This window comes from Rutilus rutilus (genome assembly GCF_951802725.1).
Source record: "Rutilus rutilus genome assembly, chromosome: 2".
Classification (NCBI taxonomy): Eukaryota; Metazoa; Chordata; class Actinopteri; order Cypriniformes; family Leuciscidae; genus Rutilus; species Rutilus rutilus.
This window is the reverse complement of record NC_140210.1, coordinates 10,514,906-10,586,994: the sequence shown is the minus strand read 5'-3', so window position 1 is coordinate 10,586,994 and position 72,089 is coordinate 10,514,906. Positions and strand designations below refer to the sequence as shown.

Genomic DNA, 72,089 nt, shown 5'->3' with positions numbered 1-72,089 from the left:
TTAACAGAGTTCATCTCATGTACATATCTATCATAGCAGGACAGCATATCTGATAATATGTCAGACACTGAGTTAGATGAAAATCCTGCCTGATCTTCCATGGCTGATATGTAACGAGTGTGCTGTTGCTCAGGAAGGGACTGAAGAAATGACCTCAACCGCAAGATATGCATTGCCTCAAATAGGAGGACACAAATGTGTGCACGAATGCTACGGTTGTAGTGATGTCCACTAATGACTCCATTTATTGAACCAACAGCTACCACATTTGATTCAATCAGCATATCCTGTAGTCCTGCTTCTTTGAAACGTTTGCCTATCACTGCCATAAAGGACATGGCTGTGTGGAACTCACCTAGTCTTGGGATGATACGCTGCATCAGATTTAGGTCTTTCCACCTTATTTGCTGCGCTTTAGCGTATATAGCCTGGTCATACACAGTGACAATACTCTCCAACTCTAGTCGATCAGCAATTTCCACACTTCTAGTGAGTATGGTGTTTACAGTGGTCATTTCTGTAGGGGAAGCCTCTATAACTGGTAGATAGTAGAGAGCAGATTTTGGCAGTGAGCTAGTCTGAGTAGAACAATTAAACCCAGTCCATCCTGGAAGAGAAGTGTCTGATACTGCATGACAGCTATAGTTTAGCAGCACATAGATTGTATCAGTTTTTTGTGCCAGCTCCATAGATGGGACAGTATCATACTCCAACAGAGGAACATTTAGCACTTGAGGGCCCTGTCTCTTGGTATGAATGTATAGGTCCAGAACACTCTTTTGTGGTTGCAGTGTCCTTACACCTTTTCTGATGAACACAGTCCTCCTATGGTCTTCGCTTTTCATTTTACTCTGAACCATTATACCATTGGTGTGGTGGGTAGTACCTCGTCCAGACAGGGTCTCCTCCCCAAAGTCAATGTTATCCCACACCAAAACAGTTGGATGCTGCTTTGACATACACTTTGGTATATCTGTTCCGGTAGCCAGCTGATATTCGGCTAAGGCTGTCTCAAAACCAATGGTACTTGATGTTGATATGCAGTGTCCAAGTCTGCTCAGAATATCTAACAATTGGGAAGAGCCGGTTAAGTGCCTAATGGTCAGTCCTAATGCAAGGGATTTAGGTGTAGGCTTTTTACCACTTGATGCCAGGTATAATATGTCTTGGCAGATGGACAGTAATCTCCTGTTGGTATCCTCAGGCAACTGTACTTTCTTATCAAACACAGGTTCATCTGATGCTCCAGTACACCAGGCAATCAGATTGTACAGCTCCACAGGTACCATGGTATCAGCTGCATCAATATTCAGATCTGTTGACAGTGGTAGCCATGGCATTGTCATACCAGAAGTACCTCGCATAGCTTGTTGCACTATGATGCCAGCAGAGAACAAAGTATGCTTTCTGTCTGAACTGTAGACCTCATGTGTTGTGTAAGGTGCAGTGTCACGAGAGAGTTCACCGATATCTTCTGCACTGTCACTATCTCTTTCAGTCTCAGTGCTTGGGGTCGACATTGGCTCCATAAAGTCTGTAGCTGACAGTCCTTCACAAAACACCATCTCGCTGAGATTCAGTCGCACAGGTTTATGGAAGAGTAGTTGTGGATAATCTCGCTGTAGGAAACGCTTCAGCAGATCGGACCTATAAAATAGAGATACCATTTTAGTGACTTAATTGTGTGTGAAGAAAATATTTTCAATTTCACATTTAATCAGGAGCACGAGATACGAGGTATAAGAGATATTTGTCACAGAAGAAACCAATACAACAATTCATAATTTCACAGAAAACAAATCACTGTTCTAACTTGGGTTTTTATAGCCAACATTTATGTGGGAACACAAACTTCACAATTGTATAATTATTACCTGTATGATCTAACGTCATATCCTTCTTCTTTTATAGCCTTACAAAACAACTGCACAAGCCTCATCATCCAGAGAATTTCTTGCTTCTTGATTAGGCGATCCTCAATCACTGTTTTGCAGAATGCTTTGTAGCCTCTCTGATACTGCAGGACAGTTGAGTAACGTGCTCTGAAATAGGAAAACAGAAAGTCTTAATGAGTCACTTGCAAAGCAACTATTCTCTGATAGGCAAATGAAAACATGTACAATATGTCAGGATGAATGAGTTTGTGTGTTTTAGAGTGTGAGTGCGGGTAAACAGATGCAAATTACTCCATGAATACAATCTGTGTGGCTTGTTTACATGCATGAGTCTGATGTATGTTAACCTCTTAACCCCTACCTGAACCAAACACATTTTCTCCAGTTTGGCAACCCAAAACCTAAAAGCTTTTTAAAAAAGCATCAAAATAACGACGAAAAACAGGATGAAAACGCAGCAAAAAAGTGACAAAAACAAGGTGAAAACATGACAAAAAAGCAATGAAAATAAGCAATGAAAAAGCAACAAAAAAACAACAAAAACATGACAAAAAGCCACAAAAAAGTGACACAAAAACGTGACGAAAACGCAACAAAAATGTGACAAACGCGGCAACAATGTGACAACAAAGTTACAATCACTTTAGTAGGTCTTAGCTTTCAAATGAGGCATTACACTGAGAGTGCCTTGGTTTTTCTGTTTTTTGAGGCATTACACTGTTGCTCTCCAGTTGAGAAGATTTTAGATTTGGGTAAAGCCAAAATGGAAAAAATGCACTCGGTTCAGGCGGGGGGTAAGAGGTTAATTAACATGCATTGTCATGACCAAATAAACAAGTAATTAATTCAATTTGAATATCAGAACTAAAATTTTATTTGAAATAGTCTTGGTCCTTTTGTATAGAAAAATGTGAAGGGCACCAAGAGCATTAGATAGGACATGTATATTTAAAGCCCTACCTTCTATAGAGAAATAATTTGATTATGGAATTCACACGCAATATGTAAATGTGATTGGCGTGACCCCACAGATTTGTGAACAAACATTTTTTTGTACCTACCTATCTCTTTGAGTTTTGCTGAGAAATCTTGTGTAATCTCGATAGCAGGATTTGTGGTATCGTACCTCGATTGCAATGCAGTCTTTCCCACGTATGTGTGTCAGAATGCTCTCATCTGATTTCATTCGAGCTGCCTCACGAAGAAGTCCTATATTAAAGATATGAAGAATAAATTATAAACCCAGTTGGCAATATATTAGCTTGCATAACATTCAATTCAAGTGAGTAAACATACCTGCATTTTCTGTCTCAGACTGCACCAACTTGTCAAGCTGGCGCTTTCTGTTGATTGTAATAAACCGATCAAACATTTAGCAAATTATGCACAATTTAGGCAGAACGTGCTGGCTTGTTGATGGCTTTGAAGAAGTGGTTGTTGTGGTAGGGGTAACTTTCATCAAGCTGTATATGCGTTGTCTATAAAACGCCGATAGCAGGCCGGGTGAAACCCGTAGTTTGTTGGGACATCAGAGACCGGTTTGTCCAGGAGGGCAACATGTTTATTAACAATAGCTAGCTCCGTAGTGTCCGACGTTTTGAGCCATTCCTTCCCTTACGAAAAAAAAAGTATACTTCAAGTTCATTTTATGGAGTATACTTGAGTAATGTTCAAGTATATTTTTAAGTATACTTTATGTAGTAAGTATACTAATGTCAATATGTACTAGTAGTAAACTTTTAAGTGTACTATTTTAATACTGCTTGGGACTAAATTGGCCCACTTGAAGTATATAAAAGTATATGTTTAAGTGTACTATAAGTGTAACAGTTGTAAACTTTAAGTGCACAACTAGTTCATAATTATGTTTCTCATTTGTACTGCAAGTGAACTTATGAGTATACTAGTAGTTTACTATTTTAATACTTGTAGCAACTTTGAAGTATACTCTTAGTAAACTACTAGTTTAGTAGTTTTATACTACAAGTTTTCTTTTAATGTACTCTCAGTAAACTACTAGTTTAGTAGTTTTATACTACAAGTTTTCTTTTAATGTACTCTCAGTAAACTACTAGTTTAGTAGTTTTATACTACAAGTTTTCTTTTAATGTACTCTCAGTAAACTACTAGTTTAGTAGTTTTATACTACAAGTTTTCTTTTAATGTACTCTCAGTAAACTACTAGTTTAGTAGTTTTATACTACAAGTTTTCTTTAAGTGAACTTAACATCATGCTTATAGTTTACCATTTATATATTATTTTTACTCTTTTAGTGTACTCTCAGTAAACTACTAGTTTAGTAGTTTTATACTACAAGTTTACTGAGAGTACACTAAAAGAGTAAAAATAATATATAAATGGTAAACTATAAGCATGATGTTAAGTTCACTTAAAGAAAACTTGTAGTATAAAACTACTAAACTAGTAGTTTACTGAGAGTACTCTAAAAGAGTAAAAATAATATATAAATGGTAAATTATAAGCATGATGTTAAGTTCACTTAAAGAAAACTTGTAAGTAGTTTTCTTTAAGTGAACTTAACATTATACTAATAGTTTACCATTTATATATTATTTTTACTCTTTTAGTGTACTCTCAGTAAACTACTAGTTTAGTAGTTTTATTCTACAAGTTTTCTTTAAGTGAACTTAACATTATACTTATAGTTTACTATTTATATACAATTTTTGCAGTTGCAGTAGGCCTACAGTATACTACTATGTTCAAATGTTATTTTTTATACTTGAAAAATACCTTTAACTCTACTTTAATTTTTAAAAACATTTTATTAGCTTCATGCATCCTTTTTATCAACACTCGAATGTCAGTAAGTTTCATAAAGAAAGGCAACATTTTGTTAAAATGTTGAGAAAATAGTTGAGAAAATCACATTTTTGACAAAGACTACGCCTTGATCAGATCCAGAACGATGATCAAAACACAGGTGGAGTAGATCGAGTCCAACACCCCCAAAGCTTCACAGTCGTTTTCTCTTCATGGGTTAGGCCTACGCTTCATTTCATTTGGAAACATTAAAGGGATAGTTCACTTTGAAATTAATTTTTGATATGTTTTAGCTTACCTCAAGGGCATCCAAGATGTAGGTGTCTTTGTTTCCGCAGTAGTTTCAATTTTGATATTTTTAGGTCAAACCGTTCTTGTCTGTCAGTCATATAATGCAGGTCTATGGTCACTGGCTCAAAACACAAGCACAGAGTCCAAATTAAAACAATTCCCCATCGTCCAAATGAAACAATTCCCCATCATAAGTACACATTGATGGCCTAAGACACGAAACGAGCGGTTTGTGTGAAAAAACGAACAGTATTTATATCGTTGTTATCTCTTGAAAACAGCACACGTCCAAATGATCTGACGGCGCGGGCGGGTATAGATTTATACATAGATGTCGCCTTGGCTAAGGTTTCGTTCCAATGAACTGCAGTAGCGAAGGTGACATCTAGTGTATACATCTATACCCGCCAGCGGGCGGGTATAGATATATACATTAGATGTCGCTTGGCTACGGTTTCGTTCCAATGAACTGCAGTAGCCAAGGCGACATCTATGTATATATCTATACCCGCCCGCGCCGTCAGATCATTTGGACGTGTGCTGTTTTCAAGAGATAACAACGATATAAATACTGTTCGTTTTCTCACACAAACCGCTCGTTTCGTGTCTTAGGCCATCAATGTGTACTTATGATGGGGAATTGTTTCATTTGGACGATGGGGAATTGTTTAAATTTGGACTCTGTGCTTGTGTTTTGAGCCAGTGACCATAGACCTGCATTATATGACTGACAGACAAGAACGGTTTGACCTAAAAATATCAAAATTGAAACTACTGCGGAAACAAAGACACCTACATCTTGGATGCCCTTGAGGTAAGCTAAAACATATCAAAAATTAATTTCAAAGTGAACTATCCCTTTAAGCAGTTTTGATTTACAAGCTGTTTAATGTTTGATGATCACATTATTTTACATTTGAGTGAGCAATCTTCTATCACATGGTTCAGCTTCTTCTTCTCCTGTGTTTTGATCCGGAGATTCTGTACTAGAAGATGTGTCATAGCGCCCCCCTACCGTATACCAGTGAAAACATGGATAGCTGGAAAATTCAGTCAATGGTGGGGAAAAGTTTAATTAAAGTAAATATGTACACTTCCAGTGAACTAGCCTACACAAAAATTCAGATACGCAGAATTAGAAACATATCTGTTTTATATCAACATTTTAATCAATATTTTCAAACAAAGTTTCATAAGACTGTATATGAAAAACGATGTAAAAAAAGTATATTTATAGGCTACTCGATCAAAAGAGTTAACACAACTACAAGCCAAGTATACTTTGAATAATTAAAATTTTAAGTATATCTCGATCAAAAGAATGAGTACAAGTATAGGCCAAATATACTTGGACTTTTCTCTCAGTACAAGTCAAGTACACTTAAGTGTAATTAAGTATATTTTTGAGAATTAAGTATATAAAATGTAGACTTGTTCTTTTTAGATGAAAAGAAGTATACTAATAGAACACTTGAATAAACTTATTTTCCATGCTTATTTTATTTACTCTATAAGCTATTCCACCCGAAAGTTTGTTACTATATAAAGCTGAACATGTTAGTTTATAAGACGGTATGTAATATTATGTTTTTAAAAAAAGTATTTAATAAGCTACTCAATCAAAATAGTAAACACAAGTACAAGCCAAGAATACTTAGAATACTTAATTATACTTTTAAGTATATCTCAATCAAAAAGTATAGGCCAAATATACTTAGACTTTTCTGTCAGTATAAGTCAAGTATACTTAAGTGCAATTTGAAGTATATTTCTGAGAAGTACATAAAGTATATTTCTGAGAAGTATATAAAAAGTTGACTGAAAGTATACTTTTTTATTTTTAGTTTAAAAGAAGTATACTAATAGAACACTTGAATAAACTTCTTTTTCGTAAGGGTTGGCACATTGCTTGATTTTTTTATTTCATTTTTTTATCGGACTTCAGTAAAGGGCTGCGGACCTTTCCCACCATCTTTTCCGACATGAAGAATACACTTTACGGGTGTTAATCGAGCTTGATCGCCGCTATCAGATGAAGATGCGCTGCTTACGTCCTCCTCCATGTTTACATGTGTGTAGTGATATTGGCTTGATTTTGGCTCTGACCTACTTACATTTTCGATGCTGATTGGTTGAAAATCTAGCTCAACAGTTTTATATGTCTCAATACGCAGTCAATATAGTGCGCCAATAAATTACACTTTTCTCATTAACTGCAGGATAATGCGTGGAGAACTTTTTGCTTGGATACCTTTTATTAAAGCAAAAGAAAAAGTAGTGCCCCGTTTGTCGGAACGAAACTGAACGATACAGCTCACGTACAGCGGCCTAAAACACATTGACCTATAATACAGCGCTTGTCTACTGATTTGTACTCTGCTGCAGGTGGTGGCGGCTGGTGCTGGCGATGGCTACTGAAATGAGAGGAGACTGGAGGCTGTGGACGGGACCACACACACTTGTTCTTGTTATCTCACTCATTGTTTAATAAAAAAAATACTATTGCATTCATTCATCCAAGCGTAATGAGTTGTTATTCTTAAATATATTTGATACTTTGTGTATGGCTTAGTATGAGTTTTTTTTTTCTTAAATATATTTGGTACTTTGTGTATGGGTTAGTCTTAAAATTATCTTGGTTTGTGGTCAACTCATGCCTCATCAGAAGAAAAGGACTGGACACTAAATGCTGAATGGACTGTTGCCAGCTACTCTGCTTTCTTAATCCCTCTCTGTTCTACCCATGCTAACACGAACGTGAAGCTTTCCCTCCAAAACGTATCTAAGTAATACTTACTGTAAAAAAAAAAAAAAAAGTGTAATTTTACAGGTAATGGTCTATTTTTTTTACAGAATTTTACCATTTTGTCATTATATAGTGAAATGCCTGTTATTTTACAGATATTTGCTGTAATTTAAAGGTCCACTATTAAATTTACAGGTAGCCTAATTGCTTGTATTTTGGTTTTACATCTTTTTTTAAAAGGAACTTGCCTGTGTTTTACAGAGTTATGTGTAATTTTACATTAAGTAATATTGTACAGATTTTTTCTGTGAAATTAGAAAACAAAGAAAAGAAGGTATAACTGCAGAAATCTGTATCTATTCAATATGTTTTCCTTAAAGATTATTAAGCATGTGGGGGTTAAAGTGAGTTTTTTGGGGGTTAAATAATAGTATTTGTACATACAGTACCCTACATACGTATGTGCCTGTGTTGAATTATTTTTTATTGCATAGGCTAGTCTTTTAATCTTGTCTTGCAAATAGATGCTCATTTTTAGCATTTCATTGTCTTATTCTCCCATAATTTCATGTTATTTTATGATTTTTTTCCCCCCCAAATCTCCGTTGCTGCGCATTCAGGGCTTTGTGTGTGTGTGTGTGTGTGTGTGTGTGTGTGCGTGCGCGGGCACGCGCGATGACGCAGATTCAAATTTGCCGCCATTACTTTTCCGCTGTTTATTCCCGCCCACAACGGTTAGCTGATCAGTCGAATTTGGATCTGTATCAAGGGCAAGCGGGAGATTTGAAGTCTACTACACTCGCGAAGTGGATTGTGAGATAAACAGTGGTTCAAAGCAATCGTATTCGTCAAGAGCAGCCGTGAGCAGGAGCTTTGTGGTCAGTCAGTCCGTTTTGGAAATAACGCCCTTTTCAGTGAGCCTGCTGCCTGCCTGGTTCGTCACAGCGGACATCATGCCAACCGATCACCGGCTGAGGTAAGAGTCTCATTATACTACATGTGAACGATATTTTATATTACATTTGTGTTAAGTTTACAGTTTCCAAACTAACGTTAGCATTCTTAAATGATGTTCAGTCATAACTGGCGAGAGCTGGAGGGCAAAACACTGAAAATGTAGCATGCGTTTTTACAAATGTAAATTACATCTGTTTTAAGAAAGATCAGTTGAACCCACATCTCAAAAGACCTAAAACAAGCTTTCATAGACTTGTTATAAATTACATATCAAAGTCCGTTTAATTGTGTAAAATCTTCAAATAGGCCTAAAACGCGATAGTATCTCAGTAAATCAATCTCTTAAATGGCGGGACATTTTGAAACACTGTCTGGAAGCTGAAAACTCTTCTCTTAAAAAATATCCTTGGTTTTATTATAGTAAAATTATAGTAACCACGTTTTTGGCGGATTTTTATTACCATTTTTAATAACCACAGTTATACTACAAATAGGCCTACCATGTTTTTTTTTGTTTTTTTGGGGGGTTAAACCATAGTTAATTTTCGTAAGGGTTAACGTGGTGTTGGATTACATTTTTATCAAAGGTTTAATTTAGTTTTTCCACTGCAATAGTATATAAACTGATAAAGTTTAGTAGACTGATTTCAGATGATTATTGAGTCTCCAGCAAAGAGTCTCCTTTCCTGCCAGAGCTGTTTTCTCTATTGTGTTTTAAATGAGTCAGATCACTTGATTCTCACCTTTCGGAGCCCAGATGTTGAATCGTTAGGTTGATTTACTTTCACCTTTTGTCTTTAATGGCTCTGGGATGGCTCTTGGAATTGGGGTTCCTGGCCAGTATCAGCATGTGAATAGTTATGCTGATTCAATTGGACTCAGAGTAGGGTGTGTTCCTACTTCATTTGCATGCTTTGTTCAGAGTCTCCACCTCTATGTAATCCCTCCCCCTTGGAATGTATATAACTACAATGCATACTGTATTAGAGTTAGATCATGTTGGAAGTTCTACAGCCGCGTACAGCGGAGTTCTCAATAAAGAATAACTTCCGTTGAACGCGATCCCATCTGTCTCCTGGTCTCTGCTTCGATGAAAGAAAACTTCACAACAGTGGCTATCAAGACCGTTAAGAAAACGAATTCAGTTATACTGTACTTGTTGAAGATACAGGAAAGCACATGAGACTAGAATATGAACACAACATGATAAATTGCATATTCTGGCTGCATCTGCTTGCCAACACATAGCTATAGAATGCATATATGTGCATATATTAGGCTTATAAAATAAAAGTTGATAGAATGTTTGTGTTCTGATGAAGAAATGAACTTATCTACACTTTGGATGGCCTGGGGTCATCATAGTAGCCTTTTTCATAGGATACTTTTGATCATTGGTTATGAAAATTGCATTGATCCAGATGAACAGACAGTTACACCCCTAGGTGTACCCACAGTAAATCATACACATTTACTTTCTATAAATGTAGCTAAAATCACATGGCAGCTCAAAACATCACTGTTAGCCTTTCCTGCTCAGCTTCCAGATCATAGTCAGTTGAGGGTTTTGCATTGTCCCAGTGGAACATATTCTGACATGTGTAAATGTAATACTTGTAATATTCAAGTTTGAATAAAGACATGTAATTCCATATATGTTAGGGAGTTCCTGAATATACGCTCTAGGGGGCAGTGGGTGAACGGGGTGGTATGTGAAGCTGTGGGTTTGGGGGTGGAAGAAGAATAAAAGTGGAGACCCGCATGTGTTAAACCAGTGGTTCCCAACCCTGCTCCTGGAGTACCCCCAACACTGCACGTTTTCTTTGTCTCCATAATCAAACATACCTGATTCAACTCATCAGCTCATTATCACATGGGTTAATGAGCTGATGAGTTGAATCAGGTGTGTTTGATTAAACTGATCTGAGACTGGATGGATTGGGAGTCACAGAATCTTCCCGATGCATGGAGAAAGTTTAAACAGCACGTTGAACTGATGTTTTCGGGGCCGTTTCGCCGCAAGGAGGAGACTGAGAAATGCAGCTACCTGCTCTTATGGATTGGAGAGAAAGGACGGGATATCTATAACACATGGACTCTCACTGAGGATGAAGCTAAGTTGCTCAAAACTTACTACGACAAATTTGAAGCTTACGTAGTACCAAAAGCGAACCCAATTTTTGCCAGATACAAGTTTAATGAGAAAACGCAGTGCGCCACGGAAACATTTGATCAGTTTGTCACTGAACTCAGACTGCTCATTAAAGACTGTGGCTACACTAATCCAGATGAGATGGTGAGAGACCGTGTCGTTTTCGGCATTTATTCCCCACATGTTCGGGAGAAATTACTCAATCAGGGTGCTGAACTAACATTAGAAAAAGCAATCGACATTGCCAGATCGCATGAGATTGCGCAGGCACAGATGAAAAGTATGGCCACCGGCAGCACAAATGCAGAGCATGCGCAACAAGTGCACACTATAGGAAAGCATGCAAAAACGCGTCAGAGCTTTCAGAAAAACTCAAAAACAAATAATGTGCACATAGAACGCCTCCAAATATGTGGATACTGCGGGAAAGAACACAAAAGGAGAGAGACATGTCCAGCAAAGGGAAAGCAGTGTGCAAAATGTGGAAAGTGGAACCATTTCGCAAAGGTTTGCAAGTCAAAATCGAAATCCGTGTACTGTGTAAGTGAAAACAAACATGAAGACGGATACCCAGACATGAGTAGTGAATTCTTTATTGACTGTGTCACAAATGCAAACACATTTACTTCATCAGAGCAAGCTTTTGCTGAGATTGAAATAAGAGAATACGGTTTGCCGTTGAAATTCAAACTGGACACGGGTGCTCAGGTTAATGTAATACCTCAAAGAGACTTCAAAAAATTTGCACCAAAAACAAAGATGCAGCAAACTCACAAAAAGCTCACAGGATACGGTGGACAGTCATTGTCAGTTAAAGGCACCTGCCAACTGCACTGCAAATATAAAGAGAATGCCATGCCATTAGACTTCTTCATTGTGGACACCCAGTCACCACCCGTGCTTGGATTAAAAGCATGTTTGGACTTAGACATGATTAAGATGGTGCTGTCTGTATCCTCCACAGAGAAAGATTCTGAGTCGATTGTAGATGAATTTACTGATGTGTTTACAGGCATTGGTCTATTTCCTGGAGAATGCAACATTCAGCTGGACCCAACAGCCACGCCAGTCATTCACCCACCGAGGAGAGTTCCTTTCGCCCTGCGAGATCGGCTGAAAGAGGAGCTGGACTCCATGGAGGAGCAAAATATCATTGTGAAAGAGACAGAGCCGACAGATTGGGTAAATGCCCTGTGCGTGGTCGAAAAGCCCAAAACTGGTAAGCTGAGAGTCTGTCTGGATCTTAATAAGGCTATAAAGCGTCCACACTATCCTATGCCTACGTTAGATGACATCACACCAAAGTTGTCAGGAGCCCGTTATTTCAGTGTAATGGATGCTAGATCCGGCTACTGGGCAATCAAGCTTTCTGAAAAAGCCTCGAAACTGACCACTTTCAATACGATATTCGGTAGATACCGATTTCGTCGCCTACCCTTTGGCATTGTCTCAGCCCAGGACATCTTTCAACAGAAAATAGATGAGATTTACGAAGGTCTGCCTGGAGTTGTGGCCATCGTGGATGATATCTTGGTCTACGGAAAAACAAAAGAGGAACATGACCATAATCTCAGGAGGATGCTGGAAAGGTCCAGAGAAAAAGGGGTACGCCTTAATCCTGAGAAAAGAACTGTTTGCGTCCCGGAAGTCAGCTACTTTGGCCACCGTCTTTCCAAAGATGGAATCAAACCGGACCCTCACAAGGTGGAGGCCGTAAAAGAGATGTCTTCATCGTGCTGAACTAGAAACAATTCTGGGAATGATCAATTATCTTTCAAAATTTGCACCAGCCCTTTCAGACATAAATGCACCTCTGAGACAGCTACTGCGGCAGGACAATGAGTTTGTATGGGACAAGCAACATGACGCAGCGTTCCAAAGGATGAAAGACATCATTACCAGGGAACCAGGACCTGTGTTGTCATTTTTCGACACAAGCAAAGACCTCACACTGCAAGTGGATGCCTCCAAATATGGATTAGGTGCAGTGTTGCTGCAGGAAGGTAAACCACTTGCATAGGCCTCAAAGTCACTCACGGACTCAGAAATAAGATACGCTCAGATCGAGAAAGAGCTCCTGGCTATCCTCTGGGGTTGCAAAAGATTCCATCAATATGTTTATGGACGGCACGTAACAGTGGAATCCGATCATAAACCCCTGGAATCGATCATCAGAAAGCCACTAGCTGCAGCACCACCAAGACTGCAAAGGATGATCTGGCAACTGCAAAAGTACAATTTCACCATTGTACACATTCCTGGGAAAAATATTCCAGTGGCCGACACACTGTCAAGGAAATCGTTGTCTTGCGCCGATCACAGCCTTAGTGAGGAGATGGATGTGCAAGTGCATACCGTACTCAGTGCTCTCCCTGTCAGTGATGCGAAGCTCAGCAATATTCAAGAACAAACTGAAAGAAATGTCCAAATGTCCACGCTAAAGAAAGTGATCAAAGAAGGATGGCCTGCTGAAAGAAAGCGATGCCCTACAGCCATTCTAGAATACTGGAATCATAGGGACGAGTTATCTGAGATGGGCGGCATGGTCTTCAAGGGAGAAAAGATTGTAATTCCCATGCAGCTGAGAGAAGAGATGCTTAAACGCATTCATGCAGGCCACATGGGAATCGAGAAATCCAAACAACGCGCTAGGGACATTCTTTTCTGGCCAGGCATGTCCAAACAAATCGCCTGCATGGTCGAACAGTGTGTCTTGAGCGTCGTATGTCAAATGCAAAAGAGCCTCTCATTTCTCATCCTATACCAAACCGGCCATGGCAGATTGTCGGTACTGATTTACTCACTTGGAATAGTGACGACTACATCGTGGTGGTAGATTACTACAGCCGATATTTTGATTTGGAAAAGCTCAAGAGCACCACAGCTGCTGCAGTGATCCTGAAATTGAAAAAAGTATTTGCAGCACATGGGATTCCTGAAAAGGTCATCTCAGACAATGGGCCTCAATTCAGCTCAAAAGAGTTTGAGAACTTTGCTCGGACATGGGACTTTGTGCATGTCACAAGTAGTCTGCATTACCCACAGAGCAATGGGCTCAGTGAGAAAGCAGTGCAGATTGCCAAATCACTAATGGACAAAGCAAAAGCGGACAATTAAGACCCATATATCAGTCTGTTGGAGTACATGAACACCCCAGTGGATGGTTTCATATCACCTGCACAACTACTGATGAGCAGAAGACTACGCTCCATTTTACCAACTACCAGCCAACAGTTGCAGCATGAAACTGTCAGTGGAAATGATGTTCATGCAAGGCGTGAGCAAAAGCAACAACATCAAGCAAAGTACTACAACAGGTCAGCAAAACCACTCACACCACTAAGGGCTGGGGACCACGTCCGAATTCAGGAGTCGGGTAAATGGAAGCCTGCTGTAGTCATTAAACCTGCTGACACCTTCAGGTCTTATCATGTGAGTACTGCAGGAGGCCAAGTCTTCCGCAGGAATCGTCGTCACCTTTTGCCAGATAGAGCACAGCCTACCACTGCCGAGCCTGGAATGTCTTCGAGCATTCAGCACACAGTGCCCATGGATCAACCTAAGCAGACAGACACAAAGAACACTGACTCTGTTGCTCCACTTTACGTTACCAGATCCGGACGTGAAGTGAAACCAAGAGTCGTCCTTGATCTATAACTGTAAAGGGTGTAGGCGGATCGCTGCCCTATATATATATAAAAAAAATATATATAATTTGTCATTATCGTTGATATAATTATGTTGTTTACTTTTCGTTCTTTATGCTGGTTGTGGCACTGATATGTTATATCTTAAAGAGTTTCACGGTTGCCACATTGTGTTCATTGACATAGTATGCCAAGCTCTCAAAGAAAGGGGATGTAATATTCAAGTTTGAATAAAGACATGTAATTCCATTTATGTTAGGGAGTTCCTGAATATACGCTCTAGGGGGCAGTGGGTGAACGGGGTGGTATGTGAAGCTGTGGGTTTGGGGGTGGAAGAAGAATAAAAGTGGAGACCCGCATGTGTTAAACTGATCTGATTCATTTTTTTTTTTTTTTTTTGATTTCAGGTCAAGTGTAAAGCAGATGATCATGGCAAACAAGGTATGGGAAGAAGTAACTTAAAATATTGTAATGGCCGAGTCTTCTGACTCCATATGATTGCACTAAAAGTGCAAAAAATGTAATTTGTTTTATACTATATTTTCCCATGTGAATATTCATTTGATACTTGTGAGGCCACAAGGTTTGGTTTTGCTACAGTAAGACCAAGATTGTGTTAGATTCCACCCATCTATTGTTTTGTTTTTTTATTGTTTTTATTGTAACTAGGCTCTGTCATTTAGAAACATCATGGCTTTTCCTATCACTTAATGACACATATCTCTACGTTTCATTCCAGCCAGAGGATCTGATGGTTGCTGCTCGCATCTCAGCCTACCTGATGGAAAATTATTGCTGGATGAATGACCTTCACCTTCAACTCAACCTTGCCAAGACAGAACTGCTTATGGTTTCAGCCAAACCATACTTGCTGCGATCCTGCTGATTTGCCTTATACAACATCAGAAAGATCCGGCCCTTCCTATCGGAGCCACACAACTCCTTGTCTAAGCTCTTGTTCTATCCAGACTGGACTATTGTAATGCTCTCCTGGCAGGCCTTCCTTCCACTGATCCAGAAGCTCCAGCAAGACCTAAACTCACTGCTTCAGATCTATGTGTCTCCAGAAGCTTGTGTTCTGCAATTGTAAATGTGTAAAATAATAAGTAAGTAAGTAAGTAAAATTTATTTATATAGCACTTTTCACAGATAGACATCACAAAGTGCTTCACAGTAAAATGTAATACAAGAACAATTTAAATACATTCCACAAAATACAAACAGCAAACACAACAAACAACCATAAAAACCCCACGGCCAACCAAAAGCCTGCTTGAAGAGCAAAGTCTTCAGTTGTTTTTTAAAAGAATCAACTGAGTTAATACAACGTAAAACAAGAGGCAAAGAATTCCACAGCCTGGGAGCGACTACCTGGAATGACTGGTCCCCTCTAGTTTTAAAATGAGTGCGGGGAACAACTAATAGCATCTGATCTAAAGACCTGAGGCTCCGGGTAGGAGTGTGAAGCTGTATCAGGTCAGTGATGTAGGTAGGGACTTGGCCATGCAAGGCTCTAAAGGTAAGCACCAGGATTTTAAAATGAATTCTATACTGGACTGGTAACCAGTGAAGTGATGCTAAAACAGGTGTGATGTGTTCTCTTTTCTTAACGTGGGTTAAAAGCCTTGCAGCAGAGTTCTGAACAGCCTGGAGACGATGAAGCTCCTTCTTACTCAAACACGTAAAAAGACTGTTACAGTAGTCCAAACGGGAGGAGATGAACGCATGAATAATCATGTCTAACTCACCTTTAGTCACACATGATCTTAATTTGGAAATGTTCCTCAGCTGAAAAAAGCAGTTCCTAACTAATTGTTTAGAATGAAGCTCCAAGGACATAGCTGACTCGAAGACAACACCTAAGCTCCTGAGGCTCGGTTGGACAGACGAGCCTAAGTCACCAATATATTGTATAATCTTTGGGATTTTACTTTCAGGGGCGATGATTAGTGTTTCTGTTTTATCAGAATTCAGAAGCAAAAAGTTGTCACATAACCACTGTTTAATACTAGTCAGACAGTTAATTAGAGAAGACAATTTAAACAACTCAGTTTCCTTAAAGGAGCAATACATATTGGATATCATCCGCATATAGGTGGTAAGATATGTCGCTAAACTGACTAATAACCTGACCGAGAGGAAATATATACAAGAGGAACAAGATAGGACCCAAGACAGAACCCTGAGGTACCCCACACGACAACTCTGCAGTTTCAGACATGATCTGATTCACATTAACACTAAAGCTTCTACCAGACAGGTAGGATGAAAACCATTTTAAAACTGATCCCGACATACCAACCAGATCACGAAGTCTATTAATCATAATATTATGATCAATTGTGTCAAAAGCTGATGAGAGGTCCAATAAGACCAGCACTGTATATTTTTTAGAGTCAGCTGACATCATAATATCGTTTGATACTTTAAGTAACGCCGTTTCTGTGGAATGTTTTTTGCGAAAACCAGACTGGAATTTGTCAAATAACTCGTGTTTCTCTAGAAAGAGGGTGAGTTTTTCTGCTACAACTTTTTCTAGAATTTTGGACATGAAAGGAAGCTTCGAAATTGGTCTATAGTTTTTCGGTTGTAGCGGATCCAAATTAGTTTTTTTAAGTACAGGCTTAACAACAGCATGTTTAAAAAAAATAGGAACGACACCATTTAAAAGTGAAGAATTAAGCATCTCAACAATACAGGGGCCAATGGAGTCAAAAACTTGTAAAAATAGCACAGTAGGGACAACATCCCGAGGACAAAATGATGATTTCATAGAATGTAACAGAGAGGTGATGTCATGTAACGTCACAGGTGTAAAAGTGGACCAACAATGGGCAGGAGACAAGTCACAGGCAAAGTTCTGAGCCAATGATGGTGCAATGTTAGCCCTAACATCTCTGATCTTATTAACAAAAAAGTAGAGGAATTCATTACAGTCACATCTAGATAACACAGTTGTTTGCGAGCTAGTTGGGGAAACTATTGTATTAATGGTGTCAAATAAGATTTTGGGATTGTGCTTATTCGAGGAAATAAGTTGAGAGAAAAAGCACATTCTCGCCTTTTTCAACATCTCATTCAAGGTGACCATTAGATCTTTAAGGTGGAGCCTGTGAACCTCGAGTTTAGAAGATTTCCAAAGACGCTCCACTTTTCTACAATTTCTCCTAAAACTTTAGATAGCTTCATCAATCCATGGACAGGCTTTTTTGTGGGAGACAGCGCTCAATTTAATTGGTGCTACTTTATCTAAAACCGATAAGCACTGACCATTAAAAGATCGGATAAATTCATCAACATCAGTGCATCCCATCAGAGAACATGGGTCAAACAAGGCAGAGAACCTCTCTGCAGTGTCTTGATTAATAATCCGCCTTTGTGTCATAATTCTCTGGGGCGGAGGATCTTGAGGAAAGTTAATATTAAAAAACACACAGCTATGGTCACTCACATGTACATCTTCCACATGTGTATTTACTATATCTAGACCAAGAGAAAAAACAAGGTCCAGGGTGTGACCCTTAATGTGCGTGGGTCCAGTAACGTGCTGAATGAAATTAAAAGAGTCTGTAATAGAAAGGAGATTAGCAGCTGTGTTGCATGCAAAATCATCAATATGCAAGTTAAAGTCCCCAATAATTAAAACCTTCTCAAGTTTGATGATAGATGATAAAAAGTCAGTAAAGTCAGTAAGAAAGACACCTGCCGGGCCAGGAGGGCGGTATATTAACACACTGTAAAAAACATTAGAAGAGCCTACTTTAAGCATTTGAGATTCAAAAGAGGAACATTTTTCTGAGTTAATCACTCTACATATGAAACTGTCACGCTGCACAACAGCAAGCCCACCACCACGACGTGCCAATCGGGGCATCCCAGTAACAGAACAGCCAGCAGGACAGAGCTCGTTTAAGTGAATAAACTCATGTTCCCTTTGCCACGTTTCCGTAAGAAACATAAAATCGATATTCTTGCTCATAAAAAGCTCGTTAAGAATAAACGTTTTATTAGAGATGGAACGGGCATTAAGCAAGGCAAAGTGGAGTAATGTAACGTTCGGCAGACCGGCATCAAAAACAGCTGATTGTGACGGAACTGACCGTAAACAGCTGACACAGTCACGAGGTCTCCAGTTGCGGCGAATTGTCAGTTGCTGGTCAGACAGCACAGTAAACATCGGTAACGGCAAGTCCACCACGATCCCATCAACTAATTGCTGGTACACGCGAGGTTCACATCCAACTGGTAGAAGCATAGCAGGGTGTTGGTGCTGAGGAGCATTTTCACCCGTATTTAGGGGGAAAACTGGTCGCAGCCACCGGAATCGTTCACCGCGATATGGCCAGGGCACCCCCGTCCAGGATTGGCGCCTTCTCTTGACTTGAACGCCAGCTCTGCAACCCCTTCTCTTCGGTCTCTTCTTAGGATTCCCAGGTCCCCTGGTTGTAAACAGGAGCCGGTACTCAGGTGATGAGGGAGGACGCACGAACGGGGGCGGAAAGGTTTGTCTGAAACTTTCCCAACTTTCAAAGAGTCTTTCCATAGACACTCGGATGTCCAACAACGAGCGTCGATCATAAGTCCGAGCAGCAGAGACACAATAGTCAGACGATAGGGCTGATATGGCAACATATAGGGTGAGTACAAACATAAAGAGCTTACACAAATGCAATGCAGCAGCGGCCAAGCCAAACACAGGCGCCATCTCTGCCACCGGAGACTGTTAGGAGGATAAGTTATATTAGAGTATAAAGGTATACAGCAATTGTCTTTTAATGTGGATATTTTTACATGTTCTAAATTATATACTAAGCTTGTATTTCCTATCATTCACGTATCTTGATGTTCAGTGTTTGTTTAATGAGTAATACTGTAAATGTGCAGGTATTCTGTACTTATACATTTAGTTAATTTAACAGAAATTGACTAAATTTGCTATTATTAAAGGGTTAGTTCACCCAAAAAGTGAAAATTCTGTCAGTAATTACTCACCCTCATGTTGTTCCAACCCCGTAAGACTTTTCGTTCATCTTCGGAACACAAATTAAGATATTTTTGATTAAATCTGAGAGCTCGATCACTCCTCCATAGGCTTCTAAGACACTATAACTTGCTGGCCCAGAAAATGTATTAAAGACATCGTTAATATAGTCCAAGTGACTCCAGTAGCTCAATCTTAAGTTTATAAAGCGACGAGAATACTTTTTGTGCGCAAAAACAAACAAAAATAACGACTTTATTCCACTTTTCATTTCCTTCTCTCTGGGCCTCGAGTCTTTTCACGTAGTGTTTAAGCGTAGCGCGTCTGTGTTGCACGTCAAAAAAGACTCGAGGCCCAGAGAGAAGGAAATGAAAAGTGGAATAAAGTCGTTATTTTTGTTTGTTTTTGCGCACAAAAAGTATATATATATATAAATTACTTTGTAAACATTGTTTTACATTTTCAATGTTTCATATTCTCATTCCGTTTACAGTTTGGTGATGGCCACAAGCCTACTGTCACAAAACAAATGGAGGATGCAAGATGCAAATAAAATGGTTTATTTTGAGCAATAAACAAGAAAGTCAGGTCAGAACAAACACACAAACACGATGGCTGAAGAGTGACGCAGGGACCTCGATGGGCAACCCGGTGGTGGTGGATGAGTGACAGGCAACTGGTCCGCAGAGTACAAGAGGTGAGAAATAATCCAGGTGGGAAACGCCGAACACGGAGATCGCCAGACAAGACAGGAACGGAACACAACACCGGTAGACTCCACAACGATCTGACAACACAAGACACGCGTCACTGAGCATATAAAGGTGAGTTGAGTGGAATCAGCTGGCGCTGATGATCAAGCGGTAATCAGAGAACACACCCACACGCACACGCACAATCACATGAGACAAGGAAGAGACAGTGAATTCAAGAACCGTGACAGTACCCCCGCCTCCTAAGACGCCCTTACCTGTCGATTGTAATCATCGATAAGGGAGTGATCCAGGATGTCTCTAGCAGGTACCCAACTTCTCTCCTCCAGGGGGGGAACCGGGGCAGGCGGATTAATGTGAGAATGAAACACGGGTTTTAATTTAGATACATGAAAGACGGGATGAATTCTCCTGTACGCAGGAGGAAGTTTGAGTCGGACTGCCACCGGACTAAGGATCTTGGTGACAGTGAACGGGCCGATGAATTTGGGAGCTAGCTTGTTAGAGACGGAGCGGAGTGGACTGTTCTTGGTTGAAAGCCACACTTTTTGACCAACGACGTATACGGGAGGCTTCGACCGGTGGCGCTCAGCCTTAGCCTTGGTGCGTGCCCCCACCTGGAGCAAAGTCTCACGGGCTCTGCTCCATGTGTGGTGACACCTCTGGATGAAGGCGTGAGCGGAGGGGACTGCGACTTCGGATTCCAGACTAGGAAAAACTGGTGGCTGGTAACCTAAGCTACACTCAAACGGAGATAGGCCCGTGGATGACACTGGTAACGAGTTGTGAGTGTACTCAACCATTGAGAGCTGCTGACTCCAGGAGAAAGGATTCTTGGATACCAAACATCTCAACACTCTTTCCAAATCTTGGTTGGTTCTCTCGGTTTGGCCATTGCTTTGGGGATGAAACCCTGAAGACAGAGTGACACTCGCTCCCAGTAATTTACAAAACTCTCGCCAAAATTTGGACACAAACTGGGGCCCCCTGTCGGAAACCACGTCCATTGGGAGGCCATGTATATGAAAAACGTGATCCACAACAGTCACCGCTGTCTCCTTGGCGAAGGGTAATTTAGGCAAGGGAATAAAATGAGCTGCCTTCGAGAACCGGTCCACTACGACCATCTAGCCCTGGGAGGGCGGGAGGGCGGTGATAAAATCTAGCACTATGTGGGACCAGGGTCTCGAAGGGACAGACAGCGGTTGGAGTAACCCATCTGTGGGTCGATTGGAAGTCTTACCAGTGGCACAAACCAAGCAAGCCAATACAAAACTGCGAATGTTGCGAGCCATTAATGGCCACCAGAATCGTTGCTTGACCAAAAAACTGGTGCAGTTGACTCCTGGATGACCAGCCACGTTAGAACAATGCCCCCACTGAATCACGTCAGACCGTAATCCCTCTGACACAAACAATCGATTCGGTGGGCAACCGGGCGGCGGCGTTACCCCTTCTAAGGCCGTCTTGACCTTCGATTCGACCTCCCATGTGAGTGTGGAGACGAATAGGGTCTCGGGTAAAATGCACTCGGGAGTGGACGGGCATTCGGAATGATCAAAAATGCAAGATAAAGAATCGTGTTTGATGTTTTTGGAACTCGGGAGGTACGAGAGAGAAAAATCAAAACGACCAAAAAAGTGCCCACTGAGCCTGCCTGGAGTTGAGTCTTTTGGCGGTTCTTATATATTCCAGGTTCTTGTGATAGGTCCAAACTATAAAAGGTAACCAATGACCCTGACCCTTCTAACCAATGACGCCATTCCTCCAACGCTAACTTGACTGCCAACAACTCTCTGTTACCAATGTCATAGTTACGTTCGGCAGGTGATAAACGATGGGACAAAAACGTGCAGGGATGCATCTTGTCGTCTGTGGAAGAACGTTGGGAAAGTACTGCGCATACCCCACCTCTGACGCGTCGACCTCCACCACAAACTGACGTGATGGATCAGGGGCTATCAAGATGGGAGCCGAAACAAAACAGCCTTTCAGTTTGGTGAATACAGCCTCGGCTGTATTAGACCACCTGAACGTCGTTCTGGGGGAGGTCAAGGCAGTCAGAGGAGCAGCTAGTTGACTGAAATTGCGAATGAAACGGCGATAGAAGTTGGCGAACCCCAGAAACCTCTGTAGGGCCTTATGGGAATTAGGACTTGGCCAATCTACCACAGCCTTAACCTTGTCAGGATCCATACGTACTCCCTCAGACGAGATGATGTAACCTAGGAAAGGAACAGACTGCGCATGAAAAGCGCATTTCTCCGCCTTGACAAAAAGCCCATTCTCTAGCAATCTCTGAAGCACTCGTTGGACGTGCTGCACGTGTTCCTGGAGAGAAGATGAAAAAAAAAATCAATATGTCGTCCAGGTAGACATATATGAACTGATCAACCATATCTCGCAGCACGTCATTGACGAGTGCCTGGAAGTTGGGGAGTTGGACAGCCCAAAAGGCATAACTAAATATTATATAAATACAAGTGCCCCCTGGGGGTGTTAAACACGGTCTTCCATTCATCCCCCTTCCTTATGCAAACCAAATGATAGGCATTACGTAAATCCAATTTTGTGAAGACCAAACCGCTTTTGTAAATCCAACCGCTCGAAGGCTGAAGACATCAACGGCAAAGGATAAGTATTCTTTACCGTGATGTTGTTCAACCCCCGGTAATCAATCAACCAGTAATCGCAGAGAACCATCCTTCTTCCCCACAAAAAAGAACCCCGCCCCCGCTGGAGAAGAGGAAGGATGGATGAACCCCGTTGCTAGAGAATCAGAAATATATGATAATATATTATACATGATTAGGAATGACAATGTTTCAGTATGATTGCCTGATGTAGTGAGTGTGATGGGTCCGGTGGTGAACGAAATGTTGGGAAGTTCTTGACCATTAAGAGCGTTGACAGATATCTTGTGAGTGAGTGATGTGATCGGAATCTAAAGTCTGTGAGCAAACTTAAGGTCCATGAAATTACCTTCCGCTCCCGAATCCAATAAGGCTTGACAGTCGTGCGTTCGGGTTGCCCATCTCAGTCTTACCGGGTGGAGTGTGGATGAGGTCTTCTCGGCAGAGATCCCACCCGATAGTAGCCTCATTGTTACTACCGGGCTTGACCTTTTACTGGACAGGCGTGTAGGAAGTGGCCCGCTCCCCCACAGTAGAGGCAGAGTCCCTGGGATCTCTGCCTCTCCTTCTCCCGGGAAAGCCGAGCTCTACCCACCTGCATGGGCTCGTGATCGAAGATGGGGCTGACCGTGTCCTCGCCGCTGGTTCGTGGATTCTTAGCGCCCCCAGGTGGTCCGTTCGGAAATGCGCGTTGTTCCATCCGGTTCAACTGAGCGTTCACCCTCAGAGCCAGCTCGATCAGGCCATTCAAACTCGTAGGAAGGTCCAGGACGTAGATCTCCTTTTGGACACGGTCAGCCAACCCACGCAGGAACACGTCCCACTGCGCCTCCTCGTTCCATTGGCACTCTGCCGCCAGGGTGCGGAACTTGATGGAGTAGTATGACACAGAGCGGTCTCCTTGTCGAAGGTCGGCGAGTATCCTGGCTGCCTCTCTACCCGCCACCGCACGATCAAACACTCGCCTCATTTCCTCGGAGAGTGCCTGGAACGAGGTGCAGCATGGATCCTGGTTCTCCCACACCGTTGTTCCCCATAACGCCGCTTTTCCAGTCAGTAGAGTCAGAACGAATGCCACTCTAGACCGTTCACTGTTGAAGGTCCTGGGTTGCAGCAAGAAATGCATGGAGTATCTAGTTAGGAAGGCTCTGCAGTAGTTGGGTTCTCCAGAATAAGCCTCTGGAACAGGTCCGCGGAGTACAAGAGGTGAGAAATATAAAGCACTGAGCATATAAAGGTGAGTTGAGTGGAATCAGCTGGCACTGATGATCAAGCGGTAATCAGAGAACACACGCACACGCAATCACACGTGATGAGGAAGAGACAGTGAATTCAAGAATCGTGACACCTACCATACACTTAATAATGTATCAAATTTCAGGATATTTTACCTGAATTTCAAAAAATTCCCTCCATCAATTCTACTTTTATGTAAATGCTGCGTGACTTCTATGCATTTTAATGGCCGTGCGTACTGAACATTCGAGTTGCATTTGAACTAGAGCGGAGGGCGTTACCATGGAAACGGGGCGATAGCTCAACAAGCAGCAACTCCATCTCTCACTGTTGTTTTCACTACTTTCAGGTAAGTTAAGTCCCCAAAATTACACAAATAGTACAGTTTCTGACACATTCTTCTATGTAAATGACACGCTTCCATTGAATATTTACTTTATAGAAATGGTTTAGGGAAAAGTGAAAACATCTCAACCGTTAGGCTAACTAACGTTAACTTAGAGGTATAACGTTAGGCTGACTAGACTTTAGCTGTAAGTTTAGACTTTTAATCACATCTTATGTGTAGATGAGAGATTTTGATAGTTTTGTAAAGGTTTTGCTGGCAATTTTTGTGAATGGAAGTAAACTAATTTATTTAACTTAAAAGTATTCACTGGACGGTTAATTCATGGTTTTCACGTGATGGAACCCCCACCTGGAGGGCAAATTAAAGGGGTGTTATAATGCCATTTGTGCCTAGTATTAACATGAATGTCACGCAACCGCTTAATGCACAGGTAGTTCCAAGTCAGTTGAATCACCGTTTTATATTAATGTGCTCTTTTAATTTAACCGCACACACACGTTACACACAGAGGCCTAACGTTACTTCAAAAAATAATAATAACTAGATGTACCGCATCGCGGTACAAAATATGACCGCCGCTCAGGCCTGCACTGGCTTTCCACAAAAATAAATGACGTGGAGTAATTTGGCTGTATTGCGTGTTTATATACCTAAAAAAAGTAATAGTATGTGCATGTCTGTGTGTGTGTGTGTGTGTGTGTGTGTGTGTGTATGTGTGTGTGTTTGTGTATGTGTGTGTCTGTGTGTGTGTGTGTGTGTGTGTCGGTGCGTGTATGTATGTGTGCGTACATGTGTGCGCGTGTGTGTTTGTGTGTGTGTGTCTGTGCATGTGGATTTGTATGTGTGTGTATGGGTGTGTGTCTGTGCGTGTGGATGTCAGTGTGTGTGCATGCTTGCGTTTGTTTGTATTCCTGCATGTGTGTGTGTGACAGTATCATCCTAAACCAGCAACCCTTCGCTCAACAGCACCATCTACAGGCCGATGAGTGTACAGTCACTAAATGTGCACATAAATGAATTTATTTTATTATCTTTTTTTTAGAATTTATTTAGATTATTTTCGACTAGAAAAGACTGAAGCTGGGAGGCAACAGTACTTTCTAGTAAGCTATGAATTTAGCTATGAAAGAAAGTGGACATTTTAATGTTCTTTGAATGTTGTATTGTTAATAAAATAAAATTTTGGGTGAAAGAACGTTCCATGAACGTTATGCTAACCTTAAGATAAAGTTCTAGCAACGTTATGCTAATGTTCCAGCAACGTTATGATAACCTTAAGATAACGTTCCGGCAACGTTAGGCAAACTGGACATTTCCACGGTTTTTGGAACATTTTGAATCAACGTTCCCACAACCAAAACGTTCTGAGAACATAATTTTGTCCATTTTCATAAGGGAAAAAAATATATATAAATCAACCCCATTGTGGATTCTAAGTGATCAAGGGCTTAGCATGTTCCAATTCAGCCTATTGCAACGGCCAGTAGTGGGCACTCATGCAAGCAATGACATACATCTGAGTGAACGAGACGGAGGGAAGTTAGCGAGTGAAGGGCATTACAATTTTGGACTGGAACGCAGCCCTGTGTATCCTCCCTTATGACTCCTCAGGAAGTCTCCTCACTTTTCGATCCTCGACTCCTCGCGATGTGATTAGAGAATTGAGATGTCCTTCAAGATAGCTGAGCTCGATTGGTTTCCAGGTCATAGGATGGAGGACGGAGGAGCGAGGAAACGAGGATGGATATTGAGAAGCACCCCGAGTGGAGGGAAGGTTTGCTAATTAAATTGAATAAAATTGGAATGGTGGAACATTTTACTGGGTTTTAGACTTTTTATTTGAGCGCACTTTTCAGGTTAAAATCTGCTCCACATTCTAAATGGAACTCCTCGTGGTAGTGCAATTAGCCCAATTTTGTTTAATTTTATGATTAATGATGTATTTGATAAAGTAAAAAAAAACAGGAATAGGAATAGCTCTTTATGCAGACGACGGAGCAGTATGGAAAAGAGGTCGTAATATTAAAAATGTAGTTAAAGGCATACAGGAGTCGATTAGTGGAGTCACTGGATTGGGGTCTGAAATTTTCAGTCTCAAAAACACTATATGTTATTCACAAAGAACAAGAGGACTGAACATTTAAATCTGAAGTTGTATGATAAAACATTGGAAAGAATACCCATTTTTAAATACCTTGGTTTATTGTTTGATGAAAAATTATCACTGAAAATTCATATTAGTAAAATTGAATCAAAGTGTAAAAAGATCTTAAATTGCATGCGTGCATTTGCTATTTGGGGAGCTAGTCGTATAGTGCATTGCTGTGCATGTATCAAGCATTGATTCATTCTTGCTTTGATTTATGGGTGTATTGTATATGGGTCGGCAACCAAGTCTTTACTCAAAAAAATGTATATTAGTCAATCCAGAGCACTAAGAATATGTTGTGGAGCAGTTAAAATATCCCCTGTAGATGCAATTGGGGTAGAAATGCATGGAGAGATGCCCTTAGATCTTAGATGGGAAAAACTGGCACTGACATACTGGGTGAATCTTCAACACTCATTGAAAAATCATCTTATACTCTGAAAATATTGGAGGAGTGCTGGGAATATTCATATGATGGAGGAAATAGTTTTGGATGGAAGAGTAGAATGTGGGCAAAGGATTGTGGCATTGACAATAAGATCTTCTGTCCTAATGTACCAATTACTGATGGTCCACCCTGGAAAGTCCCTGAACCGCTTGTTGACTTGAGCTTACTAGACAAGTCCAAAGAAGAATATACGGGAAAAGAGGTGAATGCTATATTAAATAACACATTTTTATTCAATTTAACAAATATTTACAGATGGTTCTAAGGAACCTGCGAGTCAAAAGGTTGGAATAGGTGTATATATTCCTACATTTAAAACACAAATTAGTTTGAAGATGCCTGATGAGTTATCTGTGTACACTGCCGAGTTAACAGCTATAATAATAGGACTACAGTACAGTGGGTTGAACAAGTCAGACCAAACAGAGAAGTAATATGCTCAGATTCTTCTTCTGCTTTAATTGGTATATTACATGCCAAATCAGACAGAGAAGATTTATTAATGAAAGTATATTTATCATTATACAGATTGAAAGAGGCTGGAACAGTGGTGTATTTTTGTTGGGTACCATCACATGTTGGGGTCTCTGGTAATGAGGGTGCTGATAAACTAGCCAATAAAGCACTAGACAAGAGAGAGGTGGATGTTAAAGTAGGCTACCTATGGAGAAAAAAGAGGCAAATCAATTTTAAATAAAAATGTAGCCTAATGAATAAGTGGCAATTAGATGGGGCAGTAGTAACACAGGGAGATGGTGTTATAGTATTACACAGACAGCAGGGAGGATAAATTGTCAGGGAGAAAATAGAAAAGAAGTATTGCTGTCTAGATTAAGATTAGGACACACACGATTGAATTCAACACGGGCACTTATGGGTTTACATGAAAATGGATTATGCGATGTTTGTGGTGTATTTGAAAATCTATGTCATGTGCTTTTAAATGTAGTAAATATAATATAGTGATACACAATTTAGTAACTTTAAGAAAGGGGAGGACATAATGAAGAATGAAGATAATTTAGGAAAAGGCTTAATAGTACAGATTAATTAAAACAGCTATACAGAGCACTAATAACATTTGTATATGACACGGGTCTAGGGTCTACCTTAGTACAGTAGGTGGCGATAATGCTCCTAAGGAGTTAATCGCCAATAAAACAAGAAGAAGAAGAAGCAGCAGCAGCAGCAGTAGCCAGTCAATCAATCCACAGAAGAAGGTCCTTTGCGATGTCGATTCATAACTTGTTATGGCGGAAGGAAGTAGTTTGATGCGCAAAGAGAAGCAACTTGAAAACGTGCCTGCTTATGAATTCATTAACGTCAACTCAAACGAGTTTCATATTGGCACGTTTAGAGATTTATGGCTGGATGTGTTAAATCCGGAGGTGTATTCATACTGTAACACAGCCCCAGAGATTGAGGATGTGCAGTTCATTGAAGGAATGGGCATTGAGCCCAAAACATTGGAGGAACTCAAAATCATCTGCAGGTATAATAGAGAGATTAGTATTTTATTTCAGTTTTATTTATTTTATGACATAACGTTACTGTCTTCTCAGTGTTGATTCCCTGAGAAGTGGACACGAAGACGCAGATAATGTGCCATCAGATCCTCATCTATCCACACTGAAGTAAGTTAAAGTCTCCGGTCCCAGACCGCAGTAAAGATAGTTTGTGATTTGAAACTCTGATAACTTATGGCTATAAAAACGCAGTGCGCTGTCATAGACATGCAAATAATTTCACGTCATTCTTCATGATTTGTGGATTCTGTTGATGCGGTCCTCCGATAGTGACTCTTAATTTTATAGTTATTTTTATCCTACTTAGAGAAACAGTGAAGTTGACCGTTTAGTCACTAGTTTGATTTACTGACACAGAAACGGCAATAATCGATTTTGAGACTAAAGAACATCTGACTGTACATGAATCATTACATATCAGAAATCACTGGTCACTAGGGATGTGTTATGTGTATCGTTGTAATTGAGGTTTTAAAGGGATAGTTCACTTAGAAATTAATTTTTGATATGTTTTAGCTTACCTCAAGGGCATCCAAGATGTAGGTGTCTTTGTTTCCGCAGTAGTTTCAATTTTGATATTTTTAGGTCAAACCATTCTTGTCTGTCAGTCATATAATGCAGGTCGATGGTCACTGTCTCAAAACACAAGCACAGAGTCCAAATTAAAACAATTCCCCATCGTCCAAATGAAACAATTCCCCATCATAAGTACACATTGATGGCCTAAGACACGAAACGAGCGGTTTGTGTGAGAAAACGAACAGTATTTATATCGTTGTTATCTCTTGAAAACGGCGCGGGCGGGTATAGAAGTATACATAGATGTCGCCTTGGCTACTGCAGTTCATTGGAACGAAACCGTAGCCAAGCGACATCTAGTGTATATATCTATGCGGGTATAGATGTATACACTAGATGTCGCCTTCGCTACTGCAGTTCAATGGAACGAAACCGTAGCCAAGGCGACATCTATGTATATATCTATACCCGCCCGCGCCGTCAGATCATTTGGACGTGTGCTGTTTTCAAGAGATAACAACGATATAAATACTATTCGTTTTCTCACACAAACCGCTCGTTTTGTGTCTTAGGCCATCAATGTGTACTTATGATGGGGAATTGTTTCATTTGGACGATGGGGAATTGTTTTAATTTGGACTCTGTGCTTGTGTTTTGAGCCAGTGACCATCGACCTGCATTATATGACTTGACAGACAAGAACGGTTTGACCTAAAAATATCAAAATTGAAACTACTGTGGAAACAAAGACACCTACATCTTGGATGCCCTTGAGGTAAGCTAAAACATATCAAAAATTAATTTCAAAGTGAACTATCCCTTTAACTACTCTTACCGATACTGCTTATCAATCCGGTACTTTTACGCTATTCTTAATGGTTATTTTTGTTTTATATATAGGCTATAAACAAATATAGACATTTTATATATAAACAAAAGCAAATAAATAAACAAATAATATATATATATATATATATATAGTGCAATGCATAAGTGAATACACCCATGCTAAAGTTGACTAAAAAGAGGAATAAAAAATCATATTTTGGAAATTGAACGTAATGCCTTAATTAAAAAAAATAGGAAAAATCCAACCTTTAAGGACACCAATTTTCTTTGTGAATGAATAATGTATCGTAAATAAATAAATGTTCTTCCTTAAAATACATGGTGCATAAGTGAGTACACCCCTATGTTAAATTCCCATAGAGGCAGGCAGAATTTTTTTTTTAAAGTATTTAAAAAAAAAAAAATGTAGGATACTATGCATCCTGATAAAGTCCCCTTGGCCTTTGGAATTAAAATAGCCCCACATCATCACATAGCCTTCACCATACCTAGAGATTGGCATGGGGTACTTTCCATAAGATCATCTCTCAATGCAAATCAAACTAGCTTTTAGGCTAACTGAAATAAAACCATGCCAATCTCTAGGTATGGTGAAGGCTATGTGATGATGTGGGGCTATTTTAATTCCAATGGCCAAGGGAACTTTATTAGGATGCATAGTATCCTATTTTTTTTTTTTTTTTTAATACTTAAAAATAAAAATCTGCCTGCCTCTATGGGAATTTAACATAGGGGTGTTCTCACTTATGCACCATGTATTTTAAAGGGATACTCCACTTTTTTCGGAAATATGCTCATTTTACAACTCCCCCAGAGTTAAACAGATGAGTTTTACCGTTTTAGAATCCATTCAGCCGAACTCCGGGTCTGACGGTACCACTTTTAGCATAGCTTAGCATAGATCATTGATTCAGACGAGTCCAGTAGCATTTCTTTCAAAATGACCAAAGAGTTTCAATATTTTTCCTATTTAAAACTTGACTCTTCTGTAGTTAAACCGTGTACTAAGATCGACGGAAAATGAAAAGTTGCGATTTTCTAAGCCTATATGGCTAGGAACTACTCTCATTCCGGCGTAATAATCAAGGAACTGTGCGGCCGTACCATGGGTGCAGCAGACGTAGTGATATGACGCAGCGCCTAAAAATAGTCCCCAGCTCGGTAACTTCTTCCAACGTGACCGGGACTAAGTTTGTCTAACCTATTAGACCTATTTTCAGGCGCTGCGTCATATCACTACGCCTGCTGCACCCATGGTACGGCCGCACAGTTCCTAGATTATTATGCCGGAATGAGAGTAGTTCCTAGCCATATAGGCTTAGAAAATCGTAACTTTTCATTTTCCGTCGATCTTAGTACACGGTTTAACTACAGAAGAGTCAAGTTTTAAATAGGAAAAATATTGAAACTCTTTGGTCATTTTGAAAGAAATGCTACTGGACTCGTCTGAATCAATGATCTATGCTAAGCTATGCTAAAAGTGGTACCGTCAGACCCGGAGTTCGGCTGAATGGATTCTAAAACGGTAAAACTCATCTGTTTAACTCTGGGGGAGTTGTAAAATGAGCATATTTCCGAAAAAAGTGGAGTATCCCTTTAAGGAAGAACATTTATTTATTTACGATACATTATTCATTCACAAAGAAAATTGGTGTCCTTAAAGGTTGGATTTTTCCTAATTTTTTAAATTAAGGCATTAAGTTCAATTTCCAAAATATGATTTTTTATTCCTCTTTTTAGTCAACTTTAGCATGGGTGTATTCACTTATGCATAGCACTATATATATATATATATATATATATATATATATATATATATATATATATATATATATACATATACATACATTTGTTAGTATATTCTCTCAATGAACTTTCCGTTTTTATTTTTTACAGTGTGCAATTTACAACAATCACAGATTGTGCTGATTCTGACATTAAGTTTAGGTTTTAGGGAGGAACGAATGAGCCTCGGTGTGAAGTAAAGGAAGTTGCGCTAGTTTTTAATAGTTTTACCTCATATCTTTTATTTTTATTATTATTAATTGGAAGAAAATAAAATTAGATTTATATCACTGCCCTAAAGTGTAACCAGACTAAACTTTAAATGGTTTAATATTATCGCACATATAAACGGCTGCCAAGATAGAATTTGTCTAAATAGCAATAATAAATCGTACGTGTATTTTCTTAATTTCCCCAGTACCGGCAGCAGAACCGACAGCGTTGGAGATTATTGATACTCCGGTCTTTCATAATTTAATCCCGGGGCTCATTTAATACCGGGTTTCGGTACCCATCCCTACTGGTCACAGATCAGGCATTAGAATGAACGCTTGCATTGCTTACATGTAGTGGCATTACTGTCAAGCAGTGGTGGACGAAAGACACAAATCAAGTAAGGAAGATTAGTGGATGCAGATCCGTATGTAATGTGTCTTGACAAACAATAAAAACAGACGTCACATAGTTGCACTGTCAACTGTCTACTGCTGAATTTAATTTGATTTGATTAAACTTGTTTGAAATATCAAGTATGCTGTTTCTTCAGATTACGCAAGAGAAGACAAGATTATAAAGAAACACTGACCAGAGACACTGTTGACCGACATGAAGTCTATGCCAATGAAATGGTATGTTCAGTGTGAGTAATCCTTTACACACACCATATTAATATGACATTTACACTCGTAAGTTAGGGACACACCAAACCGACAAAAGTATTAGCGCTGATGAAAGCCGACAGTGGCGTTGCCTCGCATTGCCTGTGTCGGGGCTAAAAAGTTGTGCTTGAACACACCTCACAAACTACATCGACGGCCAACTAGCATGTACGCTTTGCTCCTGCGTGAGAGCACATAACTCTCCCATACCAGCAGGTGGCAGTAGTATTTATTCTGCATTTAAAAAGGTAACCTGGAAGGGCTAGAACTGTGGATAAGAGATGTGCAGACACTTCACCCGAATCCACTGTTAAAATCATCCACCTGCTACCTACCCGAACTATGATTTTCTCTAATTTAGATATCCGCACCCGACAGTCACATTACAATTATTTTAATTCTCAGTGTTAAGCGCTATGATGTGGTATTACACTGAAGTAGGCTGTTTTAAATGAGTATTTATTTAAAGTAAAAATTATTTGCCAAAATTACATTTCCCTAATAGCCTAAACACAGGCTTTACTCCTTTCGAACTTAAAATTTCACCGGTTCCGTCACTGCAACTTCCCGAACACACACACACACACACACACACACACACACACACACACACACACACACACACACACACACACACACACACACACACACACACACACACACACACACACACAAAAATTAAATGCGTTCAGCTTCAGCACAAGCAAAGGCTGGATATAGGCATTAGTAGTTTGTCATATACATACATCGTTTCACAGCCGTTCCATATCTCATACCTAGCTAGGGCTGCAACAACTAATCGATAAAATCGATAATGAAAATCAACAACTAATGTCATCCTTCGACCCACCCACATTTAATTAGAATGTTTACTAACATTTTACATTACTACTGTGGATATACAAAGCAAGCAGCACTTGCCACTGTTTACACTAGGGATGCTCCGATCGATCAGTACTCACAAACCGATCACAATTTGATGACGTTAACACGTGAGGTGGTACATGATGCGTGAGGACTTAAATTATTTGGCGCCGCAGTCATGTCATCGCCGGTGTGGAATTACTATGATGTTTCCTGTAACTTTCCTGTTGCTCAAACAGTAGAGCGTTGGCGCTTGCAACGCCAAGGTCATGGGTTCGATTCCCAGGGAATGCAAGAATTGCTAAGAATGTAAATGTGTACCTTGAAATGCAATGTAAGGCCGTGTTTACACGAGAACGCTCGCGGGTGAAAACGTACAAATATTTTATCAGATGTGCCTTTCGTTTAGACGGCGACGGCGTTTTTGGGGCTTAAAAATGCAAAAAAGTGAAACCACCCTCCAGAGTGGAAATCTTAAAAACGCTCCGCCGTCGCGCTTCCATCTAAACGGTAAAAACGCAAAAGTCTGCTAGACAGTGAAGGCACCGATCAGTGCTTCACATTGCCACCTAGCCGCCTGGAGTGCATACTACATTGAATTTCACACACTTTTGCGTCACCATTTGCACGCAGATTTCCCCCGCATAACGCTCGTCTAAACGCAGAATAAAAAGTGATCACTTTTGCGTTTTTCTCTTCAGATCGTTTCCGTGTAAACTTAGCCTAAGTCGCTTTGGATAAAAGCGTCTGCCAATAGCATAAATGTAAATGTAAAATTTAAATGTTTCGAGAAACAATAAAAAAAAAAGCTATTTGCTGTGTATGTTACAAAGAAATCTCGCGTGGAGGAGCATTGTCCAAAACATTTAATACAACGAACCTGATTCGGCACTTAAGGATGAGCCACCGCGAGACGTATGGCGAATACGAAAAACTAGCAACTGCAAAAAACGCAGCACGAGTCTACCTAATGCTGGGTACACACCAAAAGATTTTTTACATCTAATAAGATTTTCAAAATGTGATAGACCACAAACATGAGGACTAAAAATCCTAGATTTAACCGTTTTGCTCCGACAGTGTGTGGTGTGCCATGATGTGACAAAGACAGCAGAGCACACCACACACAAACAGATTTTCAACCAGAGTCTCGACTGTGAACACAGGAAATCTCGCAAAATCTCGAGTCGTGAGACTTCAGAATAAGCATGGCGGACGATATGCAGGAAGAAATTGCGATGATAATGTTTGGGAAGGTTTTACACAACACGTTGTATAAACATTTGTGCTGTTGCCACAAATCAACAAGCTGATCCTCCATCTCTGCTGTCCACATCAATTTCACTTTGACTGCGTTTGTTATGCTTCCGTCTTCCATCATCTCGCTTTCTGATTGGATATTGTTTCGTTTCACGTGATAATCTCCAGAGCGTGCGTGCGTTTGTCCTCGGGGTTCCCCCTACACATCAGGATTTCTGATCGTAAATATTAAACATGTTGAATATTTGCGATTCGCGATCGGGGCAGCTCCGACGTTCTCCCGATCAGGTTCGGACACTCTTAACACACCTCACACCAAGGGAAAATCTGATAAGATAATCTGTAGAACCATCAAGATAATCGGGACATAGCTAGGATTGTTGGAAGGGGGGAAATCGGCCCAAAATCAGCCCGATTATCTTTTGGTGTGTACCCAGCAGCATTAGTGCTCCGTCGATGAGTGTTGATAGTGAGCGGCTATTCATTAGAGTCTTCCCAAAATGCAGAAAAACGCTTTTTATATTTATAAAAAATAATTTAATCCTCTGTCTTATATTGGACAATGTTTAATTACCTTATGAGTTACATCAGACTTCTCCATGTTGGAGTTTAAATGTTTCTATTTATTTTATCCTCTCTCTAACATTGGACAATGTTTAATTGAACCTAATGAGTAGGGATGAGTCACGATTTTCGAATATTCAATTAGTTGATTTTATTATAGAATAACAAATAGGTTGTGCGATTGTCTTTAAAAAAATCCCCATATTTTCGGTTCTGATGCGGTGGTGACGTGTTCATGTAACCATAGGGTGGCGATACCAATAACGCTTAAAAGATGTCAATCAACTCCCAGACAACAGAAGAAGATACACATTGTCTCACACCAGAGCATGTGAGCGGAGTGGTAATATTTCCTCTAGAGTGAGAGCGCCTTTCTGAAGATTATGTTTCGCTCGCTCACTCCACACAGCGCCGCTCACTCAGAATGCCCTTTGTGCTTATCCAATGCTGTATCAGATATGTACAATAACAATTGCAGAATAAAAAATAACATTACAATGTCCAGAAATCAATTTCAATAGCAGGCCTACATTGAGTTTACACGGTTCTCATTCGCGCTTAAATAAGGCCGGTGACACACTGGCTGCGTGGTGTGTCCGTTTTTATTTCGGCTCCCATGTTAACAGGTTGGAGTTTGCATACTGCCTGCGTGAGACACGCGTCTCAGGCGCAGCTCGATCCACGCGGAAAACGCGTGCATGCTAGAAATAGAACCGACGCCCTAAGTGTTCCTGCAACGGGAGTGTTCTCTGGCTAGAGCGCAGAACAGCGGAGTTTGTATGGACCTAAGTGCATGCCTGAGCTTGTGTTTTGGGTTAAGCTGCGTTGCTTTGACAATGTGGAAAATAGAATAATAGAAACAAAATGTATTAGATACCCGTTATCAATCTAAATTAATCTCGTTTTTAATTTAACTTAATTTCGTTTTTCTTTATTTAAATTTCATTTTTCTTTATTTAAATTTAGTTTTTCTTTATTTAAATTTAGTTTTTCTTTATTTAAATCTACCCTTTACTGTGTCATTAATTTGTTAGTCAGAAAAATATTAGACTACCTTAAAAGTATTGCTTAATTTAACAGACCTGTGTGTGTGCGTTTTATATCTCTAGTGCAGTGTCCGTTCTCGGAGCATATAAGCCCTGCCCGCGTGAGGTGCGCCGCTTCCCGCTCGCGCTGTTCTGTAGTTTACTAAAAGTTCATTCTGAATGTGTCGCGTCTCACGTGTCTATCTATATTGCGACACTGCACTCCCTTGTTAAGTCGATTGGATGAACAGTTCTCGAAATAATCAGAATGCAAACGGACATACAGACACATAGAGATTCCTGCCTTTATTAGAGAGAAGAATATGTTCAGCATCCTCTCTCCGAAGCTTCGAATATTCGATGTTCATTACTACCGAAGCTTCGAAGCTCAAAAAATGGTATTCGGACCAGCCCTAGTTTATAGGGGTCATTTCTTGTTTTCATTTTTCTTTAGTGTGTTATGTAGCTGTTTGTGCATGTATAAGATCTGCAGAGTTACAAAGCTCAAAGTCTCAAACCTAAAGAGATATTCTTTGTAAAAGAAAAGGCTCAGCCACGCCTTCCTAAAACGCTTCATTCAAACACGCCCCCACAAATCTACGTCAGTATGTGGGGGCAGAGTTTCATAACGCCGCCCAAATGTATACGTAAAAAAAGGAGTAACTTTTATTCTCGCTGTATTATTGTTGCCGCCGGTGCCACCATCTCGTGGAGACGCTGTGTTTTTCATTGCGTAAGCCAAACTACTTTGTTTGGCCTTCCAAAAGAGGACACAATTAGAAAACAGTGGTTAAGCTTAATTAGCAACAGTGTTCCAGAACAGAACAACCAAAATATTCGACTGTGCTGCGCATTTTTCGGAGGACTGTTTCCAGAACCTGGGAGAGTACAAGGCCGGCTGTGCACAAAGGCTGATTCTAAAAAGTGGGGCTTTGCAAGTACAGTCTGGCGCTTCTGACTCACAGACATTTTGTGATTTGTGTAAATATGTTTTCATATTTTAAGAATTTGCTACTGACTATTCAGACGTGAGTTTTGAGCAGTATAGAGTAGCGCTTGTTTGTCATTTATATCTATTGTTCATGATCACCCGTCATTATTGCTTTGGGAGCTGATGTTCCACATAGTAAGGGACATGACATTTCCGTCACACGCTTAAGGTATTTCGGGCCAATCACAGTGCACTGGATCGCTGGCCAATCAGAGCACACCGCGCTTTTCAGAACGCTTTGTAAAAATGTACGTGCTTCAGAAAGGTGGGACATAGAGGAGCAACAATGATGTACGGTATGTGTAAAATAATGACTTTTTTCAACCTAAAACTGCGTAAACACATTGCATTAAACCAAATGCATAAAATAATGTTCTTTTTAGAACTATAATGACCCCTTTAACATGATAGTTTCATGTCAGTGAATAAATGCATAATTCGATAATAATACTCGTGTGCAGTAACAATCTGGTGGTCGAATTTTTGTTAATTGTGTCTGAGGTTCTGGGTTCTAATCCACCCCCGTATAGTACTATTTTTTTATTTTTTTTCTCTCATTAAAACTTGAGATGTTCATCAGTGATTGTAGAGCAGAGACATGTTTGTGTGCAGTTTGTTTTTTTATTTCACCGCAACGGCGTTAAGTGATAGACGATTCACACTCGTCTGTGTGAAGACTGTGCACGAGCACCAAGAGAGCACAGTATCCTTCCGCCACTGATAACAGCGGCAACAAATGCTTAGCATGATTTCAAACACATTCCAGCGCCAGATCATCTCTCATTAACAAACAAACTAAATAAATATTTTGCTAATCAACTGGAGATATTTCATTTGTATTAGGTAGACAATGTCAATCCTGGCAAAAAGTGGTGGGGACATGTCACACCCGCAAATTATGCCTATGCGTGTACAGATTCGCTAAGCTGAACAGCCAACTGATGTAGCGACTGCGAGGATGAACCAAACACAAACTAATCTTTAATTCAAACTTTCCACTTCCTGCCGAACAAAGGGGCAGACTTGGTCAGGACTTCGTATCCTCATCAATCTTGTCATGGGGTCCAGGCGCCAACCAGTCTGGTTATTTAAAAGAGCCCCCAGCACTAACTGGTCAATGCTAGATTTGTTGCCGAATACTGATTGGTTAAGAGAAATGAACAAAACAGATTTCAGCAGGAACTATCCATGACCTCAGATTGGAATGTCTTATCCCCCATAAACTTTGCACTCCAAGAGACTTTACATATCAAAATCCATAAAACTCATCCCAGAACAATTCTTGACTGACCAATAATCGAACAAAATTGAAGCTTCTAGGAAGAACGTTGTCGACGTTTGATAGTTTTGCAAGACGGATCGATTCAGAGATGGTACTGCTCAGGGCCCTACCAAGAGGTCACCTGACCCCCACAACATTCCTGACCCCTCCCCCATTAAGACCTCTGAATGACCAAACCAGAGTTCTCTTCTCTTCAAACCACAAGAACTGAGATTTTACCCATAACAATAAATAAAATCATTCCAGAACAGTTTTCGATGGACTTATGATCAAACATCGTGCAACTACATAATTCTTTGTTGTCTACAATATATGTGTGTGTCTAAATATGCTTAGATCCCATATAATTCATGTAATTGTTATAACTATTAGATGCTTGAATGAAAGTGTGTAGTGTTTCATATCAGTATGATCGTATGCTTGTGATTCAAAAGATGGCTTGATTGAAATCTGTGTAAAATGTTTCGTATTCTTATTAGCGGTGCACCGATCCGACTTTTTCAGTCCCGATACCGATACCGATGCCTGGGCTTTGTGTATCTGTCGATACCCGATACCGATCCGATACTATAGTTGAATTAATAATAAACTGTATACCTTCCACCTTATACCTTCCTTGAAGAGACTAAAGGCACCAGACTTTACTAACTAAACATAACTAAGACAAAATAACAGATGTATGTAATGTGTTGTATTCTTATTTATTTAAAAAACAATTGTGCATTCAAATCGAAAATCGAATATAATCAAACTTCTTTAAATAAATGTAAAAAAAATCAAATTAAAATGTAGCGGTGGAAACAAAAAAACTGTGTTTCCAAAAAATGTAAACATGTAAAAATATAAAGTGCAAAGTCCTGCAACAGGAATTTAAAATGCAACATAGCAGCTGAACCTGAGAATAAAAAAATAAAAAGTTGGTCGAACAACAACTTGATCACACATACAAATAATAATAACCAAACATTGTAATGTGTGTCACACCACCATCACAAACATGACCTGTGAATGCTCACTTAATCAGCAATGGGAAATTTAAATGTCAGTTTTAATGATCATTATGTTTCATATTTTTAAAAATGAAAACAAAAAGAAGCAGGGTTGTGTTTTATATTTCGTGTTGTTAATATGCAGTAAAGATAATCAATGTACGCGTTTGCCTGAACCACATTTATGTGGCCATTAATATGTTTAAGATTTTTTTTTTTAAATGAAAAGAGGCAGAGTGGTGTTGTATAACATACTTCGTTTTATTTTTGGCTAAAATATACATAAAGAGATTACCGGAGTAGCCAGAGCGAGCTGAGTGACGCGATCAAGAACGCATGCTGTTCCATTTGCAGAATAACCGGACTCGCGTCCTCTCGTCCTCGGGAGTTCGTTCTCCTGAGTCGAACTTGGCAAGTCCGAACTACCAAGGAGGACGCAAGTCCGAAGTTTGCGTACTTGGTATTGAAAAACGGCCTCTGGCTCGCGCCATGTTGCTTCTAGCATGCAACACGCGTGAAGCTGACGAATGACGTAGGTTCTGCTGCGACGACGAGAAAAAAAAAAAAAAACCTGGATCGGCCCGTGGATCTGTTATTTTTTCCGATCCAGCTATTTTATCAGTATCGCGGCCGATATCCGATCCTAATATCGGATCGGTGCACCCCTAATTCTTATAATAGTAACGGTGTCTAAACTGTGGCCTCTGTACTCTCTGCTAGAGCTTGGAGAGTAAGGAGATCCCAGATAACGCATGATTTACGATGAGACACATAAAGCCAGTGTCTAATTGGTCCGATCTCTTCAGGAGATGGGACAAACTTTTGAGTTTAAAATCTTAGACCCGAAACAAAGCTCCCTCTCTATCTCTATGCTCTCGCTCTCTGTGTTCACTCTCAAGAAACGCTCTGCTATCACTCTCAAGAGAGTTGGGCAGAAAAAGATGAAGATCTAAATCAGACAAGTAACCATGTAGACGCGAAGAGACAACGAACCCAAATTAAGATCAGAAGAACGGGTTCAACAGCTTTATTCAAGCCATCTTACTACTCTCATCTCAATTTTCTTTCTTTTCTGAGTTTTCCTTTCTTTTCCGATTGAAAGTCTCGGTTTTAAGTTAAGTTTTGCTGCAAAGTTTCGGTCCACGATTCACGGCTGCAACGCACGCTTTCAACTTCAAAGACTTTCATTCACCCGCCAGCACACCATGTGACTGGCCGCCCCATCTATCCAAGCACGAGGAGAGCCAACGAACGAACGAGGGAAACCCCCTTTGACGCTGACCAAAGGAATTCCCAAAAGGAACGCAAAAGACAAGCAAGTAACCTCCAGACTAAAAGCTGAACTGGTGTATTGATATAAATTTAATAACCTGTCTAAGAAACGATAGAAGGGTTCATTAATGATTGATGGTTCATTCCAGGTCATGTCTTATAAGTGCATATAGAATCTTGAGATTTCATCATCTCACTCATCATCTCACTCTTTCCTCACTCTCTTCCTTTCTGCAACTCATATGAATGTGTGTGTGCGTGTGTTTGTGTTAGATATTAGTTTTATGTGTTAGTATATAATCAATAAAGTATTGTTTGTATTTGAAAAGAGAAGTATTACTTGTGTTATGTGCTTACGAATTTATTGTCTTGAACTTCGATCTAAGTTACCTATGCTTTTACCCTTGATTATTTCTTAATTTATTGTTAGCTGGGGATTATTCTTTCTTGGCTAGGAAGATATTATATTTCCTAGAGTTAATAATTGTTTATGCTTTCTGTTCATTGGATGAACTGATAAAATGATCATACTATTGATTCTGCTACAGTAAATTCTGAAAATAATTAAAATATTAATTATTGATCATAATCCGTTATGAATAATAATTAATTATATTTATACGGGCGTATAAACGCTACACTGAAGTAGGGGTGGAACGGTACACAGAAGTCGGTTCGGTTCATACCTCGGTTCAGACATCACGGTTCGGTACGAGTTCGATACAATGGAGGGAAAAGCAAAACAAAAATGCAGAAGGCAATTTTTTTTTTATTGTGCATGTCTCAGGCACAGTAGTTCCTTAATTAAATTGCACATGAGTTTTATTTATTTTTATACCGTTTATTCTCAGTATTCTCTCTAACGCCCGTACCGTTTCGGTTCAATACAAATACATGTACCGCTCCACCCCTAAACTGAAGTGATCTCTCTCTTACGGTTGAGCTCCGCCACCGATTCGACATGCAGAATTGGCCAAAAAACAGCCCACGGCATCCAACTAGAGCCAACAGTGTGGAACACTGAAAAAACTAAAACACAATGCTCAAAAACAGCCCTGCATTGCCCGATGGTTGACCATCGGCTTGGTGTGTCCCAGGCTTTAATCCATGTCTTATTCATGCAGGAGATGATATCTGTGGGTAAGAAGCCTGATAACCCCAGAGACCTGATCCCTGAAGGAGAAATCATATTGACCTTTAATATTATGTATCCCATTCTGTTTCAGCGGGTATGTATGTAACATATAAACACAAATATAAGTTTAATTTGATTTAACAATATAAATTTGTCTCAGTAAGCTTCTCCAATGAATGATGTTTCATTAACAAATAAAATGTTTATTTTTTTGTGCCAGTTCAAGTATGTGAGGGCATATCAGACTCTGCATGTGTTGGGCTCTCAGAGGCTGAGTGATCTTAGAGATGCGATTTGCTGCGTCAGTGACCTGCAGGTGTTTGGAGAGTTCAGCAACACTCCAGACATGGTACCACAGTTCATCAGCAAGGTTAGTAACAAACACACTAGATGTCATAAAAACACTCAATATAAACCACATTTGAGCAGGGCCAAACTGACATTGGGAAAGATAGCAAATATACAGCTAAAAAGTGAATGTTTGTTTATTTTTCTTAGGATCATTACAAGTCTGCTTTCTTTTTCTTCAATGGAACATTCTTCAATGACACACGGTTCCCAGAATGTCAAGACATCAGCATGTAAGAACTAATGTGTAGGTTAATACTATATTAAATACTAATGTTACTTTAATCCTACTATATTAATATATAAGGTAGCATTTTTATTCTGATATTGCACTAAATCCAAGAGTCTTACAAGACAAGTTTCTAAAGACAGTAGAGAAAAGCTCCAGATATGAAAGACAGAAACTCTTCAGAAACATTTGAAACACTCTTCAGTCACAATCTTCTCCAAATATCAAACCAATTATCACAAGACTTGTGCTTTTTCAAAGCGTCACATTTGTACACTCACCATTGATTGGTGAATACGTAAAAAATGTAAATGTTGTCATACATATTTACCTTAATGTTTTTAAAATCACTTATTTACATATACAGTGTATTCAGAAAGTATTTCTGAAAGTGTCAGATTTTTTTTTTTTTTCAGAAAATGTTTGTTAGTCTTAGTCACATTTTAGTCATTTTTGCCTTTCATTGTTTTAGTCTAGTTTTAGTTGACTAAAAGTCTTTGCATTTTTGTCAACTTTTAGTCATTACTTTGTCAAACCGCAGTTACCAACATTCATTTTGGTAGCTATTTTATATGTAGTCTTTAGACAAAAATAGTCATATTTTTCTCTTTAGACCAATTCAATTAAGCTTATAAGAAATTTGAATCAAGGTAATAGGCTGCATTGACATTGCACTCTTAGCAGTAGTACTTGTGCCATTCTACATATCCCTTTTCCTTAGTTCAGTGATTCTCAAACTTTTTAGAGTGACGTACCTAACATCCTTCTGCGTACCCCCTCTTTTCCACTTTTATTAAGGGACAATATTTGTCCCCTTTAATTGATTTTTCCAGTGCGTTTTTTACCTTTATAAATAACTTTATAAAATAAATAATGCTTTAAATAAAAAAAATTATATAGAGAAATATGCAATAATGGTAAAAATGAAGTGATACTTTTAAATATTAAATTAAAACTGCCAGTAGGTGGTGGTAAGTCACTGTCTTTATGAGTGAGGCATCGAGCCATTCATTCATTCAGTAATGAAACAAGTGGCTGTATTAATGAATGGGTCATTGAATCATTGACTTTCACGTTTTGTTCAAAGTATCAGATTTGTTGCAATTCTGCTGTGGCTTTCGTTGTAACTATTATTTCGTTGCAAAATGGGGCAAAAAAGACAATACTGTGTTTAAAATGAACATCAATTAATATTACCCTTTTGTTTGTTGAACTTCTTATATAAAATCAATGTCACATTTAAAATCGTGTGGATATTCGGGAAACATTGCATTCTTGCTAGTATAATATATGATCAACATTAAAAACAAGAACTCACACAGGGCATGTTTTTCTATCGAAGAGTTTTAATCTTAAATCTCTATGCACAGTTTGTGTCTAATTGTTCTTCATGCTAGAAAGTAGGGCTGCACGATTAATTGCAATGAAACCGCACGCGATTTGGCAAAGGCTGTGATTAGTTTATGCGTCAGTGCAGCACGGCTGATCGGTAGTAAATGCTGCTCCATCTGAAATCCAGAGGGCGTCTCACGCAGACACGCCAAATATGCCCCGCCGCAGAAGTACGATAATGCACATCATTCCAGGAAATCCCTATGTGCATCCTATTGCTGTAGCTGAATAAACAGAAGATTGAAACGCTTTGATTAAACATGACTACATAAACACACGACTGCCATTTTCTGTGTAAGAAGTAGGGGTGTCCCCGACTATGGATTTTCATAGTCGAATCAGAATCGACAAGTCTTGCCTATAGTCGACTAATAGTCGAATCATGTGTATGGGGGCGGGGCTTTAACATTTCAAAGCCGTGATGTACAGAAAATCACACAAAGATATAGATGAAAATGTATAAAAACATTTTGGATCAATAAAACTAAGAAATAACATAAATAACTCCAGAAAGGCCACACTGCAGACAGGATTTGCATTTCACATGCAAATCAAATTAAATCGGCTAAATTACCTGTGCAAGCAGGCTCTAAGTACAGCACAACATCGATGCACCGGAAAAATAAACAATTAATTTACAAAATTAAATTAGAACAGAATATACCTTTCTAATAAGCGTTTTAAAAGCTTTTTTCACGTTAAGCATTTTAGAATGTCCCATGGAAAACCAACTTGTTGACGTTGGCCGGCAGAAGTGCGATCATGGTTTTCCAGATGCTAAATCCAGCCTTGGAGAACATCCTTTCTGATGGTGTACATTCACACTTTAGATTTTCTTATCCCAGACATTGTTAAAGATTTAAATCCTTGCCGCCAAGACGCTTCTCTGTTGGTCACGGATTGAAAGTGAAACTTAAATCTGTCACGGGGTGTTTGGATTTATTCACGCACATTAAAAAATATTTATTAAAAACTTCTTTCTTTGCACATTTTTATATACAGCATTATCATAATAGGCTGAATATTAACGTATTGACAGAAAACCGGTAGTTCTATGTGAAATCAGACATTGAGCGCCCTCATATAGCCAAAGTGGCATGATCCTCGTTTCATAACACCTCTGCGATGATTCGACCGTGAGATTGGTAGTCGAATCAGGCTCTTCCAATCGAAGCATCGAATCTTCGACTATTTGGGATCACCCCTAGTAAGAAGCCACATCATCTTACAGAAGGATGAGCTCAACTGTCATTATGAAATGAGTTTGGAGTAAAAGCATGTTATTAAATGTTGTCTTTTAGTAACAAGAGGTAAATGCTTCTCATGTTTGGAAAGGTGTTTGGACGCGTGTTGCTTTTTCAAATTCACATTATAAGTGACTCAAACTCACAGTGCTTTCAGATGGAGCAGCGTTTACAGAGCCGTAAATCAATGACAAGCTGCGCATGAAAAACAATCGCAGCCTTTGCGATTTCAAAATCGAATCGCCTACTTGATTTAAGTGCGATTACATGTGAATTGCGATTAATCGTGCAGCCCTACTAGTAAGTGCTAATCCCCATTTTTACCAAGGTATATTGTCGAGAACATCACTAATGTAGCGCGATTCGCTGTCTTGTGTAGATGTAGTCAGTTTTGACCACGAAAGATGAGGTAATTTGATTGGATGTCATGTATTTATGGCATTTTACCATGTTTATTTATGGCATTTAATTAAGTTTTTGTTAATGAAATTAACAGTTGCGCAGATCGCCTCACTCTCACACACACAGCCTATCAGTTCTAGCATTGCTAACTTGACATCACGCCTGTTCATTATCAAAATAAAATAGTCATCCTAACATATAACAAGTTACACTTCTCAATTTTAAATAGTCCGTTGTACAATCTGTGCCGTTCAGCGTGATCACCATCCCACTGTGTTATGCCAAGCACATTTTTAAAGGGGTCATATAATGCCATTTTTGTACAAGTTAATATGATTCTTTAGGGTCTAAATGAAAAGTTTGCAATATACTTTAATTAAAAATTCTCATTAGTATTGTAAGAAAACACTCATTTTACCTGGTCAAAAACAGCTCTGTTTTCAGCACGCCATTTAAGTGCATGTGTCTTTAAATGATAATGAGCTTTGCTCACCCCGCCTCTCTGTTCTGTGGGGCGTTTTGACACAACACACGTGGAGTGTTGCCTTGACAACAGTTGAGGGTATATTTTGGAGAAAGAATGGCAGCGGGAGTCTCTGAGGGCACATCTGTGCAACCGTATCAATTTGAACCAGAGTCGGACACGGAACAAGATGACGGCCCCAAAGAAGTTCGACAATAATAAGGCTTGAACAGGGCGTTTCTGAATGGTTGGTTAACGTAATGTCACTTTGAACTATCTTTTTATGTACTGGCAGGGTAGAGTAGTGAGATACGAACGCTATGTGTTTACTGATGTATACGTTAGTTCATTGACAGATTGATGTTACAGATAATGGTCATGAAAAACAATTTTTTTTGGTAAATGTAGGCTTGTCAGTGATGCATAACGTTATCTATGCAGTGTTAGGTACAACTGTCAGGGCTGAAGCACTTTTTTTAGGAGCAGCTTCTTAGCAAAACCAGCTTTATACTGACCCTTGTTTATAAAGCAGTCTGGTAAGAAATGATTCGCGTAAACATGAAAGCATTGACGTTGATCGTGGGGAATATTCCCTTCGAAAACAAAACTCAGCCACTGCGTCTTCAGCAGTTCGGATTTAGGAACATCAAAATGACTGCTGTGTTCCTTATTACACCCAAGAACAGAACACCACAATCTCTTAGACGTCATTCTGCTCCAGCGTATCAACAATGGCGGACTATGATGACAGCTCGCTCAGGGCGGGTCTGTGTTGAAACGCTGCTTTTTATTAACAATCGTGGAAGGGGCGTCCGACCGTGTGACGTCACAAGGTCAGACGGCTCGATTTGAGACGAGAAAACATATAAGGAGATGATAAAAAAACACTGGATGGATTTTTATCATTATATGATGGTTGTGTACAGGCACTGCCAACACACATTTCAGTACAATCAACTTGTAAAAGTGCATGTACCATTATATGACCCCTTTAAACTAAGAAGGATGATGTTTTACTTGTATATTGTAACAAGAGTGAAGTAAAAAGCCTAGATTACATAATAAATCATAGTTACCATCAGGATACATCGCATTTATGGAAACATTTTGATTTGTGCCGAATGAGCGAGGTTGTCTACGTGAGCCCAACGCCGGTTTCAGTTTCGCTTTAAATTAATTCGTTTTGGCTTGACCTTTATAGGCTATAGCTACTATATTTTTCATTCTTGTTCTATTTGGAATGCTGTTAAATTTGAAGCATTTATTGTGGAGTAAGGGGAACTAAAATAGCTTTATAGCTATGTTCATAGTGTTTATAATGTTTGTAAACATTTTGCTCTATTTATATTCATGCAAATGTGACTTGTATGCAAACTATATGTTTGTTTGTTTGTTTTTCTCTCAAAAAAACAATTTTATATGTAGCCTATAGCGTCTTTCTTTTACCATGCAGAAAGCGTTTTCAAAAATAATTTTTTAAACCGATTAACTTTAGCCAATAATCACTGCCAAAGGTTCAACGTAGTACTGAGTTACCGGTCTGAATACTTAAGCCAATGTGATATTTCAGCTTTTTCTTTTTAATAAATGTGCAAAGTTTCTACAATTTATGCTGGGTACACACCAAAAGATAATCGGGCTGATTTTGGGCCGATTTCCCCCCTTCCAACAATCCTAGCTATGTCCCGATTATCTTGATGGTTCTACAGATTATCTTATCAGATTTTCCCTTGGTGTGAGGTGTGTTAAGAGTGTCCGAACCTGATCAAAAGAACGTCGGAGCCGCCCCGATCACGAATCGTAAATATTCAACGTTTAATATTTACGATCAGAAATCCTGATGTGTGGGGGGAACCCTGAAGACAAACGCGTGCACGCTCTGGAGATTATCACGTGAAAAGAAACAATATCCAATCAGAAAGCGAGATGATGGAAGACGGAAGCATAACAAACGCAGTCATGGCGCAGCACAAAGTGAAATTGATGTGGACAGCAGAGATGGAGGATCAGCTTGTTGATTTGTGGCAACAGCACAAATGTTTATACAACGTGTTGTGTAAAACCTTTCCAAACACTATCATCGCAATTTCTTCCTGCACATCGTCCGCCATGCTTATTCTGAGGTCTCGCGAGATTTTGCGAGATATCCTGTGTTCACAGTCGAGACTGTTTGTGTGTGGTGTGCTGTCTTTGTCACATCATGGCACACCACACACTGTCGGAGCAAAACGGTTAAATCTAGGATTTTTTGTCCTCATGTTTGTGGTCTATCACATTTTGAAAATCTTATAAGATGTAAAAAATATTTTGGTGTGTACCCAGCATTAGGTTTTTGCTTTGTCATCATGGGGTTTAGATTGTGGATTTGGAAAAATACACTTTATTTAAAGTACATTTGGACTATCAAGCTCCAACACAATAAAAACAAAACATTTATGATGCTTTTAAAAGCAACACATTAAGGTTGACATTTGGTCATGCTTTAACATAAGTTCACTGACATTTCATTCACATTGAGTCCAAAGGCCCTGTTTCCACCTCTTATAAAATGTGTCTGCTGTAATTACTTGTGATTGGATTTTGGCAAGAACCTCCCCTCTTATTTCAACCCTAGATCACTTTTGCTGGGAGAGCCAAGTCCTGTGCACAAAATACAGATTGAAGTGGTTTCAGTGATTAAAATATTTTTGACCCCGTTTCCACCTCAGTTTAGCACTGACAACTTAACCAAAAAGTAATTTTAATACCATGTGGAATCTTGGCCTCAACGAACCATATTTGAATGGATGCAGACAGCAGAGGGCAAAATTCGTATTATGCAAAATATGCATAACGGCTTTAAAATTTGGTCTATTCATTGTGTGGACTATGTATATGATGCTTTTCAGCTTTAATTGCTCCTTTATTTTTTTTATTATACTTTAGTCACAACTTCATTTTTTCCCCGTCTTATTTCATCCAATAACCAGTTGTTTTCTGTCTCTTTGGCAAAAAAAAAAAAAGTCTTAAAATGTGTGTATTTGCTGAAGGACCACACAAGAATGGGCCAGAACCAGAGACTTCCCAGATTTCAAGACTGCTAAGATGGAGGACACGTCTTTCTATGACCTGAAGATGAAAGTTGGGTTTCCATATTTATACACTCACCAGGGTGATTGTGAGCATGTTGTCATCCTCACTGACGTCAGGTCAGCCCTTTTTCATTACATGCTCATTTTTCCAATACTTAATACACATTTCTTTCCAAAGCTTCTAAAAGATTTAGTTCTACTTCCAAAAGAATTGGAAATTGGTGTTGTAGCAACTCATAATGTAATTACAAAGCATAGTAACTGCACATAATGCAATCAATTTCTCAAAACAATAAAATATTGAGCTAATAATAATTTTTTTTTATTGTATTATGAATACATGTATTACATTATAAACTCACCAAAAGCATTGTCATATTGTAAATACAAAAAAATATTCCCTTACAGTATGTTTAAAATCTTAATTCAAGTCAAGTCACCTTCATTTATAGAGCTTTTAACAATATAGATTTTCAAAGCAGCTTTACAGTGATAAATAGGAAATTAAAGTAACAGATTGTTTTGGCTTTACAGCAGCTCAGAATAAAGTTTTTGTCCAGCTAAAGTTAGTTTTGATTGATTCACTTAGTTTGCAAAGATTATGGCAAGCCGTTTTAACTTTTATTCATTTCCAGGATATGACTCCTTGATATCAACAATTAAAATTTCACTAGTTAAAATGATAGTTATTGATATCAGGAATTTGATTTCTACTAGTAACAATGGCAATTTTTGATATCAGAAATTACATTTCCCCTAGTAACAATGCTAATTCTTGATATCCACAATTAAATTTTCACTAGTTAAAATTATAATTCTTGATATCAACAATTGAATTTCAACTAGTAAAAACTATAATTCTTGATATCTGTAATTGCATTTTCACTAAATGTCACCATAGGCTGCCATTTAAAATCAATTGTTGATATCAAGAATTGATTTCTTACTAGTTGAAATTCCAATTTCACATATCAGAAATACAATTCTTACTAGTAAAAACCTTTATTTTTGATATCAATAATTCAATTGTCACTAGTTGAAATGTCTATTCTTGATATCAATAATTGAATTGCTATTAGTGACAATGTTAATTTTTGATATCAATAATTCTATTTTCACTAGTGACAATGTTAATTTCTGATATCATGAATGTGATTGTTACTAGTAAGAAAGCCATTTTAGATATCTGAAATTATATTGATATCAGAAATACATTTTTAGATATAAAAAATTAACATTTTTATTAGAAGCAATACTTAGTATTATACTTGAATACTTAGGACCATGTGATATTTCAGTTTTTCTTTTTTAATAAATGTGCAAAAATGTCAACAATTCTGTGTTTTTCTGTCACTATGGGGTGCTGTGTGTACAATAATGAGGGGAAAAAAATTAACTTAAATGATTTTAGCAAATGGCTGCAATATAACAAAGAGTGAAAAATTTAAGGGGGTCTGAATACTTTCCGTACCCACTGTGTGTGTATACATATACATATATATATATATATATATATATATATATATATATATATATATATATATATATATATATATATATATATATACACTCACCTAAAGGATTATTAGGAACACCATACTAATACTGTGTTTGACCCCCTTTCGCCTTCAGAACTGCCTTAATTCTACGTGGCATTGATTCAACAAGGTGCTGAAAGCATTCTTTAGAAATGTTGGCCCATATTGATAGGATAGCATCTTGCAGTTGATGGAGATTTGTGGGATGCACATCCAGGGCACGAAGCTCCCGTTCCACCACATCCCAAAGATGCTCTATTGGGTTGAGATCTGGTGACTGTGGGGGCCATTTTAGTACAGTGAACTCATTGTCATGTTCAAGAAACCAATTTGAAATGATTCGAGCTTTGTGACATGGTGCATTATCCTGCTGGAAGTAGCCATCAGAGGATGGATACATGGTGGTCATAAAGGGATGGACATGGTCAGAAACAATGCTCAGGTAGGCCGTGGCATTTAAACGATGCCCAATTGCCACTAAGGGGCCTAAAGTGTGCCAAGAAAACATCCCCCACACCATTACACCACCACCACCAGCCTGCACAGTGGTAACAAGGCATGATGGATCCATGTTCTCATTCTGTTTACGCCAAATTCTGACTCTACCATCTGAATGTCTCAACAGAAATCGAGACTCATCAGACCAGGCAACATTTTTCCAGTCTTCAACTGTCCAATTTTGGTGAGCTCGTGCAAATTGTAGCCTCTTTTTCCTATTTGTAGTGGAGATGAGTGGTACCCGGTGGGGTCTTCTGCTGTTGTAGCCCATCCGCCTCAAGGTTGTGCGTGTTGTATCTTCACAAATGCTTTGCTGCATACCTCGGTTGTAACAAGTGGTTATTTCAGTCAAAGTTGCTCTTCTATCAGCTTGAATCAGTCGGCCCATTCTCCTCTGACCTCTAGCATCAACAAGGCATTTTCGCCCACAGGACTGCCGCATACTGGATGTTTTTCCCTTTTCACACCATTCTTTGTAAACCCTAGAAATGGTTGTGCGTGAAAATCCCAGTAACTGAGCAGATTGTGAAATACTCAGACCGGCCCGTCTGGCACCAACAACCATGCCACGCTCAAAATTGCTTAAATCACCTTTCTTTCCCATTCTGACATTCAGTTTGGAGTTCAGGAGATTGTCTTGACCAGGACCACACCCCTAAATGCATTGAAGCAACTGCCATGTGATTAGATAATTGCATTAATGAGAAATTGAACAGGTGTTCCTAATAATCCTTTAGGTGAGTGTGTGTATATATATATATATATATATATATATATATATAGCTGCGAGCAGCGATGAAGGGCCAAAGCCGGAAGAAAGCACTGAACGCAACAGAGAAAATAAATAAATAAAAATAATCAACGGACCATATGAGATTCCAAGTCACAGTTTATCTCACTTAGCACGGCGTTCGTGGCTCGACTAGTCGAGACTGTTTTCCAAGATGGCTCCTGCCTGTATACGCGTAATGTACTGTCTTTATAAAGTATCTTCTTATTAAACTGTCTGTACACTTACAAAGTTCACAATACTTCAGTTTGCATGTAGGGACCCTCATTATGCTACCGTGTTAGTGTGAGGCTATTTTGAGCCTTGTTGTTGGTATTAACTAGCGATTTACTTTTACTTATTCTATGCCCCATATACTAGCATTATAAGCTAATCTGTTTTTAGAGATAAAACTCTTTACATTCGATTATCATGAAAACGCATCCCAGAGAATGATCGACTCGGTAACCATGTCTTAATTACCCCTAGGTTCATTTTTCACCGGAATTGTCCTTTAAAGGGGTAGTTCACCCAAAAAGGAAAATAAGCCCATGCACCCTGAAGCCATCCTAGGTATATATGACATTATTCTTTCAGACGAATACAATGTTATATAAAAAAATATCCTGGCTCTTCCAAGCTTTATAAAATCTGAAGCCCAAAAAGTGCATCCATCCATGATAAAAGTCCTCCACTTTTACTACAGGGGGTTAATAAAGGCCTTCTGAAGTGAATCCATGCGTTTGTGTAAGGAAAATACCCATATTTAGAACTTTATAAACTATAATCACTAGTTTCCGCCAGACGGCCGTACGCATCGATTTACGGTGGAAGACTAACCCCTGATCCGACGCACAGCGTAATGACGAATGTGAAAAGCTCAGAGGAAAGAGCTAAACAAAACCCTGGTCGCGAATTAGCAATTTTGAAGAGAAATGTCAGAGGATTTCTAAATAATAGAAGAGGAGCTTCAGTTTGTTGCACAGCCCTATTTGATTAAACCGCGAGGGGCGTCTAAGCTTACGATACTCCTACATCCTGCGTCATACATGTGTCACGGGTTACTCTTGTGGCGCAAGTCAATTTGCGTAGTATGCGTACGGTCGTCTGGCAGAAGCTAGTTATTTTAGATTATAAAGTTAAAAATGTGGGTATTTTTCTTACAAAAACCCATAGCTTCGCTTCCGAAGGCCTTTATTAACCCACTGGAGCCGTGTGGAGTATTTTTATCATGAACGGATGCACTTTTTGGGGTTTAAAACTTTTTTTGTCTGAAAGAAGAATGTCATGTACACCTAGGAGGACTTGAAGTTGAGTAAATCATTGGCTAATTTTCATTTTTGGGTGAACTAACCTTTTAATGCAATGCTAATCAACATAGCCTGTATAATAGAATTTAAAGGGATACTTCAGGATTTAGCATTGAGCTTTGTATTAGTAGAAAACCTGTAGTATTTTCGAATTACCGTGCTTTCTACCCTCATATCCCCCTGAGACGAGAGATTTATGTTTTTTTTTTTGTCTGAAAAAATGATCGTCATTTTGCGTCATCTGAGGATTTTTTGGCCAGAGGCTAAAGACTACAGCCAGTAGCAGGGGCTGTCCCGCATTTTTTCAATCCGCCCATAGAGGGTGGGATCTCACTCACAGAATGTACACAGTGTCAGTCTTTCTTTGGAAGCTAAGCTAGCAGGCTCTTGTTCTGTGGAGAAAGCTGAGTAGTAGGAGAAAGTTGAGTAGTCGGGGTTACCATCCTCTTTTTCCCGGACATGTCCGGCCGTCTAGATCGTCCAAAATGTCCGGGATTTGGCTTTTGCTTTCTGCAGTCGCCATTCATTGTTTACATGCACACCTTTGTTTCAATCTAACTGAATTCATTCCGATTGGTGAATCTGAATGTAGTGTTTACATGAACGCTAAACAAGTGATCTGTTGATGTGCGTTTTAACATTGCTAAGAAAATTCCCGCTCCTCCGTGAGAGATACGAGACCGGTGCGTCTCACAGACTTTCGTCTTTGACTGCAGCGCGACCTGCTCATCGGTAATCACGCCACCGGCCTCTCATCGTTCTCCTGCACCCCTCAGTCTCGTCCTGCTCGCCACAGTAAACATAATGAATGGCGACTGTAGAACGCAAAAGCGGAATCCCGGACATTTTGGGCGATCTCGAAATCCCGGGGAGACTCACTAGAAGCTAAGCCTTGTTGTTTAACTGCTGCGCTCTCTTACCGGTAGGCGTGGCTTGGGAGTGGCCTCCTAGGGCAGTGAAGCAAGTGCATTCTGGTACATTTTCTGGCTTTTCTCAGTCTAGAAAGCTCCAAATTCAAAGATAATTTCACATTTCTTCTACATAAATGACCTATTTTAAATACACATTCATCTTTCCAGAGGTGAGGTATCCCTTTAATAAAATAATATATTCTCTCTCTGTGTTAAGAAGCAACATGAAACCACAGAAGTAATTTCTCAAACACGACTGACATGGATTGTGATTTTGAAATAAAACATATTAAACTCATAAATTGTAGTGTTTGACGGCATGCTAAGCAAACATACTAGCTTTCCCTGTTGTCAAGAGCAATTGTTTTATTACTAATTTTGAAAAGTAAGTCCAGGTAAGATCATTTTAATGTTTTCATTTGAATCATTTCATAATTGAAAGCAAAGAAGATTACGTGAGTGGTCCGATTAAAAAAAGAGAGAGATGTAGGCCTACAACAGTATGAATAAAAAAGTGCCAATAAAAAAATTAATAAGTGGGGTATTTTTAACATGTTAAATTAAATGCTCTTTTTTTCATTCAACCAAAAATGTGCTGGGAGCCCACTGTTGCTATAGTAACGAACTACACTTTTACATGCATCTGACAGATAAATCATGCAATTTTATTTCACTGTTGTTGAGGTTTTTTCAGCTTTGTACAAAGTTTGCTTCGTACATTTAGTTTAACTGTATTGTTAAAGAGGGCGAGCTTTACCATTTAATTGAACTGTGTCCATGTTTTCAAGACACTTACATTGTTCTTGCTCCATCCATGCAATAACTACGTCCATGTTATGAGTCATTTACTTCAACTGCTCAGTGCTCTGGTATTATCAGTGGGATGACCCATTTCACGAGATGCCATAATTTAAATCAGAATATGAGCATAGCTCATTGACATTAACTAAAATATTGAAATGTTAGCGATACTGATTCAAAACACGAGTGCCAGTGATTGAATGTTAAAGCGCGGTTTGAAGACCCCGCCCCGCAGCCGAACTGGACGTTTTGATTGGTTTTGCACCTGAGTCAGACCTGTCTGTTATTGGCTGAAGCGCTTCAGATCTGTCAGCTATTGGCTGAAGCGCAGGGCTCCACCGCAGTAGTTTGAAAAGTGCCTGTCAAATGTCAGCTCACCCTGTTGCTCCGTCGGCACCTTTCTCAAAGTACTTTTGGTGAAAAATAAATGAAGCAAAGTTGAATACTTTATTTTTATTCTACTCAAGTAAAAGTAAAAGTACCACAATGTAATTATACTCAAGAAAGTAGAAAAAATCTAAAAATCTATTTAAGTACTATAACGAAAGTATTTGTAATTAGTTACTTTCCACCTCTGCATATTTGTAACATGCAGTCGGCTTTGCAGCCTTGGCTAAATTAATTAATTTACACGAGACTAGATAATGATCTGAGATGTCATCGCTCTGCTGTAGAATTTTGACGGCATCAACATTGATTCCATGTGATAATATTATATCTAAAGAATGATTACGACAATGAGTAGGTCCTGACACGTGTTGTCTAAATGTCAATCCCAATGCATCTTTTTCGTTATCTACATGTATATTAAAATCACCAACAATTAGGACTTTATCTGCAGCCAGTACTAACTCTGATAGAAAATCATCAAATTCTGTGATAAAGTCTGTATGGTGGCCTGTATTCAGTGGCCAGCACAAATCTCAAACGTGATTTATCATTTACACTAGATAGTGTTACATTAAGCACCAACACTTCAAAAGAATTATATTTGAAACAAGACTTCTCGTTCTTTCAGACGAGACTCATGTTTATAAAAGTAATCTTGGGGGGTGGACTCATGTAAAGTAATGTTATCGTCTGGTTTTAGCCAGGTTTCTGTCTAGGTTATAATCTGTAATCATATCATTAATAATAAGTGCTTTTGAAGTAGAGCCCTGCACGGGCCAAAAACTCCAGCCCTAACCCGGCCCTGGCCCGTGGTGTTCAAGCCCTACCCGACCCCAGACCGACCACGGCTGAAATTTTTCAGCCCGAACCCGAGTCCGACCCGAGCCCGATCTGTAAAAAAAAAAAAAAAAAAGGCCCGGGCCCGGCCCGAATGGGCTTAGCGTGTCGGGCCCCATCGGGTCCCGACGGGCTTGCAGACCTCTATTTTGAAGTAAGGGACAGAAAATTCAGCAACCCAAGCTTTTTCATTTGTTCATCCGTATTATATCTGTTTTTTATTTGTTGAACAATTCAATTTTTACCCTTAAATGGGTTTGGGAGTTTTTTGTATTTCCTAATTCGGGGAACAGACACGGTCTCTATATGATGATATCTAGGTGAAAGAGCCTCTATGTGATGGGATTTATCTGACTTCTGTGACGTGAGACAGCTAGCAGACGGTCGGTTTAGCAAGTCTGTCTGCTTCCTGACCTGAGCCTCAATTTGTCACGTTGGAGCTCTAAGACTATGTGCCATATTACTAGAGAGAAGAGCAGCACCATCCCAGGAGGGATGAATACCATCTCTTTTCAACAGGTCAGGTCTGCCCCAAAAACTTTTCCAATTGTCTATGAATTCTATATTATTTTGCGGACACCACTTAGACAGCCAGCCATTGAGTGAGACAGCATCCCATTTTGTTCCGCGACTACAGCGTCTTACGGTCACCCAGTTGCCCTGCTGCATGGGCTCTACAGCTGGAACCGAATAAACTAGGAAGCTAGTCGCATCCAAAGCAGTATCTAAAGCCCTTGCACTCTTACTATCCTCGACTAAAGTTTGGATGCTTGTCTCTAGTTCTGAAATCTTCTCCGTCAGCCTGACTATCTCCCTGCATTTATCACATGTAAAGCCCTCAGTTATAAGGTTATAAGGTTATACTATACATGTGACACGAAGTGCAAGTGACAATAACAGAAGACATTACTCACCGTAATTACTCAGACTTAAATTACCTATGAAATGCACCAGATTAAAATATTCATGCAATTATTATTAGTAACACTTTAGTTTAGGGTAAAATTCTCACTCTTGACTAGTTGCTTATTATCATGCATATTACTAGGATATTGGCTGTTTATTAGTACTTATAAAGAATTTATTAATACCTTATTCTGCATGACCATATTCTACATCCTTTAATCCTACCCAATCTCTTTGTCCGGTATTTATTTTTCATAATTTTTCGCTTGTTAGCTTTGTTTCTTTTTAATGTTTCATTTATTTAGAAATTTTGGGAATTGACAACCACATTTATGTACAGCGTCTCGAGTACTGTCTGTATGAACGTGCAATGTGAGTCAATCCCGTATTCTCTTACCAATAACCATAACAACTGTGACCAAAGTAATTTCAAAGATGGTGACATCTATAAAACTGCATGAGCATGAGTCTAAAAATGCATGAAAACGGCATAAAAACAGTAGCTGAAACGCGGTGAGCAGCAAAAAATAAATAATAAATAAATAAATAAATGCTTTCACTAAAATGCTTCAGAAAACGAGAATTCAGAAAATGTTTTTTTTTTTACTAAGTACCACTGCTGCCCAGATGGAAATATATAAATATATAACTTTTCCAAAAAAGTATCATCTGGACCTCCGCTAGGAAGGAAATATAGAGACTGGACCTCTTTAATTGAATGGAACTTTAATTGAATACCCCTGGTCTATCTGTTTTTCTGATAAGACTGTATTGCCCTCAAAACCTTCAATCTTTAAGCTTTTAAAACTTCTTCAAACTTTCTAGTCAGGCATTCTCAAGCTAACATCAAAGTTTGTCTTGAAAAACTTTTTTTATCTAGTTACATTATGAGTTGCTACAAGTGTAAAAAGTTAACAGTTTTTTGAAAGTCATAGTCAGGATTTAATACTGTGTGAACGGTGGTTCATTTGATTTGTTTCTGTCTTTTATATGGTGATAGACTGGTCCATCAGGATGACTGTTTGGACTTAAAGCTCTACCCGCTCATCACTCACAAGCATAGAGTCGTGACTCGGAAGTGTTCTGTGTGTCATCTCTATATCAGCAGGTAAACCGTAACTTATAGAGCTGTTCAGTCGTGCTGTCAATTTATAGGCCATCCAGAAAGGCTAAATTTCTTTGAGTTTCTTTTGAAACTCTATTTGGGTTTTTACAATAGCAATTTTCAAATGTATTACTTTTTTTATGAAATCCGAGGGGATTTCTGACCCTACATAGATTGCAACGTAATTACTTCTTTTGTTGTTAAAATAGTCCATGTGACTTCAGTGGTTCAACCTTAATGTTATGAAGTGATGCAAATACTTTTTGTGAGCAAAACCCCTCAAAAATAATTATTTTATTCAACAATCTCTTCTCTTCCACATCATTCCCCTATGCTTTTGACGTAGTGTAAAAACAGTGCAGCGCTTCCCGCTTCCTGAATGCGGTTCTGAGTGTCCGGTTCATTATCGTGCTATTTCCTTATTTATGTATATTGGCACATGTCTAGTCAACAGGGTTCCCCCGGATCTCCCGGATCTTAAATTAGAATCATAAAAAATCTTAAGTCTTGTGAAAGGTCTTACATTTTAGATGACACTTTTTGACTTAGTTTTCATTTGGAAAGCATTTAGATATGTCTATCTAATTAGCATACATTTATTCTTCTTTGTTTGTGGATTTGCTTGTTCACGCGACAATTCGCGTCATTCGCGGCAGCATATTATGTCTGTCTCCTGCACGTGAAACAGGAGAGAAGGAGAAGAAAACGGGTAGATGTCAGTTCAATTGTAAGTTCATATTTATGTGCGTTGGGGTGTGCGAAATGTATTGTTTATGATGATATTGTATTCATTGTTTTAACGATGTGCGAGGCGCAAGCTGACATCGCATTTGTCACTCATGCTTTCACTGCGTGATGTGTGCAGTTAAGTATGTCCCCAAATGAGTTTTTGAGTTTGAGTTTTTAAAACTGAACAGTTCTATAATTTTTTTATCTTAATATTTATTTTTTAATATTGAAAGGAATTTGTTTTATCTTTGCATGGCAGGTGGATAACAACCAGTGATGCTCTTGCCCCTACGGACCCCTGCCTGTTTTGTGACCAGTGCTTTCGAATGTTTCACTATGACGATAAAGGGAACAAACTAGGAGATTTCCTGGCCTATGCCTATGTTGATCCAGGCACGTTTAATTGATCCCACTATACAGTATTTAGACTATACAGTAATAAAGTTTTCTTTAAGTGGTATTAAACCAAATTATATTGTTTGTAAATGTATTGACGTTTTCCATATATTCACCACTTTTTTCTAAATAAAAACAAAATCTGGTTTCAAAAAGTGTTTTGTATGCTGCAAATCAGTAGCTACCATAATACATATTTTAACTGAAATGTGCCAACCTTTCCATGCATTTATTTATTTATTTGTTTAAATTTTTTAGGCCAAATTTGCTAACATTTATAGGGCCCTATTTTAACGATCTGAAACGCAAGTGTCAAAGCGCAAAGCACAAGTAACTTTGTGGGCGGGTCTTGGCGCTGTGGCTATTTTCCCGGCGGGATAAATGACTCTTGCGCCTGGCGCAAATCTAAAAGGGGTTGGTCTGAAGTAGCTTCATTATTCATAGGTGTGGTTTGGGCGTAACGTGAAATAAACCAATCAGAGCGACATCTCACATTCCCTTTAAGAGCAGGCGCGCTTGTTCTAAAGCGGATTCCTATTATAACGGCAGATTTGCCAGGCGTACGCGAGGAGCGCTTCACAGCCGAGGAGACCGACGTTCCCGTCAGGGACGTTGGGGATGGAGAAACACACCCAAATTAACTTCGGTTAAACAGGCTTATGATAATTTGGGTAAATGTGTAAGCTAGATGTATGCTTTTATAATAAACTATCTATCTATCTATCTATCTATCTATCTATCTTTCGTAATAATGTATGATTTGCAAAAATGATAACTGCTGCGTCTGTGTGTAGATGAGAGAATCAAAGTGTATGCGCGTTGTGCACACACTCCATTGATTAAGGCCAAGCATGCGCCCTTAAAATAGCATATGAATTACATGCCACTGACTTTAAACTGTTTTTTTTTTTCGGTTAGTGGCGCTATTGTTTTCTAAACCTGTAAAATAGCATGAGGGAACGTTTGCGCCGGAACACGCCTCCTCTTTGCGCTGAACCGCCCCGGGGAGCGCAAGTGTATTTCTTAGTTAACCGACGTGCTTCTGTGGAGGGAAAAGTCCGCTTTGCGCGGGTGCAAAATAGGAATGATACATGCGGCCGTGTACAAAGTCAATTGCGCTGGGTGCAAGATAGGGCCCATAGAGTTTTTCCTGGGTCAAAAATGGTCTGTGGCGGACAAAAATGGTCTTCCACACACAAAGTACCCTACGCATGTGAACTGCAAGCTACTGACAAAAACACTGTCACTGTCACAAGTCACTACAGCCAAAATTCTTCTGAAATAAATGTAGTCAAACATTACTAATTCTGGGTCACTGAGAACAAAAATGATGCTTAAAATTGTTGATTGGCTCTAGTTTTCAAGATATGTTATTGGTCAGTATATATGACCCTTGACTTGAGAATGGTGTAGGATAAGTGGTTAATAAAGGGAAGGAATCTCAATTTAAACCAGAAATTACTAAAATACATATTTGACTGGATCTATGAGTAAATCTATTACTGGGTTTGTACAGTACTTGCTTTTTAGGCAAAACAATGAATTATTCTATCTGAAGCTGGTATTGTGTCATGCATGATATGAACTGCATCATGTTATTCCTAGAAGTCATGGATGAAGCAATCATAACGAAGCTTACATCACTCTGCTGAACAAATTGCCCTATATCAGCTCTAAAAATCATACAGCAGGGGTGCCAGAGCCCTGCAGAGTTTAGTTCCAACCCTGCTCCAACACCCATACCTGTAGTTTTCAAATAAGCCTGAAGGACTTGATGAGCTGGATCAGGTGTGTTTAATTACAGTCGAAGCTGAACGTCTCGGTTACATATGGTAATCCTCGTTCCCTGAGGGAGGGAATGGAGAAGCCACGTCGAGACCGACGAATAGGAATCTCGCTAGAGAGGCCAATCTACTTCGAGTGAAACTAAAACGAGCCAATACACATTGGCATGCAATCATTTGCATCAGCTGTTCAGCCTCGCAGCGTGGATATATATTGAGCAGCTGGTGTGATTGCACTTCAGTTTTTTGCTGAGGACCCAAGCCTGAAAAGCTGGCCGCCCCTGGCAGCAGATGTGGCGACGGGACGTGGCGTCTCCGTTCCCTCCCTCAGGGAACGAGGGTTACCATATGTAACCGAGACGTTCCTCTTAGGTCAGTCAGTCGACGCCACGTCGAGACCGACGAATAGGAATCCCTACTAAAGGGCCACAGCTGCTGCACCCCATCCAGCACCCTGTGTAAGCCTCTACCCCCTCTTGCCTGGAAGGACGATAGGAGAGTGCTTACACTTAGTGTATCTGTCACTGTTGTTTCGTGATAACCCATAAAGTGAAATTACTGGATAACACTGGGAAAGCGTGCCCTTTCTAAGGAGGGAAGGGACGCTGCGGAAGCCACAATCTTCGAAGGAGTTATGTGGAAAGATACACATGGACTAGCCCGAAGGTTTTACTGCATATGGATATTGGGTGATTTAACCCAAGGGAAAGACACAGGCTTCGATTAGGAGCAGCCGTGGAGAATACACATATGGGATCCCCATAGGGTCACACATATGGGACCCAGCCTAAACCCGGTTCTCAAGGATTCAGCGGATAAAGGCCTGGCGCCGGACGCTCTGCCATGTCCGGGCCGAGTGTGTTGGAGGACTCACAGGTTTTTCACTCTGGAGAATATTATAGGGTTGGGAATCGTAAGACATTTTCCGGTTCCGCCAAATGATTCCTATTCCGGTTCCCATTCAATACAAATTATTAAAACAACTAATAAAAAAATAAATAATAGTAGTAAGAGGAAAATGCACAATCCTTTTTGTGTATTTCTTATACTTGTCAAATGAGTTTAACAGACTGGTAATGTCAACAAATTCAACATATTATTTAGCAATTTTTGCAAAAATAATAAATTTTTCTGAAGGAAAATAAATATTTCTGCATGCTCTAGGATAATTTGGGACCTCTCCTATAGCTTATTGTATCTCCAGCAGTGGAGAATACCCTCTCAGAAGGGGTAGAATATGCTTGAACACACATGTAAGATCCAGACAGGTGAAACATAATATTTCGATTTGAATGATTGATTCATAAAGACTTCACTTCATTACTGGATGAATCAGCGCTCTAGCAGTTAAATAAACAAAACTGCATGCGTCTTGCGGAAGAACATTGTAGCCGGAGCTACTTCTCTGTTTATTTGTATGACGCGGGTGAGTCACTCAGGCACTGTGCTACTCCGCAGCGGTGCCGGTGTAAAGTAGTCCGAGTATAAACGCTTATTACAGGCTTACCGTAGTGATTCAGGATAAGACAAAAACACGGTTTGAAAAAAGGCATTTAGTAAATTCTGAAGCGAATTTTCGTTTTTTAAAGCGACTTTCAAAAGGTGATTTACTCTGTTTTGGTTGCTACCGTAGACATCAGTGTTTATTCTCGAACTATAAACTTTTATTTCAGTACTTCTGTGATCATTTTAATATTTGTAACACCGAAATACCGATACTGTGTTGTTGAAAAGATTGTGAAAGTAAAGCTGTTTCATATTGACAACTGCTCTCTCAGCGACAGCGCATACAGATTTGAATGTTCCAGTGTGAAGGTTTTGTTATTTAGGAATAAGATCGCGTGGGTGTTTGAATCGAGATCGTCTCTCGCTCTCTCTCTCTCTCTCTCTCTCTCTCTCTCTCTCTCTCTCTCTCTCTCTCTCAAAACGTATGAGTAGCGCGAGTGCTTTCATTATTATTTTAATATTCATGAGATGAGTGTGAGACGTCGCTATTAACCCTCTGGGGTCTAAGGTGTTTTTGGGGTCCTTGAGATGTTCTGACATGCCCTGACATTTGTGCTTTTTTCAGTTGCTTATAAACATATTAATGGCAAAAAAAAATTACACACTATTTAGCACAAACAGGGCTACCATAATATGTGAGCAACAAGAATGTACATGTCTGCATTTTTGAGAGAATAATGTTTATGCGTGGTTATTGAAAAAACTAAAAACTAAAGTTTCTGAAATAAGGCCATAAAACACATACTAAATATGTGCCAATAAGACTTTTGTCTAATAGATGTCATTGCCTAGTGTTTTTTCTTCAAAATGATGTGAAAATCACCCTGCCTAATCATTCACATAACACAATACATTGATTTGAATTTTGCAAAGCACTTTCTGTTTGGAAAGGCAATATGCGGAGTGGGCGTCACAGATCATGCATATTTAGTGGTTCACACCTTAGGAGACAATGGGGCCTGCATACTTAATTAGCCATTCATTCAGGTGAGTCACTGAGCCACAAGAATGCAAGAGCAACAGTTGGAAGCATCTCAATTCTTTTTTATTTTTCCACATATTGTGCTTGCAATTTGGCCTATAATATCCAAGGAATACATGTCTAGTAATTGTGCAGTTAATTCTCATACTGTATTTTCAGTTTTGGAATATTTATCCTCTCCCCAAATTTGTCACTAATAAAACACAATAAAAATTATTTAAAGAAAAGGCTTATATTTACCTTTTAATAGTTTGTTTACATCTACCTTGTAAATATATTTTTTTATTAAAAAGGTTACAATTACAACAACAATTCAAGTGTAATCTTTCTTTGTAAAAACTAAAGTATACATTTTATCATACATATTTCAAAGTTAAGGATTTGATTGATTATTTGATTACTTTATTTTTGACAAAACATACTATATTTAACATGAGCAAATATTGGCAAACAAAAGCTTATTTGAGTTGGCAGATATTTTACAGTAAAAATGTATAATCTATCCAAAACTAATCAACGAAATGTTGTCTTTCATATGTCTGTAACATAGGTCTTTCATTTTTATTATAAGAAATATAAATGTTAATTTGCAGTTTAATACGTTGCTTATACAAATACATTTTATTTCAACATATTTCAGTCGATTTTTACTCAGTATAGCAATACAGTTTGCTAAAACCGAAACATTCATTCACAAACAGAAACGCCTGACTGTAACGTTGTTTTTACGAAATATTAGGGCATATAAATGTTAATTTTCAGTTTAATACGTTGCTTATACAAATAGCCTACATTTTATTTCAACATATTTCTGTCGATTTTTACTCAGCTCAGTATAGCAATAGTTTGCTAAAACATCATCATTCATTCACACAGAGACGCAATTTAAATTTAAACTGTCTTTTTGCGAGCTGTGATAAACAGCGCGCATCTCTGCGGCTGCCGTTCATTCATTCACAGAACCGCGATTAACTTGAGAAGGAAAAAAAACTTACTACATATTCGGATCCTCTCTCCTGCAATACCCGCACTGTCTCTGAGGTAGATTTTCCATTATTATTATTCCTCACAGCGCTGCCAGATGGTGTAAACACGTAGGCTACAATGATATGATTAAACTTGTGTTTCCTCGAGCTGATATGGGGGCGTTCACAGGTTTGCCTCAGTAATTTGCGTTTGAATAGCACGCGCTCTCCGTGGGCGGAGTCACATTACCTTTGAATGAACTCTAATTAGCTCGACTGGAATCGCTCTCTTTTAATACAGATTTCACAAGATGAGAATATTTGTTTTTTATATAAATTACCTCATTTTAAAGAAGAGAATTCAAGCTTCATGCCTGTGTGACTGTATGCCTGTTTGACTCAGTATTCGCTGAGTTATTGTTCATTTTCGGACGCGTTTCAGAATGGTCTTCACTGACAGAGAGAAGGCAGAACTCGCATCACGTTTATTTTTCTTTATTTGGCAAAAAGCACAACAGTTTGTTTTTATTGTGAGTATACACAAAAATAATACACATTTAACAGAATCGATTGATGTATGAAACTTGCTTGTAATATCAAAGTCAACAGAGCAAAATTAATTTCTTTTGAACTGAACTGAAAAAAATCCAGCAAAACGCGTGGGCGCGTTTGTCGACCTCAGAGGGTTAAAGGATAAGCTCCGAGCACTTCGCCCACACATCGGCCCAGAACCGTTTTTGGAACCGAAACTTAGGAATTTCGCACGGTTCCGGTATTTTTTCAAAAAACACTACCGGTTCTGGATAAGAACCGGTTTTCGGTTCCCAACCCTAGAGCACAGTAGGGTGCAGCAAGCCGACAGAGCCGGGCCTCTCAGTGCTTCTACCCGTTCAGGGTGAGAACACTGGAGGAGACCGGTTCTACACGTAGGCTATAGTATCTAGCGAACGTGTTAGGTGTCGCTCAGCCCGCAGCTCTACAGATATCTGTTAGCAAGGAGCTACGTGCCAGTGCCCAGGAGGATGCAACGCCTCTCATAGAGTGAGCATGCAACCTGAGCAGGCAGGGTACGCCTTGAGCTTGTTAAGCCAAGGCGATGGCATCCACTAATCCAGTGGGCCATCCTCTGCTTGGAGACAGCCTTTCCCTTCTGCTGGCCTCCGTAACAGACAAACAGCTGGTCTGAGGTCCTGACGCTTTGAGTTCTGTCCATGTATATACACAGAGCGCGGACGGGACAGAGCAAAGCCAGGGCTGGGTCTGCCTCCTCCAGGGGCAGCGCTTGCAGGTTCACTACCTGGTCTCTAAAAGGAGTGGTAGGAACCTTGGGCACATTGCCAGGTCGGGGTCTCAGTACAACATGGTTGTCACCTGGCCCGAACTCTAGGCATGATTCGTTGACCAAAAATGCTTGCAGGTCCCCTACCCTCTTGATAGAGGCCATTGCAATCAGCAGCTAAGTCTTCAAAGAAAGAAAGTCCGCTGATTGCAAAGGCTCAAAGGGAGCATCCTGAAGTGTTCGAAGCACCAGGTAAAGGTCCCAAGAGGGTATGGAGGGGGTCGAGGAGGGTTTAACCGTCTCGTCCCCCTAAGGAACCTGGCGACCAGGTTGTGCTTTCCAACTGGTTTGCCATCTATGTGGCCGTGATAAGCTAAAATATAGGGGGGCAGCATGTACTTTGAGGATGGAGGGAGACGGCCTTCGCTCCAACCCTAGCTGCAAGAAGGAAAGCACTGACCCTATTCAACATCTTTGGGGGTCCTCTGTACGAGAGGAACACCACTCGACGAACAGGTTCCACTTCAAGGCGTACGCACGTCTCGTAGACGGCGCTCGCGCAGAAGTGATGGTATTAAGTACCTCTGGGGGTAAGTCACCTAGAACCTCCGTATCCCGTCCAGGGACCAGACATGGAGTTTCCAGAGGTCCGGACGCAGGTGCCATAGGGTGCCCCGTCTCTGAGTCAGAAGGTCCTTCCCAGGGAGGGACTGTCACGAGGAGCATGAGTTCTGGGAACCAGGTCCGGGTGGGCCAATAGGGAGCCACCAGAAGGACCTGCTCCTCGTCCTCCCTGACTTTGCACAGCGTCTGTGCAAGAGGCTCACTGGGGGAAACGCATATTTGCGGAGGCCCCGGGCCAGCTGTGAGCCAGTGCATCCGTGCCGAGTGTTCCCTCGGTCAGGGAGTAAAACAGCTGGCAGTGGGAGGTCTCTGAGGAGGCAAACAGGTCTACCTGAGCCTCCCCGAACTCTCTCCAAATCAGCTGAACCGCCTGGGGGTGGAGCCGCCATTCCCCCGGGAGCACAGCTCGTCGGCCACATGGTTGAGCACACCAGGGACATATATGGCTCGAAGCGACCTCAGATGCTTCTAACTCCAGAGGAGGAGATGGCGGGCGAGTTGCGACATGCGAGGGGAGCATAGACCACCTTGACGGTTGATGTACGCAACGGTTGCAGTGTTGTCCGTACGGACCAGCACGTCTCTGCCCTGTAGCGGCCTCTTTAAGCGGCTCAGAGCGAGACGTACTGCTAGCAACTCGAGGCAGTTGATGTGCCAATGCAGTTGGGGGCCCGTCCACACCCCTGACACTGCATGCCCGTTGTATGTGGCACCCCAGCCTGTGGCAGAGGCATCTGTGAATACCAGAGCATGCCTGGACACCTGTTCCAAGGGGACTCCTGCCCGCAGGAACGAGGGGTCTGACCACGGGCTGAAGGTCTGACGGCACGCCATCTCGGGACTCGGCCGTGAAGCCAGTGCTGAAGCGCTCTCATATGGAGCAGCCCGAGCGGAGTTACCACTGCTGCCGCTGCCATATGCCCCAGGAGCCTCTGACAGAATTTCAGTGGGACCGCCGTCCTGCCTTTGAACGTGTTTAAGCAGTTCAGCACCGACTGAGCGCGTTGCTCTGTGAGGCGCGCTGTCTGTGCGACCGAATCCAACTCCATAACGAGAAAAGAGATCCTCTGCATGGGGGTGAGTGTGCTCTTTTCCCAGTTGACCTGAAGGCCCAGCTGGCTGAGGTGCCTGAGCACGAGGTCCCTGTGTTCGCATAATTGTTCTCGAGAGTGTGCTAGTATGAGCCAGTCATCGAGATAGTTGAGAATGCAAACGCCCTGTTCTCTCATATGAACATGGGCCCCCTCTGTGACTTTCGTGAAGACACGGGGAGACGGACAGCCTGAAGGGCAGGACCTTGTACTGATATGCTCGACCCTCGAACGCAAAGTGCAGAAACGGCCTGTGTCGAGGAAGAATCGAGACATGAAAGTACACGCATACTCCCTACATCCCTTCAGGTCGATCGCTGCAAACCAAGCTTGGGGACGGATGCATTCGAAAATGCTTTTCTGCATGAGCATTTTGAACGATAGCTTGTGGAGGCTCCGATTCAAAACTCACAGGTCCAAGATCGGTCGTAACCCACCACCTTTCTTGGGTACAATGAAGTAGGGACTGTAGTGTCTTGACCTCATATCGTCTGGAGGGACCGGCTCTATCACATCCTTCGCCTGTAGGACTGCGATCCCCGCTCGCAAGACATGGGCATTTGGCTGCTCTCACTGTAGTGGAGTGGATGGCCCGAAACTTGGGGGGACGCCGGGCGAACTGAATCGCATAGTCAAGCCTGATGGTCCGAATGAGCCAGCGAGACGGTCTGGGGAGCGCTAACCAGGCTCGCAGAGACCGCACAAGCGGGACCAAAGGGACCGTAGGCATACCCGGAGTGGGGCAGCGAGGTGGAACACAGAGACTCGGCTCGGGAGGCACTCTCTGGGAGGCGGCCCGTAGCGGAGATTGAGTGTGCTGTGCAACACTTACCTGGTTCCACGAGGCAGGAGGTGCAGGAGGTGGCTTGGTTGGTTTCTCGAACTGCACACTGCTGCCTGCTGGCGATAGAAGAGGCGGATGAGAGTGGTGAGGATTCTCTCCCCCCACTGCTCTCCGGGCCCTCTTCGGACCCAGAGATGGAAGAAACTGCTCTCTTATTGAACATTTGGGTACCGCTGGTTTTGAGGCCAGCGGCGGAACAAAAACAAAAGGGAACAAAGGATTTTCCACAGGATTTTGAACAACTGATGCAAATGATTGTAGCATATGAGCAGTTCATTCATTCATTCTTTGGGTTTGAATCACATGACTCATGGCTCGTTGAATCTACAACAATGGGCATTCCTTATGAAACCCAAAGCTTTTAGCCTCTGAACTCATGTATGTAAATCAAACTCTCTGCAAGTTAACTGACCAGCCTGGTGCCAGCATGGCTGGGTTAGATGGCTCTCTAACACCTTTTATGAGCCTCTAGACACACACTACAGAACAACGTTCTGCATTCCAAACCCCCTTTCTCTCTCCACCAAAGAGATAACGAAACCTTCTAGACATTCCAAACACACACACACACACACACACACACACACACACACAAAGAGACCAACCTTTGTGTGTAACTTAGGATAAGAAATATCCTTACAATTCCATTATGCATGTGTGGTTAGTTTGCCTTATAATAGAGGTGTGGTTTGCTAGGGTATAGTTTTGAATTCTAAATGGTCACTGAAAGAAGGTTCCTCAATAGTGTCTTGTAACCCGCCTCGACATGGTCATAAACTTTATGACTCCAAAGCTGCAGCTCATCCAGTTCCTCTGCAAGCCAACATTCCAACACATTAACACACACACACACACACACATAAACACCAGTTATGGAACTTTTCAGAGAAAAGTACCACTAAAATGTTTGATATGTATTCCTTTGTTTCTCAGGTGTCTTCACATGCCATAATGGAAATACTGACAATTTTATTGTGTGTTAATCAAACTTTAAATGTGTGTAATTATGCATATGAATGTAACGTCATGTTTCTCCTACCTTTACCTGTCATCCTTGGTATCTGTCTGACCGTCCTGTTTCGACTGAACCAGTCACACATAGGAGATTACAGTAAAATGTATTGTTCTGTGTGTACAATCTTTCTGGGTAGAAATTACGAAATTTTATACCATCATAAACTATGCAAAGAAGTCTTCTGACAAGACAAAGAGAATCTTCCCGCTCGGAAATCTCTGAAAGTGATTGGTCCCCGTATGCAAACTAGGCGTGAACCGATCCTTTCCATAAGAGGCCCGCTCACTGAAGCAAGCTCTCTCTCTCTCCTGCTCTTTCTCTCTCCTGCACTTGTCCGAACCCACTTCTTCAGAAGACCCATGGCTCCCTTTTAGGGAGCATTCTCCATTCTCCGTTTCTCTTTTATTTTTCTTTAAGTATTTTCTTTATTTTCGTCTTCTGACTTTTCCTACGTTCAGTGAAATGAACAGCCGGCAACTTCAACTTTAAGGAGACTTGAGCATCCCGAGGCCGCACGCACTCGTAAGAAAGCACGGCCGAGCCTATGGCTCTTCAGGGAGCCCTCATCTCCGTTTTTCTTTCCTTTACTAAGTTTTATTTTCATATTCGCCTCTCCCCCCACAATGGGAGATGAACTCTGAATCATTTATTTGGGTAACTTCACGTTCTGTGAACCTTTAAACCTTCGCGCGAGTCTGCTCACACCGGAAGACACGAAAGACCGCACAGATCCAAAAGGACGACCCATGCACGCTCGTCTTTCACAAACACAAAGAGAACCATACGCAAGTATTGATTGAATTTGATTGATGTGATTTCTTGTTGTCTCTCTCAAGGTTACATTGCCTGTGATTTTGCCATGCTGAGATCATCTCTGTGATCTCTCTCATCCTGACCTTTAGTTTCACTTTCTCCCTTTCATCCTCTCCCTCTCTCATCTGTTATCCGTTTGGTCTTGTAATGTTTTCGTCCGTATGTTTCTGTTGTAAATATATGTATTTACTCTGTGTATACTCATAGTTTCGATGTAGTATTAGTCCAATTATTAAAATTCCATATATCCTTGATTGTCTCTGTTTTAAATGCCAATAGAACCAAGTCAATGAGATGTTTTGATCTTAAGCTACATGCTTTATCTTGTTACGATTTCAGTAACCTAAATTTTATAAGGACAGGAGAGTTGTTTCAATGGCCAGAAAACAGCTTTTTTTGAATTATAAGAAGTGATAACTTTATTGAGAAGTTGATAAGTTAATCTTATGGCTGGTTGCTGGACAAACAACTGTTTGATAATTACATTAACTTCCATTAAGGATTATCTCAAATAAATAGATCTGAGATAAGACTATTGATATATGAATGAGGAATTATAATTCGTTGTAATTGATTATTCATATGCAATCGATCTATTTTCAACTTCGATAGATTTAATGTAACTGTAAATATTTAATATATTAATCATATTCATGATTAATTATTAAAATTCCCTATAGAACATTTGAGCTATTTGTCAATGTACAACCCATTGTTGCTACAGTTTGGTGGAGAATGCGGGCATTTCAAACTTGGTTTATGAGCAATTCAGTTTCAATCTGTTTATATGAATATTAATAATTTTTGTGCGCTATGAAATTATGAAATCGTGAGATAAGTCGCAAAACGCGAACTCACTCTTAACTGACTGAGGCAAAAAGCCGAAGTCAGTAACGTTACATTTTAACAAAGTTGCTGAAATATGCCTAGACATTTTTTTATCACTGTTAAGCGCTAAAGTAGTAAACTACAGTTCATAATATTACATTTGTCCCTGTAAAGACGAAGCAAACTCTTTGCAGTTGGTACATGTAATATTATTTAAACCGCCTAAATAAGACGAAGAAACCTTTTTAGTGCGAAGACGTAAATCTGAATTGAGTATAGGCCTGAATAATTGTATCGTTATTGAACTCGTGGTTAACCACAGTGATATTCAAAAATAAACGGCAAAACTCCTGGTCGGAAAATTGGCCTAGCTACCCAATTTTGTAAACCTAATGCATTTAAATCACAAAGTGCTATTTTGATTAATGTTTATGGGAGGTGCAACAGACGGAAATTCCTGTTGTTTGGCATTGATGCGTGAGTTAGTGCAGCGAAGAAATCCTGCCACATGCTCTTGTGCAATATAGCACCCAAAGGTCCGAAAAACCTTTGCCTGTGTTGTCTATTTGTGATTTTTGCAGAAAATCAGCGCGTGACGCGACTTGAATGCTCTTAGTGTTGGATCACATGAAAAATGGTTGTAATTCCGCTGACCAAACACCAGAGGGCGTCCTTTAAGTGTTTTGCAATCTCCAATTACGCCCCGCCTTCTGATTTCAGCCTGCATGAGCGCAACTACGCCATCTCGTGGTCGTTATCAGATAATGCTCCTTTTACTGCTGAATTAATTTCCCTGTGAATTAATGTCTAAACTCTAAATAATTATTCGCATTTACAGCCTGGCTTGTGCAAATATTATTTCATGTTAGACACGTTTTTCTGCTTTTGACTGGTACATTTACTTTGAGTTTGGTTCAAAACAAGATTTGAATTAAAACTTAAAGTAAATCCCAACACAACCATCGAGAGCCACTTAGAAGTCCACCACCTAGTGGCCATTACAGATAATGCTCTCTTATTGTGAATGTCTATTTCCCTGTTATTATTGAATTAGCTGTCTAACTTCTCAATAATTATTTGCATTTACAGCTTTGCTCG

At 39.9% G+C, this 72,089-nt stretch overlaps 1 protein-coding gene across 1 annotated transcript; it reads left to right on the top strand.

Annotated features, from left to right (window-relative positions):
* The first annotated feature begins 28,097 nt into the window (after positions 1 to 28,097).
* snapc3 (small nuclear RNA activating complex, polypeptide 3) lies at positions 28,098 to 59,413 on the top strand. The gene is made up of 9 exons (XM_084401809.1): positions 28,098 to 28,474; positions 28,545 to 28,616; positions 32,428 to 32,509; positions 41,911 to 42,015; positions 42,142 to 42,291; positions 42,420 to 42,502; positions 49,029 to 49,187; positions 58,031 to 58,138; positions 59,124 to 59,413. The coding sequence occupies exons 1-9, from the start codon at positions 28,233 to 28,235 to the stop codon at positions 59,269 to 59,271; spliced, it is 1,149 nt and encodes a 382-aa protein (XP_084257935.1). The 5' UTR covers positions 28,098 to 28,232; the 3' UTR covers positions 59,272 to 59,413.
* The last annotated feature ends 12,676 nt before the right edge of the window (positions 59,414 to 72,089 follow it).

Excerpts from the sequence above, each read along its gene's own strand:
- snapc3 (XM_084401809.1), top strand. The coding sequence starts at position 28,233 with ATGGCGGAAGGAAGTAGTTTGATGCGCAAAGAGAAGCAACTTGAAAAC. Across the intron at positions 28,475-28,544 it reads GAACTCAAAATCATCTGCAG|TGTTGATTCCCTGAGAAGTG; the intron begins GTATAATAGAGA and ends CTGTCTTCTCAG. Across the intron at positions 32,510-41,910 it reads AAGTCTATGCCAATGAAATG|GAGATGATATCTGTGGGTAA; the intron begins GTATGTTCAGTG and ends TTATTCATGCAG.